A 60,957-nucleotide genomic window follows, 5' to 3' on the forward strand; every position below is an offset into this window, starting at 1 on the left:
TGGCATTCACTCCAAGTGGACAATCCACAAGACGAATGGGATCATCTGATTAAAGAGAACAAGAAGAAGTTGGCTTCCATGATCATCAAGCTTTTTACTAACTTACTCACATGACAAAGGCAAGTAATAAGAATCAGAAGTGTGTTACTTTTTATATTCCAGGGATTGATTGACCATCTACCTCGTTTCCCTTTGGGAAACCATCAGATAAATCACCCACATGCATATGTATCTCACTTAAAGTGCTGAAGGATGATCTCGGACATTGGTAATTAACCAATTTTTTTTTAAACTGGAACCTAGGGAATATGTATGTAATTTTCCTTCCATCCCGGGATTGCATTGAAATTATAAAGAGAGGCAAATTAAGCCGTGATTATGAAAAAAGTGATCAGAATTATAAAATGGTTCCTCATAATAAATACCTGGATATGCTCTAACAACGATTGTGAAATTACACGATACGTTGTTGCCAGCTGCATCGGTAGCCGTGTACTCAACAATAGTAGATCCAATAGGGAAGCTGTCTCCTGGAGTAGAGTTTGAGCTGACGGTCACCATGCCAGAATTATCAGTGGCTGTCGGCGGACTCCAGAATGCACGAGCCGATGTCTCCCCTTCTTGGGCTACAGGACTTTCTACTACTGGACAGTCAGCTAGCACTGGATCAGTGTTATCTATAAAAAATCAACATTGCCTGATAATTCTTTAGCTTGTTCTATCTGATTTCTTCAACTCAAATACCAAACGAATTCCCATTCCGTACAACGTGACATAATCATGATGCTATTATTTATTATTATAACGTGACATGAAAGACTTCAACAATATGGTACCAACTAAAACCTGCATTTCCTTTAACAAGAAAAGGTAGCTGAGTGAGCTTAGTGAGCTGACATGTTTGTGTTCATTTTCATTTCCTTGTTGGTGTTCTCTACCGATGTTCACACGTTGCTTATTGGACGGAGGGTACCTTTGCAAATGTTTCTGCTTTAAAAAAATGAACCATTACAACTATAAAGTAAACTCAATCAATTAAATTAACCAGGTTAAAGTAAAATTACATTTAATATTCTAGGATCTTCTCAATCTATCCTCTATGCACGAATTGATCTCTTTTGTGCGTCATTAGACACGTTGAAAAATAAATATTTTATGCAACATACTCTATATGATTGATATATCTTTGATGAATTACATCCTACCTCCAACCATTACAGTGAAAGTGCATGTATCCGTAAGGTTCTCGGAGTCTGTTGCAGTGTAGGTGACTACTGTTGATCCGAACTCGAATGCACTTCCTGGTTGGTGCGTCGAAGACACCTGCGGGATATCATTGTCGTCCGTAGCATTGGGTGGGGTCCATGATGCATTCACAGTGGGCGAGGCAGCAGGCAGAGCTACTACCAAGTTCATCGGACAATCGGACAGAACTGGCGGCTGATTGCTAGGATCTTGCGATAAACAAGTATGATATTGAGTAATTCATTTCATTTGATTAAAAGACGCAGTTCGTATGTCACCCTAGCCTCCATCCCAAAATAAAAAAAATCATAATTTTTTGTAGATATATAGCTTGGTCTTCAAAAAATAGAATCGAGAAAATTAATCCACCTGAACGAGTAATCATAGCACCAGCCCGAGTTTTCAAATAAGCGCGCAATTTCTGATCCGGCAAATTATCCCGATCTGAAAATTCTCGAGATTATATGTAATGGAGACGCAATTATCGCGCTAGTTCGCTGGATTAATCTCGAGATTGCAATCCCAAGTCAACTTGGGATTATTTCCAAAATAGTGCCTTATTTTACGAATTATATGCTAATTCGCAGGTGCAGGTGCACTTGGGACTATTTATTCACGGCGTCAGACCATAATGCATCGATGCCTTGCTCGAGCAGGAATCGCTCTTCTTGCGATGGTGGAGATAGGGTTTCTTGAACCTCGAGATTAATCGCGAAGAGGACTGATCGGGCTAAAATATCGAGATTGAGCAAACTCGGGATGGTGCAGCACCACCTTTTACACCACTTGTTTCCGGACTGCTTGGAAATTTAAGCGAGGTTGTCTGCAAATGTTATATTTTTACCCTTACGCCCTAAAAATGAAGTGGTAATTAAGTGGTTAAAGAGCTTGTTTATTGTCTACACTTCGGAGTGATTTATTTTCTAGATCAAATTTGCATCAATATATCAACCCTCCGAAGTGCAGTCACAATAAAAGGTTCGTAAGTGCTAAATTAGCACTTCATTTCTTTAGAGTGTACCCTGTTTTATCCTTTGAAGCTATCACTCAAATTCTCCTTCCTTGAATCAAGTACTTATGTGATATGACGACTCATTTGGATCTGTTTTTCAAACTCTATACGAATCTCTAACTTAATTTCGGGCTAACTAACTACATTTTAATCCATTAAGGGCATCAAAGGGGTTGGATTAGAATTGAGACTAAAAATACGGACTCGTTTGTTTTGAGTGCTTCCTACCTGGGGTTACCGATACGTTGAAGATGCATGCCATGGTATTCCCTGCTGCGTCCACAGCGGTGTAGGTAACTGGTGTGTCTCCGAGAGGAAATGCTGCACCAGGGCTGTGTGTTGACATTAAAGTGACGAATCCTGAATTGTCTCCTTCCGTTGGCACAGTCCACAACACCTCAACCAAACTGTCACCTGGTATTAACAGGGCAGGTACTGTTCCTGGGCAATTGTTGATAACCGGAAGTGTTGTATCTTCACAAAGATGGAAAGACATAATATATCATAATTATATATGATTCCAAAAATGTATAGTCATATTCTTCTATCAATGTATATTTCAAATCAATAAAATCTTCAATTGGTTTAGGGTAGAATAATTTGCAAATTATGCAATAATTATGCAAATTATCTCAAAACATATCAAGAGGGTTGTTCAGATAACCACGGATGTGAGAAGAAAAAAAATGTTTATAGAAGCACTGTTTACAACGTTGAACATACATGTAGTTACAAGAAGGCCTATCGATTCTGATTCAAACTAGAAAATGGCTTGCTACATACGCCTTTCGAGGGTAAAAAGCTGCTCTTTTTTTAATGCTAACCTTGGGAAAGCAAGATGATTGTATGAACATGAAAAGAAGCTTATGTTCACGTTAAGAAGCGTTGATTGTACATTTACTCTTGCCTAACCTAAACACAATATTTCCACTATTTTCTGCCAGGTTTTTCCCATGCAGCCACCATTGTTTTTCGTTCTTAAACGTGGCATTTTCATGCTGACTGAATTAAGCAAATAATTTTGGCTTTTATTTGTACATGTACCTGTCACATTGACAGTGAACGAGCAATTGGCAGTGAGAGCCTCAGTATCCACAGCTGTGTATGTAACATATGTTAGCCCATATTCAAACAGACTGCCTTGTTGATGAGTTGAAGACACTGTAGGCGTCCCATCATCATCTGTTGCAGTTGGTGGTGTCCACGTCACAGACACGAACGATGATGTATCTGGCAGTACGGCGGCTGTGTCATTTGGGCAGTTGCTCAAGACGGGAGATTCATTTGCGTTTTCTTGGAGGTTGATTTATAGGGAAGATAGAAGAATCTTTATATGATTAAAATATTCACCAATTAGTTTCATATTTTTCATATTAGTAGCCCACTCGAGTCGATATCATTCACCGTGAAGACGGTTAATAAATTGTTACGGTGATAAATTCATAGTAACAAATCGACGTACTGTAATCAGAATATGTAAGAAATATAAGTCAAATCCTTTGAATCTTTCCGCATACATGGAATAGACAGACCTTTTTTATTTTAAAACCATGGCCTGCTCTCAGATTGTCCTTTGTTTTAGGCACATTCTGTTTACCACCAATTTCGTGAGCCAAAAGCCCTGAACAGTCACAGATCCCAAAGGGCCCAGATATTTTAGACTCACATTTTTTGCCAGATATTCCAATGCTTCATCGATATTTGGAGCAATTCGAAAAATGTGATCAATCGTCAAATCCTACCTGTGGCAGTAGTCACACTACCAACATTATTTCGTGTTGTCCCAATGACAGCAACAATAGAGAAGGTGTACAGCGTCTGAGGTTGTAGATTCTGAACTAAGGCCATAGACTGACCCGCCGAGATAGACGTGTTAAGTTCTGCAGTCGTCGTATCCTGACTTATGAATGAAATTTCGTAAGACGTTGCCGTTCCCACTACGTTCCATGTCAGTTGAACTGAGTCGGAAGTGACCATGGTTGCAGAAATTCCATCAAGAAGATCTGAAATGATTGGGGGATATGAATTGGTACTGTACTCCATGAAGGGGTTGTTTTGCCTTAGGAATATTGACCGAGAACTACCAACTGAAAAGACATTATATCAAGAAGCCTATGCATTGTACTCTATGTTAACATTTCTTCTACCACATTCCTATTTTCATGAACTCTAAGCTATCATGATTTGTCTTCGGCGCACATAGGGTATATTAATCTGGACAGGTTTGAAAATGTAAGGTCTACACGTCTCAGAAAGATATGTACTATCTGATAACAGCATTGTTTGAAGGTGTACGTCGGACAAAACGAGTTCAGTTATGTCCTGATGTGGTTGCTAAAGTTCTATTTATGATAATAACAATAATAATAACGGTATATTTACCCAGGGCAGCCACTTCAGTTCCGAAAACTGTTCTCCCAGCGGGCCCTGCTATTATTTAAGAATAATCTATATCGGTATCTTAAGTTAGAACGTGCAATGAACATCCGATTGACGTACGACCCGATATCTCAGCTTGCACCCCTCCCAATTTCGTCGGGATACAATGGAAGAATCCCAAATGAAGAGGATCGACAATAATAATTGTTTGAGGTACTCAAACATCAGTTACTCGAATTATGTGCTCATAATGCCCTTTAAGATATTTCCGTTTATTCTTTACTCTGGTGGATTCGATTCCTCGATTGGAATAGTGACAAATGGCTAATGGCTACATGACCCCGTCATCTACCTTCATTCATTTTGGATAGGTATATTCTCTTGACATATGTCCTACTGACTTCATCTATGCATACTTGTCTTTCGGGTATCTGAAGAAACAACTGCATCATCTGATACGACAATCATTGTGTATATTGTGTCGGGGCGAAGATTTGAAAAGACCGATGATGTGGTGCCAGGATCTACTGTCCTTTCAAGTTCCTCCAGTCCGTCATCACTGAACAGTTGAATGCGTGCCATGTCTGTAGGAGGAGTACCGGACACCTCCATTTCCTGTGCAGTTACAGCCCGAAATACCATACCAGCTTGTGTGCCTTCGCGGTAGGATAGATACGAGCATGGAGGTGTTTAAGATGATACAGAAATATCTTGCAATTTAGGCGCATAGAGAGATGTATATTTAATCATTCATTATTGCTACGGACGTAAACTATAAATCATGTATGTTATATGACAAGAAAATGGAAAATCAACTCTTCTTAAGCATTTGCTTTAAATAGCATGGATATTAAGAAAACCTAAGGTCAATCCCTCTTAAAATGACTCTCGGTTCCTTATGAGATTCTACGTGCTAGGAACAGTTCCCATTCATTTTTTTTCATAACGAATACAATCTCCTGGGAATGACTTTCTTACATTTGTACATGTACCTTGCGACACCAATGAGTTATATTTGTCTCATTAAAAACAAAATATAGTTTAGGATACTTAATCATTTTGTACATCATTTTCTACAATTGAAAATAATTTTCCTGAACACTTAAGTTGTTTAGTATGAATAGAAGCTGTATGATAACTGGGATTACCTTGGGGAACTCTCAAAACATCTGAAGGAGTACTCAGCGTCGGTCCGATGCTGGTGAAAAATTCAAAGGCATAAAATGATCCGGGTATTAGTCCTCCCATGCCATGGCTCTGTCTTGGTGGTAGAAGGTTTACTTCGTCGGTTGAAGAGATCGAACTGTTGTACCTCAAGATGTAGTCGATGAAGAAGTTGTCGGGAAGGGCAGGAGAGTCCCACCGGAAGAAGTATGAGGAGTCACTGAGTTCATACACGGTAAAATTGACTGCAGTCTTTGGTCCTGAAGAGATACGATGTGTTTATGTCATCGGGGCCCCGTCTTACAAAGAGTTGCGATTAATCTGATCAATCGTAACTATGGAAAGCCAGCAACGTCAACATAAAAAATTCCATGTTTGTTCAAAATATTTTCTATAAATTATGTATATTCAATAAATTCACTGTTTTATTGACAGTTCAGTATGCTTCTCTTTGTTTTCAAAGGACATTTAGCAAATTTCCTAAAGAAAAATTATGACAATGATGGATTTCAATATACTTGAGATTGATCGAATTAATCGTAAATCTTTGTAAATATATCAGGAAAACCGTTGACGTTTTCATTTGACTTTTGTATCTTAATTGACTTCGGCCATTTTTATTTCTGGTCTGTGTCGGTGAGTGCATTCTGCTATGGCTGACAAAAGGGTTCAAATATGAAGCATTCCTTTTCTATAGATGGTAACAGAGGCGTCGATCCTGGGGGGAGGGGCAGGGGGGGCGATCGCCCCACCAATGAAAATATTAGGGGGCAAACATATCGTTTTGCCCCCCCCCCCCAATAATTCCGCATGCATGTGCAAAAATAAAATAAGATTGCAGTGTTACACAGAAATCAGCAAGCGAGATTGAAATACACAACTCGTTCTTTATTTAAAATCGTGCTCAAAATGTCCGTTTTTCAGATTGGAAATTTTCAGCTCGCGCTTCGCGCTCGCATCATTTATGTACCAAAACCCATACTTTTCATGATTAATTAGGTGAACAGAATGTCCCGTTCTCAGTTCTAAACCTAAAAAGAACTCCCGCTCCGATTTGCAATAATCTTGTGTTGAATATATATCTTGCTCTTTATTAAAAACGTCCATTAACCTGTCAATTTTTTCAGATCGAAATATAAAAATTTTCAGCTCGCGCTTCGCGCTCGCATCTATTGTTATGTTAGATACCCATCCTATTCATTAGTTCCAAAAAATGAATCTTTCAGGTCAGAATATAAAGAAATTTCAGCTCGCATTATCTGTGTAATGAGATATGTATCCTCCACATGAGTTACTGCTACAAACAGTCCTAAACAGGTACCATTCCTGTTTTCAGGTGAGCATTCTAAAAACTTTCAGCTCGCGCTTCGCGCTCGCATTAATTTGTTGGTGAGATATGTGTCCGAGTCTCTTTCTCATATATATATATATATATATATATATATATATACAGTATATATATATATATAATTAGGCCTGTGTGTGTGTGTGTGTGGGTGGGTGAGTTTGTTAGGTGTGATCGAGCGCCTTTAGAACGATTCATGATTTTGCCCCCCCAATCTGAAAATGGATCGACGCCCCTGGATGGTAATGGTAGTCTAGACTTGCCTACCACTTCTATTCATGCTAACGTTACTACTACTACTACTACTGATCCTACTACGAATAGTGCTTCTACTACTAACACTTCTGCAACTATTATTCGTTCATTAGTGTTTTTATTAACTTTCTTCAACATCATACATATCAGTCAGGAGCGGCGCCGGGGGGTGTTTGACCGCCAAAAAATTTTGCAAGTAGTGAAACTCAATAATATACCTAACACCATACTGAAAATATAATATCTACTTTAGACCGTCTTTACCCTTCTCTAAAATACCTTGGCACCATACCTGACATCGAACTGAGCATTAAGAGGACGTTAAAACCTGCAACCTGCTTACGATTTTTAAAATCATTTCCTATTTTTATTTTATGTTTGTGTATGTGTGTCTTTTAAATGAGTATAATTCTTACGATTATAGAAAAAGGCACTGCGGAATGAAATTATCATCAAATAAAAGTCATAAAACCATATTTTCCCTCTCTTTCTTACTTGTTACAACGCTCAAACCGGCAAAGTAAACCATTGTCATAGTAGAGCTGATAACAGCATCAATATCTATTGTGTACTGCGTTCCCGGTGTAAGCTGCTCAAACCGTTGAGTGATCATGGTCATTGATGGCGCAAAGCTTCGTCTCTCAATCACTGCACCGTCGGTATCTCCCAATAAAATGGTGTAGGCGATGATGTCCATGCTGATGTCGTTGGTCCACGTCAGTTCGAGGAAATCATTACCAAGATCACTCACAGTGACGGTTGAGTTTTCTACGGAAAGGTTGAATAGAAAGGAAGTATCAATACCAATTTCGTAACTTATTCCTGTACGAACTCAATTTGCTTTCTTCTTCTTAGTCTGGCGGTTTTTTTTTAGATAAAGAACGGTCTTGGTTTGAGGAGACGTATTTCAACACCTGAAGATGCTGTGACAATTCGAACTTACTTTGATCACCAACACTTAATGAAACTATATCATGTGACAACCAGAGGTCTTAAAAAGTATCCATCATGGGGTCCGAGTAAAATGTCTCAAAATATTCAGCGTAGTTACATTTTACCAGCCAGAATGTAAATTGTGTATCCTGTTGAATATTACAGAGTATAATTTACAGCAAGCCCTAATTTTCAGCTGTTGAACTCAGACTGATTTTACGATAGCATAGATGACTTTGTAAGGTCCATTTATGTAATAAAAGTGACCTAATCATTTTAGTCACTTTGAAACGATACTCTTTTGGAAATTAAAAGTGTTTAAAGCTCAGTACTACAAGAACTCATTAGAGGTTAGGTAATTTCTGACTGGGCTACAATGCCTGAAAGAGTCTAATACAGCGTCTATATGCGTAATGTTCAAATCCGGGGAATGGACACAACCATTTGACATGGACTTCAATCTAAAGCCGTATTCAACCTACCGCCATCAACGACGACAGCAAAAGAGCATGAAGCGCTGTTTCCCGTAGGATCCTGGAAGGTAGCCGTTACAACGGTTGTGCCGACGGTGAAGTTACTCCCGGGCTCTGAAGAAATGCTAACAAGACTTGCCATGCCCGAGTTGTCGGTGGCTACAGGAGGAGTAAAATTCACCGCTGCGTAGCTACTACCGGGCTGTGCAGTGCCGGTAACGTTTTCGGGACAAATGGCCTCTGGTGGTAAATTGTCGGCTGAAAATTGGATAATAAAAAGAAACATCCATGACATCCACAACCGTACATCACTGCTACAGAGAACACAGTGTACTTCCAGTGTGTTATTTTAATGGACAATGTTAGTTTGTGATTGCAAATGTTACAATGCTCTAGTCTAACACTGGGTATAAAATTTCACAGCGTGGACATCTCGACAGTGTGAGCGTTCAGAAACAGTGTGTTCACATAAAGGACTAGGTGAAACTGCAATTGAATACATTCATCAGTGTGAAGGCGAACATAGTTTGTGTGACACACTTTGGGACACTGTCTTCTAACCTTGTGTTCCAGTAGAGACTAGGTATAGATGAAGTGACGTCCCTTATTTTGTCCTACACTTAGGAGACAAAACGTAGAATACTCCACGCAGTTAGAATGAACTAGGTTTAAATACTGATGCTTAGTAGTGAAAACTGCACTAGATATAAAGTACATCTTGAATATGTTTCAAGTACAAAATAGTGAAAATGCAAATACGATTTTCATAAATCTGTCTGTAGGTAGTTTAACGACTTAGCAAGCGACTAATGTCTGTGTAACTCGTGCGAAACTTTCGCCGAGTTTCATAAAAAAAACGTTCCCAGGAACATGTATATTAATAATTATCGTCTCCACCGCATATGAAATCGGCATTCTTAATTTTATGTTTTTCAATTTTCATTGGATTTCTCCTTTTCTCACCTTCCATGATGTTGACATAAAAGAAGCATGAAGCCTGGTTTCCAGCCATGTCTGTAAAGAGGAATATCACTGACGTAGAGCCCACCGGAAACAGAGATCCTGAGACGGGACTGTGTGTCACGAGTGTGGCTGATTCCGAGTTGTCGGTAGCATTCACGAGGCCAAAGGTCACTCTCTTCCCGGGGACACCAGACTCGACCGTGTCCACTATGTCATCGTGGCAGGAGGGCACAGGTGGGGTTTCATCAACTATATCAAAGAGAACGAGAAAGTAGTGTTAACAAAAAAATCAGTGGCCATGTTGACTGTTGAGGACAAGATACCGGAATCATTTTGGACCAGAACCTCTATGCATAAAGGTTGCCATTAAGGTAACTTTGCCACCCAATAGTAACCACCATGGTAATATTGCTCAGTCAGCATCAAGGAATTCATGGAAGTTACAATTGGCAAAGTTACTATAATAGTAAATTTTATGCAATGGGGACCTGGATACCGATCTTTAGGATATCATGAACATGGTAGTGACTTCAAACCCATTGGATGCCTTGCGAGAAGAATATGTTTACCCTATGATACTTCTAATTACTCTTATGTGTGAAATCTTTCTTAAACTCAATACCAAAATATGGCACTTATTCAGCTTAAAAAATCTGAACTTCTTCCATGTTTTATTTCTGACACAAAAATGATGTAATGCCTTTGTTCATTGAAATCTTAATGGGAAATGAATGTATGTTTTATTTATTTAAATACGGGATAAAAAAAACCTGCTTTCAGCTGCAAAGCTGCAAGGCCGTACATAAAAGTTGAAGAACATAAATCAATAAATTATAAATCATGAACAAAATAATAAATACAAGCATTTGAACAGACATAAATTACATGATAAAAATAAAGATTTGAGATAATCGCATCGATTGTTGAATATTGCTTAAATTATATTAGTTTCGACCTGTAAGTTACAGTAAATTTTGTCACTGTTCCTTAGTCAAAACGCTTGGTAAAGTAGTCACATAAGCAATTTCGATAGAATTTTTAGTTTTGAAATTGATATATTATACTTGAATAATAACATTCCATTGTGTCAGATTTAACTCTCTGAACAAGAATGCGAAAAGACAAGTCATTTTTTAAAGGTACCGCATGTGCGATACTGAAAATTTAAGGAAATAACCGTTTACATCACATACCTTCATTGATTGTGATTAGAAAACTGCAATTGTTGAAATTTCCACTGCCATCACCGAAAACAAACGTCACAACCGTTTGACCAATGGGGAAGTTTTCACCGGAGTCATGTGACCTATTGAGCAGACTAACAGTGCCTGATGTATCTATAGCTGTGGCGTTGTCAAAGGTAACTTGAAATGGACCTGGTTGACCCAATTCGACAGTTTGCTCAATGTTTGTCGGACAGGTTACTACAGGTGGCGTGTTGTCAGCTGAAAAGAACACCAATTATAAAATTTAAATTTTAACAATTTCCACGAACTATTTTCTTGGTTTAAAGATTCGTTATTCATTTCAAAGAGAATCCACTTTCATTTTAACTAATACACTGCAGCACTTTGAATGCTTCTCGGATGTCCACACACAACCATACCATGCATACTGCTAGTGACATAGTTCTCCTGATATTAAAAATGCTTCCGACATCTAGAGCAATGATCCTGATTGCAACATGCACTTGTCATATTGAATATTCATCACATCATTTCCAACCCGAAGATAAGGAGATTCAAAGGAGTTACAACAAAAATATTGACCAAACTAAGATTGAATAATACATAGGTCGGAGACAGGTAAAGTGAGGTTGCTGCATGGTCATTTCTCATGTCCACCAGAAATGCGAATTATTGTCATTTCGTCTGATTAGATATGTCCCCCACCGTTAGCCAATAAGGAAAGTGGTAAGATGTATTTGGCTTATAATAAATTATAATTCGTTTCTGTTAAGCAGCTATCAAATTAAGTAGTCTAAAAACATCATACGGTAATCTACTTATTCCTGTGACAGCTAGGCATGGTATATAGAGAAGGGGGTAACCAGTACTCACCAGTGTCACATACAGGTCCATCAAATCCGGGATCGCAGATGCATTCGAAACTGTTGACCCTATCAATGCAGACTCCATTCATGCATGGGGAACTCAGACACTGGTCCGTATCTGCAAGACAGATTCAAATTCATTTAATGTATTCACTAGGGCTTTCTGTCTAATCACATTAAAAAACGAGGCCTCTACAAATATCAATACTGCACAAAGTGGATGTTTATAAAAATGGAGGGAATGAAAATTTTATTGTTCGAAATGGAGATACTCCGAACATTAATTTTGCCCATTGCAACTGGCCATGGGCCCGGCACCCACTGTGCAGCGCCAGATCGACGTTGCTATCCTTAAATCGTTGATCGTTGGTCTGATGTGACCGCGGCTTGAACTCCCGACCTCCTTGTTGTGAGACGGACGTTCTTCCAACTGAGCCAACACACTAGTATTCTTGAGGGGAACGTGTGCGCACGCACGCGTGTGGGTGTGTATTATTATTGCAACATTCTTCAGGATTTGCTCAATAATATCATCATTTTAAGATATCTTATCAGAATGAAAATTATAATAGAGCTTTTAGAACAATAATTTTCGAGAAAAAAAATGTTTATTACATATACGTTGACAGCCATTAAAGGTGTGACATTATATATTCCCTTACTTTTCTTCAATATTTGATATCTCATTTTCATTGGTCTGCGAATACTTTGGATTCTTCACTGCTTGTGACATTATCAGATACCTTAATCCGAACCATCAAATACTGCAGTGGCGCGAGGGGCGGATCTAACAGTATAGAACAATGCTATTTCAAAGCAGGCCTTCCAAGTATTGCGTGTAATTCACAGACATACAACTACGTATAAACGAAAAATTAGCACCCGCGGAAAGCTTCGGGGGCTAATTCCGGCCCGGCTAGACCCACCCACGCTATACTCACCCACAGTGATTGATAGATCACAGGAGCCATTATTGCCAGAAGAATCTTGGAAGGTGAAAGTCACGGTTGACAATCCGAATGGAAATACACCTCCGGACTGGGCAGATTGAGAAACAAATATCACGACGCCGGACAGGTCAGTGGCTGTAGCATTGTCGAAGGTGACCACTGCTGGTTGGGTACTCTCCACTATTTCCGTGACGCTAGGTGGACATGTGACAGTTGGTCCTGTTGTGTCAACTGTATAAAGGGAAATGGACGATTAAATGTGTACTTTTAGACCTGAGTGGGAATCTGTTCAGATCATATTTCAGTTAGTTTCATTATCATTACTTGATTGGTTTTATTTTATCACAATCGTAACTAAACTGCATAAACGACTTTAATCAAAATAAAAAAAACATTACGTTTACTTCTCAGGGGCCGCGGAACGGTTTTCAATGTGAGGGGGGGCTGACCATGCTAAAAATCACAATCATATGGTAATTTTTACGTTTTTGTACACGGTTTTGGAAAATACCAAAGTAAATTACATTAAATTGAAAATCATATAAATTCCTGCACCAATGCAACGTTCCAATATCACGGTTATGAATGCCTTCCAAATGAATGAGTTTGAAAAAAATATACATATATAATATATCCGAGTATCATTTTAGCGTACCTATATTGAAATCAATGCTAAACGAACAATTGCCCTGATTTCCACTCTCATCGATGGCTGTGAATGTTACAACAGTAGTAGAACCTACAGGAAACGGTCCTGGGGGAGTGTGACTTGATGATAGGGTGGTTATTGCCAAGTCAACGACAATAGCGTCAAGAAAAGGAATCTCATATTCTGTTGGTCCTAACTCAATGGTCATGTTGACGTCTGCAGGACACACAAGGAACGGATTGGTCGAGTCAACTGCGGTTGATAAACAAAAGGAAACATGAAATTATTCAAAATAAAACTATCGTTTCAAAATTTTATCTAGATTGTGTAGGCCTAGATTGTGTGCTGTTGCAACTGGCCATGGAGGATTATTCTATTGTTACTGGGGGTGATGAGCATTGTCACAGCACCCCCAGTAACAATAGATAATCCTCCGTTGCCAGGTCCTTGTCGAGTAATGCTTGATTTACAAATATGTTCAAATCTTAAGCGGTCAGGAAGGTCTTCCAAAAAGACAATGAGCTTTGTAGCTAGAAAGATCGCCATATCATCTGACGACCAGAGTTAAAATATTGGCCCCCATTTCCAGGATCCCTCACAACCGAGTATCTACTACTGCAGCGACTATCCTTTAAATATTAAAGCAATAATGTTCTCTTAAGTGTCGGGTAAGCCACCCTTCTCAAAACTGCCGCTAAAGCAGATCATTTTAAATCGCAATGATTAAAAAAGAGATAATCAACATAAAAGAGTGATCATAATCTCGAGATGATAATTGGGACATATTTTTATTCATTCTAACTCATTTTCTATGAATAATGTAGAGGATCAATGCTATTCAACAAGTACCTGTATTTACTGTGACGTTGAGTGAGCAGGAGCCTTCATTCCCACTCTCATCTCTGCCATCAAAAGTAACAGTGGTTGTTTCACCTACTGGGAACATCCAGGGAGATGTATGGCTCGATGATGTAATCATTGCAGTGTTGGACGCGTCCATGATAGTCGGATTGTCGAAAGGAATGCTTAAAGTCGACAATCCCAGCTCCACTTCTTCTATGATGTTGGTTGGACAGAACAGCAACGGGTCAGTCCTATCAACTGTTGACCAAAAGAAAAGAAAAAGTTGCTTAATCCATGCACCTATTAGACTTGGACATTCAACGCTATCATTTCTTTCATCGAACGAGATCCGCCGCCTAGTGATCATGTGCATCTTAATGAGAACATACAGGTGTTTTGACAATAGCGACTACCAAGACGTGTCTGATTATTTACAAAGGCACAGCTTTCCTGGTTTTGGTTTTGTTGGCTGATGCCACTTTAGAAAATGCTTTTCAATCAACATGCTTTAGATTTGAAGCAGCAAAGTTAAGATGCATACGATTTCGTGACATAAAATATGTTATTATTTGATACGCACACAACGACCTAAATAATATTGAGAGATAAACGCTCTCTACACGATATGACCCATGTATCTCTGGAATAGTAGGAGGAAAATTGGGAAAATGGGATTATAAATGACTGATAATCAATCAAAATATTGCTTCTATGTTAAAATATGCATACATTTTCCTAAATAAATCACACGGAACTAAGATTACCAATGGTAAACAAGAACTGCAAATCGATTTTGACCCATCTTCTGCGCATAGAATTTGTGCAATAACAATGTCTAAACATGGAATGCTTCTTTCAACTCATGGCCGACTTGACGGCGGAACACGGTAGGATGAAAGTAGAAAAATATAAAGAGAACGTTATTCAGAGCACAATGACGGACACATGTTAGCGAATTCTTTAACTCCTTAATGAGTGTCCATCTCTTATAATCAAAGTTACTTTAAATGTTGTTGTTTTTTCAGGCCTACTACGCAATGAATAATATTATTACATTTATCATGATCAGCATGTCTACAATAGGTATGTGGGAAGAGAAAAATAGCAGAGTAGGCCTATGCTATTATCCACTAGAATGAAAGTATATTTCATGCATACAGATCCTTTAAGAGAAATAACATTTTAAACCCAATAACGTAGGCAAATTGGTTTTTTGTTTTCTTTAAACTCTAACACCAGGTGATCATGGAAATTATTTCCTGAAACAAATTATTAGTAACTGGGGAACTTGTTTGACAGCAGTTATATTCCTATTTGTACATTAACCATCTGACAACGTTCAAGAGAATTATTTTCAGTTAGGTGTCAATTCCGTGCAGGTTCTTATTAAATGGATAGGGTCACATCTGTTATTTTGCAGTGGTTAAACAGCTTGAAGTTATAAAAAAAAAATTGCTTCTCTATAAACACATAAGACAGCCCAAAAGAGTCAAATTTACGACGCAAGAATGATTTTAATACGTTTTACTGTACTTAAGGTCCAAAGACGAAAGAATTGCAATTGCACACAACTATAAGATTATACGCAACTTGATTTTTAACTAATCAAAAACTATTACGGAATTGCGCTCGATATTTTGAGTTGTGATCAAACGCAACTGTGCAACAGGCATCAGATCAGGCACAGTTTAATCGGGCGAACCTTCGAATGTAACATTTGCTCGACCCTGACAACCCTTTGAGCCAAACCCTCAGGACTCAGGAGGTAGTCTTACCTTCCATAATGAAGATGGCGAGGGAGCATGATGCGTGGTTTCCACTCTCATCAGCAGCGGTGAAGTTGACCAGAGTGACCGCTCCAGCAGGAAAGAAGGTACCCGAGTTGTGACTTCGTGACACTATCATTGCCGTGTTGGATGCATCGGAAAATGCAGGATCGTCAAAGGACACATTCACTGGTCCCAGACCGATTTCAATTTCATGGATGATGGTTTCAGGACATGTTAGCATTGGTGGAGTAGTATCCTCTGCAATTGCATAAGCAGAAGACAAATATTAAAGAAAAAGAGTCATTATAGAGGCCGATTCCTAAGTAAGGAATTTTGCTGATCAGGGGAACGTACCATAACGGTTTGTGTTTAATTGGAAATCTGAAACCACTTAGATTCACGGTCAGTAATGTGAACAAATTACGCATACAACGACGATTTTGATAGGTCATTGGCAATGAGCGACTGGTTGAAAACGTTAATGTAACGCAACCGTGATCGGTTGCTGTATGTAAATGTATGGTCGATCGCTACTTTTTATTCACTTCTTAAATAGGGAGGGGAAGGAAAAGCATTTGCCTTTTTGCCTTAAATATTTCTTTCTATTGGCAGAACAAGTCATAGTATATCCAGTTACTGTTCAATTCCATTTGTATACTGCAATCCATTATGTGGCATTTTTCAACATAATACTATGTATGTATGCACTTTTGATTAACATATTATTTAATAAGTTTATCATGCTTTATAGGTATACTAAATTCATTGTTCATTGAATGGAAGAATAATATCAATAGAAATCAAATGAAAACGTTATTTGAAAAGTACCCATATCGTGAACCTTTATGTCTCTGCATGATTGATCCAGTAAAAACTCCTAGAAAGGTTTTGAATATTGAATTAAATCGGCATACTTGTCATGCCACAAAAATCGAGGCCCAAAATTAAAGCTCTAACAATCTGACTCCTTCGAAATACTCCGAAAGTTGAGTTACTCACGCATTGTAACATTGACAGTGAATGTACAATTGCCAAGATTGTTGCTCATGTCGGTGAAAACGACGGTAACAAGGGTTTGTCCAATATTAAATACCGATCCCGACGGTGGTGTAATGCTGAAAAGAGATGGCATGCCCGATATATCTGTTGCATTCGCCGTTACATTTGGAAAGATTATTGTCGTGTTGTTAAGACCGAGTTCCACCGTCTCATAGAAAATGGAAGGACATATAACTTCCGGTGGTGTGGTATCGACTGTATGGTAAAAGATAAAATAGGCATAATGAACACAGTAGACCCAGTCACTAACCAGCTATGAAAAAACGTTCTCAAATATACTTGCAGTTGTTTCTTAGCCACCATCCATCAGCTGTTAAGTTATTAAGGAACACAAGGAAAGATTACAGAGCCAACGAAGTCCATAATGCCGGATTGAGTACTTTCAAAACATTAATTGTGACAAATCATTCTTAAGTTCGGGCAGGAACACGTCTAAAATATATAACTGTCAAAAATGATTTCATTAACGAAAGAGTCCTTATTAAGGAAGCTCAGCTGAATGATATTTCATAAAGCTTTTTCTTGAGCATTAGGCCAAAAGAGGCTTAAGAAAGGAAATTTCAGGTAACAAGCTGATTTTTCAGGATTGGTTCAGGAATATGTCTACAAAAACAAACTAAAAGTCCTCATGTATCCTCCTGGGGGGAGGGGTTCCGTAATCCAAGATGACATCCAAAATGTCCGCCATTCACAGAAAATGGACACTCATTACTCACTCATTACTCACATCCCAATTTGGTGCATATTTCATGGTTTTTATCTTGGATAACAGAAAACCCTAAATGAGGATTTATGTGGACCTATCTTGAAAGAAATCAGCTTGTTACCAGAAATTTTCATATGTTAAACCTAATGCTCTTGGCCTAGAAACCATGTGTATTATGATCATTACATACATACCAGCGACAACGGAAATTGGAAAACTGCATTCCCCGATGTTCGCGCCCTCATCCTTGAAGACGAATGTGACATTTGTCTCGCCTACAGGAAAGGTGTCACCCGAAGTGTGACTCTGACTCACGAGAGTGACAACACTGAAATCTGTTGCATTCGCGTCCGGGAAAGAAACATTGATAAAACCCTGTCCGAGCTCGACTGTGCGGTTTATTGGGTCTGGACACATAACGGTTGGCGGAGTACGATCAGCTGCAATGAAAATGTTAAAATCACCACCCTCATTAGTATAATGATATTTACAAGCTATATGATTCTATATATCCAACTCGTCATTATTTTATTTATCACGTTTTTTTTTAATTAGGTTTTCTATTGATTTTTACAGTGGGATTATATCCACTTATGTAGTTGTGACTTGTGATTATCGTTACAAGCCTGTTGTGCTTCCGATTCGTGTTGTGAATCTTCCTCAAAGTTTTAATATCATTCTCTATAAACATGTCATTGTAAATTTCAAGAGGAGACAAAGTAAAATATAGAATTTCAGGAAAGAATCATTGGCGGATGTAAGGTGAGGATCAAGTTTAACCCCCTCAAGGCTTCCAAAAGTGAAGGGGATCAAACACCAACCCCATCCCCAATCCTACGGGCAGGGAGTTAATGGCGCAGGAAGTCGCAAAAAAGCTAGACCCGCCACTGACACCGGGTAACGCTGCCGTAACAGGTACAAATACCTTACCTCCCCTGAAGAAAACCGGGAAGGAACATGATCCCACGTTTCCTGCTTGATCCATGGCCTCAAATTTAACGGTAGTCGCTACACTGACGCTGAAGTTAAAAGGAAAGTTATGGCTTCGATATGATATGATTGCCGTATTGGATTCATCCATGATTTCAGGATCGTTAAAAGACAGTTCTACCGCGTCTGTACCAAGTTCAACTACTTGCGGCGTGAAGGATGGACAGGTTAGTACTGGCCTTATGTTATCGACTGTAAAACAAAACAATTAGGGAGTGTTTCTATGAGATGAAAATAAATGGATTTCAATCTAACACTACATGACATGAATCATATATATTAACTCCTCTAAATACGATTTATTACTAACTTAACCAGCATTCAAGAAGATTTGATGGAAAAGTATGAGTGGAACAAGCTCGAAATAAAAAAATAAAAAAGACTTTTGGGGAGCCTTCAATGAAATGCCTGTTTTACCAAACAAGTACCACAGCAAACACTGCTTCTTGGTCAACAAAAATCAAGAAGATTCGTCAGATCTTAAAACTTGTCAGACAACTAGATTCCATCATTTAAATAAATGTTCATGAAACTCTCCCCGGGGAAAGGGAAAAGTATTAGTGCTTCTAACAAGAAAAAAAAATCTTCTGGGGGGGGGAATATACCTACCTACTCCCGCACGCACAATTACATTAAAAGTACACTGTGAGTTCAGTCCGCTCCTATCCGTAGCTGTGTAAGTTACAGTTGTGACTCCAATCGGAAAGTTTGCACCAGGGCTGTTATCAGAGCTAACAGTTAGTTGAAAACCGCTATCACTTGCCGTGGGTTCCGTCCATGTCACAGTGGTAGATGTAGCGCCAAAAGGAGCTGAGATATCAATATTAGGTGGACATCCAGAAAATACGGGAGGTACGGTGTCTCCTACAACAGAAAGAAAGGAAGGCGATTGTGACAGAATTTATCTTTTATTTTACTTTAAAAAACCAACATTTTGATAAGCCATGTTACATGAAAACACATATTTGATGTAATCGGAATTGGTTAAAGCATGTTAATCGTACACCGTCACATAATTTAAGCAGTAAAACCGAACATTCTTTTCTTAATCGTCAGTTTTCTTTCGATTTGCTACCCACACAAATGTTCAGAGCTTCAGCCAATTGATATCCAAGCCATACATACCATCGGTTTGGATTACGACAACGTTGAATTGACATGTCCCATTGTTCCCTTGCTCGTCCAGAAAGACATACGTCACAGGAGTTGTGCCCACTCCAAAAGAATCTCCTGGGTCGTTCGTAACTATCTGGATTATATTACCCTGGGATGTGACGTCATCAGTTGCGGATGGGGGCGTCCAGGTTGCTGCCATAGTGAAGATCCCCGGTTCAACAGTAACGGTCACATCGGAAGGACAGGAAGACACTGTCGGTCCCACCGTGTCCGAACGGTCTATCATTATCGACATTCATTAAAAATAATAAAGGTTTAAAGGACAAGTCCACCCCAACAAAAAGTTGATTTTAATAAAAAGATAGAAATCCAACAAGCAGAACACTGAAAATTTCATCAAAATCGGATGTAAAATAAGAAAGTTATGACATTTTAAAGTTTTGCTTAATTACACAAAAAAGTTATATGCACATCCTGGTCAGTATGCAAATGAGGAGCCTGATGACGTCATCCACTCACTATTTATTTTGTATTTTATTATGTGAGATATGAAATATTCTAATTTTCTCCTCATTGTCATTTGTCAAGTGAAACTTTTATTAATTCCTCCCTGAACATGTAGAATTAGGATTCTTTAATACTATATGGTTCAGTCAAGTCGGTCTCTATGGTCAAATCTGTTAAAAATGAAACACTGTATAATTCAAACAATAAAAAACAAAAGAAAAAGTGAGTGATGGACATCATCGACTGACTCATTTGCATGTCACTGTGTTATGCATATCACTGTTTTGTGAAAAATAAGCGAAAACTTAAAATGCCATAACTTACTTATTTTACATCCGATTTTTGATGAAATTTTTAGTGTTATGCTAGTTTGATTTTTCTCTACTTATTCAAATCAATATTTTGCTGGGGTGGACTTGACCTTTACAGATAAACCATTTGAAATAGTCTTTGACTGTGGATTTAATTATTCATATCATGTTACTTGTGCAGTCTTGTTTCTATAATCTAGACATGTATGAAACCTGGATGCAATTTAAATCTCACTGCGCCGCGGCAGGAGTGGCACCGGGATTTGATGGGGGGGGGGGGTGTGCACGACTATCCAAATGTGACGTCATGTATTTTTTTAAGTTGAAATAAAGGGGGCGTTGTAGAGCTACCGAGACCAGACATCTCCTTCTTCATCTTTTTTACCTATTCTCCCTCTTTTGTCTCCTTTATTCTACACTTCTTTTCACTGATGGTACCAATATTAGAGATGGTCCAAATCCACCCCCTTGGCACTACCCCTGCCGTGACATCATGCAATTAATGGTGTCATATATGCACTCTATAATGTAGAACTCTATTTATCTATGTGATTTCCAACTGAATAATAACAAAACTTACCTACGACAAAAATATACAGAGGACACGCGGCTATGTTTCCAGCGGTGTCATTGAAAATATAATATTCAGGCCCAAGTACACCCTGTGGAAAGAATTCTCCAGGACTGCCGAGAGTCGGTGATTCGACTAGCCTACCATCGGCAGATGTTGGAATAGACCATCTGACTACTGTGGATGTACCACTTATTTCAGCTACAGCAGCAAATGGACAACCGGATACCACTGGTGGAATATGATCCTCTGTCAAACGAAAACAAAATTATAGAGACAAAATAAGGGATCTATATAGCATGATCAAGTATGCCCTTACACTGTATATCTGATACACGGATTGTATATGTTAAAAATATTTAGAATATGCTTTCTGCTCAATATAATTGAAAGGAAATACTGACTTCAGAATGAGTGCATTTTAACACGTTTAATTTATGTATTTAATCTTTGATTCAGGTTTGGTGCACTCTACACAAGTTCATCAGAATAGCATCAAATAGTATATCTTGCAGAATTTCCTAAGCACCTAATGATTTGCCTTTCAATGTGCAATACGGGACCTCTAATCAACTGCCAGAGGAACATGATCCAAGACGGATACCTGTAGCTTTTATCCTAACATTAAAGTCGCACGTGGATTGCAGTCCAGCCTCGTCGGTTGCAGTATAGACCACATGCGATGTCCCAACGGTGAAATTATCCCCCGGAGATCTTGTAGAATCAACTGTAACCTGACCATCGTCGTCCGTTGCAGTCGGTTCTGTCCATGTTACTGAAGCGGTATCCTCCCCGATTGGCAATTGGCGGGTCACGGTCGAAGGGCAGTTCATGAAGACTGGTGAAGTTGTATCCGCTGAAGATGAAGGAATAATGAAATGTAACTATTATCGTCAGTTAGGCTATACCCACTCATTCCTGAAGAGATCAAAACATTTCTAACTCTGATGAAATACCTCCCAATCCTGAATCCTAAAATATGCATATGATTGCTACCGAAAACCTTTTGAATTCTTTAACTGATTTTAAAAAGATATGATTTAAACTGATTTTTAAAAAATATGTACTTTTCAGGAAGTTCATAAAACTAGTAAAGTAACATAACGATGAGATGTTTTTCTTGTTCTTCATACTGAGCACGAAGGCCTAAATGCATTTCTTGTCAGCAGAAACAGTATATTCATCTTTAGACAGGTTCAGATTTACATCAATATGAGAAATCAATGTCATGCACTGTATAAAAGCTTGAAGAAAGAATTTCTAACCTGTTTGGGATACTTCGACGTTGAACACACAAAATATTGACTGTTGTTGGCTGTCTGTGGCATTGTACACAACCTGTGTGATTCCTAGATTGAAGGATTCTCGAGGATTGTAGTTGGTGACGAGATCGAGCACGCCATCGACGTCGTCTGATGCTGTAGGCTCTATCCAGTCAACGCTAACTGAGACCATCCCGTTTGGAAGAATCACATCGAGGTCCTCGGGACAATTTTGGATAAATGGAGCTAGATCTGGAAAGCAATAGCATAGATGTCAATTATTACACCGTGGAAATAGACTGTTAAAGAATAATTAAGGCGTTGAAGGTCAATTGTGAATCTATTCAGGTAGCACAAATCAATAATATATCTTAATTGTGATTGATTGCTGATCGGCTTCTCACAAACAGGATTGCAAAGAAAGTGATTTGCTCCGGCTAAAATTTGATCTATCGACTGTAAAATGGTAACATTTGTAACTGGAATTTATAACTGAATGCAAATGCTTCTATCAATGGCCAAAGACTTCACAACTACTGATGAATGGCATCGATAATAATGTTGATGAATATTTATGACTATAACATCGATTCAAACACTAATAATCATAACAGCACAATTAATTATAAGCGAGCAGCTTTTTCTTGACTTGAGTCAGATCTGTTTTGATCGGTCAGCCTAGGAGGTTGACGCGATAACCAGCTGTATGTAACTCTTTCAGAATCTGATCCGTGAAGTCACAGTCGCACATAAACGAAACTGACTTCATACCGATCAAAGCTAAGATATTTTTCTTAATGAAATGTTTTTAGTATATTTGGAGTCGGTTTTGATAGTATGACTTCCCACTAAGATTTTACAAGTCAGGGCAGCGTCTTACAAAGAGTTACGATTGATCCAATCAATCGTAACTCTATGGAAATCCATCGGTGTCATAATTTTTCTACAGGAAATTTGAGAAGTGGCCTTTGTTAACAAAGGCAAACTCACCAAATTGTCTAGAAATCGATGAATTCATGAATATACATCATAATTATTTAGAAATAAAAATGAACAAACAAGCATTTCTAGATGTTGACGTTGCTGGCTTTCCATAGTTGTGATTATTCAGATTAATCACAACTCTTTGTAAGACGGGTCCCTGATCAATCTCAAGAATATGGAAATTCATCAATGTTTTATTTTTTTCTTGAGGAAATTTGCTCAATGTCCTTTGAAAGCAAAGAGAAGCATACTTATTTGTCTAAAAAAACGTTGAATGTATGAACATACATCATTTCTAGAAAATATTTTGAATGTATTTAACATGTATTTTAGATTTTGACGTTGCTGGCGTTCCATAGTTGCAATTGATTGGATCAATCGCAGCTCTTTGTGAGCCGGGCCCCAGAAGTGTTGATAGTAAGACAAATCACTTACCTCCAGCTTGCATTACGCATGTGTAAGAATCAGTAGAACCTTGTACAAGATTACAAGTCTCTCCGTTTGGACAAGGTAAACATCTGCAAACATCACTTCCCTCTATATGGATTAAAAGTGGAATAACTGACAAATCATTTTCCCATCTTTGTGTTTTTACAATGATCATCGAGCCTAAAATATACCCAGTGATTGTGCAAAAGTGAATGAATTTGTGATATATTGAATTGAAATTAAAGGGAGTGTAAAGATTGATTATAGAAAGATGGTGAATGACTACTTGATATATAATGGAAATGTGAAATGAGAATTGAGAAATAAATAAGAATACTGTCCCTTCCTCTTTATGACATTCATCTATATAGTAGTTCATTTGTATTTAAGTATCATTATACAATGATACAGATATTTATATCAAGTTATAACTTATAGTTAAGTTAATTAGATAGGAATACAAGAAGTCGACGTTGGCATCATTCAGGATTATATTGAGCTGTAGGCCCTAAGACATCCAGGGCCTTCAAACTGGTATATAGTCTGTTAGGCTAGCAACGCTCATAGAACCGTCTTCTCGGTAGTGAATTAATCAAAGTTCTATCCAGTGATGGGTGATGAAAAATCACAATAGTTGGTTTTTTTTTTACGGTAAGAAATTATAGTAAACATAAGAAACATCTTGTACCAATGCTTTTTTAGCTATAAATGACAGAAAATATCAGAGGCGCAGCGATGAAGAACATCAATGTAACTCTCAACATCGCTAAATCCAGCTCGTTATTCCCGATAACACACATGTGTTGCACATATTTCTGTACAGGCGTCTATGCATAAAATGTTGGGAGATTAATTTCCCGTCGACGGGTAAAAAATTGTGATGTCTGTAACTTCATTCCCAGCTAAAGCGGAATAAGCATCTTTTGGAAATTTAGTCTACATATAGTAGGCTTAAATGTATTACAACGGACATAATTATGAAACACACTTACGTGTAACAGTTATGGGTATCACGCATTCAGATACGAATCCCTGTACGTTGGTGAATGTGTAAACCACGTGGTATGTCCCCACTTCGAATGTATCTTGAGGAGTGTGTGTAGAGGTGAAGGTCACCATTCTCTGACTAACAAACGGTGGATCAAACGGAAGACTGCAGTTCACATTATTGAATGCTTCATAGGTCAGGGGAGTGCGACTGATTGGACATCGGTTGATGTTGGGTCCTGCCCTGCCATCATCGGCTTTTGAGAGGAAGAAAATGGAAATAAATCTTTGATTTTTTTCAATTTGTTTCATACCAATAATTCTCTTCGTGCATATGGAAATACATCTTGGAATCACGTCATTTTCGTATATCAATCATTTTCTTTGTGCATACTAGCGTTCCTGTAAAAAAACTAATGATAATTCATATCTCACTTCTTAATTCAGTTCAGTGGATATTTTTCTTTTCCTTTTTAACCTTAAGTTCACCTTGCTGTATGTCCACCTTGCAAATAAGGTTCATAAGGTAGTAATTATTGTCCAGATAAATAATAATCTTTACATGGGATTGAAGTCAGATACAAAACATAACATAGAAAATGAACATATATTTACAAAAAGTCAAACACTGACATAATATATACGTGCATAGAATTTAGAACGATTTGGTCAATTATATTGACTTTATAATTAATTAAGATTAAAATTGAAATAATGGATTGGATTGGAATGGAATGGATTGAAATAAAGAAACGTGTGCATTTAAACACACTTAACCCAAATACGACTGGGGGCTGAGTCAGCCCCCCAGACGACATTTTTTTGCGATAAATCCGCCGCGCATTTTTGTTTTACCCCGTCGCTTGCTGACCTTTTACTTTCAAGTCTCGCGCAAGTTTTGAGACCAAAATTGTGACCCCTGGGTAGGCGGTTCCGACATTACACAACATTTTGTAAGTGCATGAAGACCCAAAAAAGTATCCAATCCAATGCAAATAGTGGTTTTATCAAAAATATTATAAATGCATCATTTTTTTCCTTCTGATTAAATCAATAAATTTCATCTTGTTATTGTCAAAATAAAGTCCCTGACAATTCCCAATGAAAAACAAGTCGTAAAACAAGGAAATATATAAGACACTTAGGAAACAATAAGATACATAAGAAAAAAATGTGATGTTGAATATTTTTTTAATAAATCTGTTCAGAGTATATATGAAGACCAAGAATTAGCATTTTAGGGGCATTATTTAGTTAATTAGAGCAAATAACTTTCGATGTTACGCAAAACTTAGCATTATTAATTAGCAATGAGATTGTTCGCAGAATTGGATATAATAATTTTGTAGATTATGCCATGGGTACCCCCCCCCAGTCTTGTTGGGCGTCGAAATAGCCCACTCTATTTAGGGTTAAAAAAAAACCACATAGGTACACTCTCGCTCATCATGCATAAGTTGAGGTTTTAATTCTTTGAAAAATTTGCTATAAGCAAATTTAAATTCAAAGATTCACCAATAATTTGTCCAGGCCTAACATTTCTCATTAAACCAACTTTGTATAGCCCGTCACCATATTGGTCAGCTAAAGCCTGGGAGAACTCTCTGAACTTTTTGTCATAAACTGTGATATTATATGTCCATTCACAATTATGCATGACTTAAGTATGTCATATCCACTTACATGTAGTTCTTTGCGCAAAAAATACCTGTGATGGTGTGGTGTTTAAAATAAAACGCTCACCTGTGATAATGACATAGAATAAACACACCACTGAAACACCGCCTGTGTAATCGACGGTGTAGAGTACAGCATGTCTACCTACACCAAACATTGATCCGTTAGTACGTGACGACTCCATCGTCAACGGTGTACCATCCGGTGTTGGGTCAGCCCAAGATACTGCTACCTCATCTTGCCCTGGAGTCACAGTCATTGTGACGTCATCCGGACACACCACTGTTCCATTCAGTTCATAACAGCCAAGAATAAGAACAAAACATCCAAGAAAAAATATGAATGTGTAAATCTTATTCATCAAAATGTAGTAAAATAACAAATATTTTGTAAAATGATAAAAGAATATTGTTGAATATATCGAATGTTTTCAGAGGTAAGTCATCCACAGGCATAATAACTATTTTTACAACGTCGCTTGGTCTAAATGTCACCTTGTCTAGGAAGTACAGTTTTCTTTTCGGAATGAGTGGAGTTAATAAAAGAACTGTAAACCACATTGAGTGGAACGCTTAATTAGTAGGCAGAGTGAGAGGCTTGAGTCCTGTAGACGGACAGTCAACCCGACCAAAGCATCGGGTATGCTATCCTGCTCCAGCCCTACAGCTCCATTCGTGGAGTCAAGCCAGGTTTTTCTCATCTACTGAAGCCTCTCTCACCTCTCCAATTGAACCAGCCTCCTACTCAAGCCTCTCACCCTGCCTACTACTCAAGTTTTCCACTCTTGGTTTAAAAGCCCTTTTAAGGACTATGTACACTCATTCTAACCCTAACCTCCACTTTCTCGCCTTTCCATTTCACTTCTATATCCGCCAGGTCTTTACACACCAGTTTGGTTTTGGTCTAACACCAGAAAGGTGTTTATACAACACCGATTTGTATTAATACAGCATCGGTTTGATTCCAGACTGTTGTTGTTTCAATACCTATTTGGTGTGGACATATATGTAGATTCTGGGCTAGTGGTAAATCAACATCAGAGGTTTTGCAGTGCATTAGTTTTACCAGGCGCTGGTATTGGAATTAAGTACCGCCATAAGTTTCCACAGGCATTGTTGTTAAAATCAAAAGGTGCCGATTAGTTATCACCGGCGCAGGTAATGAAATCCATATGCACCAATTAGTTTTAACCGGCGTTGTTACATGTAGAATCAAGATGCTTTGATTGGTTTTCATTGGCACCGGTTAAAATGCAGGCAGGGTCCACTTAGATTTAGGTCGCGCTTTAATATTATTCTTGATTGACGCCGATTAAGAATCATGCAGTGCCGATATATCTTGACCGGCTCCGATCAAGAACTAGGTGGCGCCGATTCTTCTTGACCAGTACCAACTATAGTTAAGTGGCGCTTATTCGTCACTGCCGATTTTCTTTTGACCGGCAAAGGCTTAGAAGCAGGAAGAGACAAAAAGAAGCAGTGAGAATAGATATGTTTATATGTTTATTGGCCAATTTGATGGTATTTCTTTATTCATGATCTGGTGAGTTTTGATACATTTTGTTGTGCAAAGTATTTCGATGATTTATATTTCCTTTATACTTCATATATCCTTTCTCTTAACCGCTGAGAGGCAATTTGCAAATTTGCGGTATATAAAATTATTATTTTAACTTTGTTTTATTTGTATGTTCTTATTTACATCGTTACTGTACACTAAACCAAAAAAAAAACAGCATGATATACATTAAAATTCAACATAAAAAAATGACATTATATAAGTCTAGCAAGAAAGAATTTTAAATACATGTTCAATAGTAAGCAAACATAGTGCCTACGTTAACTTTTCAATCTTCCTTTTGCAATTTTTCCAAAAAAATACTTTTTTTGTTATTTGCTCTCCATTTTATTTCTTCTAAGAATATTTCAAATATTTCTTTAAAATTTGATTTTCCTTTTTGTTCAAAAATTGTATAAGAAGCTAAATTAATATTGGGACCAATTGGCCCCAATATACATAAATTCGTCCTCAATTGGTCCCCCATTGAATTCAAATGGGGCCATTTGGCCCAATTGACCCTACAAAAGGAACTCAACTATAGTATCTTATATGGACCGATTGGACCTATTGAAACCCAGTGATACCAATTGAATCAAATTTGAAACCAACTAAAACCAATTCAATTCATTTATTCTTTTCCATTAAAAACATCAAAATATGTACAGTTGAAATATACATGTATATGCAAAATATTTAATCAAATACATCAGTATAGCAAATTAAGATCATAAGAGAAATAAATGGAAATTGGAACACCTGTAGAAAGCTTTTTATAAAAGCTTGTAAATGACAGGAATCAAAAGTTTAAAAATGCAAATATGACAATGATAATAATAATAGATCCCCCCCCCCCCATTCCCCCTTCCCCATCTCTCTCTCAGGTAGAATTCAAAAATTAATATAGACTAAACTTTAAATGGAAATGAAATTCACATGATAACAAATAAGCTTTAGGATTTTTTTAACCAAATTGAAACCAAATGAAAATTCAATGGGTATTGGTTTTCAATTGGTCCCTCATATTGAATTCTAATGGGGCCAGTTGGCCGAATTGAGACCACTAGACCCTACAATAGGGCCTTAACTGGTATCTTATTTGGACCCATTGGACCTATTGAAACACATTGATACCAACTGTCCAAATTGAAACCAATTGAATCCAATTGAAATTTCAATGGGTTTCAATTGGAATTGAAATTTTGGAATCGGAATTGAATTTTGCCCTGGGATACAACGTGATGTCTATAATGCAATGTTTGAATTATATTGAATGATAAATGTATTTATCTTGAGAGATCAGAATGACGCAAACGGGAACATAAATGATAAAAGAAGCTTACCGCTTTGGCCATTAATTCCTGAAGATAGCGATAGGGAATACAGTACGAATGCTGCATAAATCCACATTATTTCCGACAATCAAATAATTTACTACATTAGAAGTTATAAACTAGGTTCCTTTATCAAGTTTCCTACAATGGACTGTGGTACGTTCTCAACTGTTTCTTGGCTTAACACAAACTTACATCTCTCCCGCGCCCAATCTCTCCTTCTCTCTTTTCTCTCCCTATTCCTCTCTTTATTTTCTCCTCTCTCTCTTTCTCTCTGCCTGTATTTATCTCTCCCTGTCTTTGATTTGCTCCTTTTGTTTGGTTGCAATACCTTTTGAAGAATAGGTGTGGCTCAAAGGCATTGTGTGTATGTCAACAGTGTATTAAATAAACATATAAAAATTGTATCAATTCAGAGAGTGCAAAAATTGCGTCCATCCAATCTGAAAGAGCTCGCATTTCCTACTTTATTTATATAATTATGCAAAGAGATACTCTTGTAGCCTTTCATGTTGAGTAATTTGCACTTCAATTGTCTTCTTTTTGGAGGGGATTTTCAAATGTGTTGATGGACAATGAAATTCATTCTTAGGAAAGTCTAGAGTGAACTGTAACCAATATTTTGATCATTTTTGTTTCAGATATTAATGTATGTGGGCCAGGGTAAATAGTCCCTATCTAAAAGAGGGAGGAGTCCAAAATTTGTTCGTGCGTACATTGTATCCCAAAATAATATTTGATCTAGAGTGTACGCCCATGTGCGTGAGTGTTTTGATTCTTTGGTTACCCCTGCTTTAAACAAACTTTAGACTTATACATGTATTAATTCAATATGATATCTTTATTGACTGATAAGGCTCATAAAAAAAGATTTATTCAAAAGGAGCTAAATCAACTTTTGCCTTTCTTTCTGAAAATCATTTTTTTATTCATCACTTTCCCTATCTACTGCTGTCTTATTTTTTTTTTTCAAATGACCGTATCGTCGATTTAGCTCCTTTTGGAAAATTTACAATCAATTATTACCAAATTCCCCAAAAAACTTCAAATGCGATATGGTGCATTTGATTCCCATGTCCAATATACTGTATTTAAAATTAAATTTGGTAAAAAGAGGTTTTATCCCCTTTTGGATTCAAGCTCTTCATATAAATGACCTATATCATGAGTAAAAGGATGAATAGAAATTGTAGAAATCATTGTAATGTCAAAACCGATGTGTTAGTATCTACTATTGAATTGTTTCTTGGAGATGAGAATTTCAACTTACTTTATAAGTTGAAATGACATATATTATCTAGAAACATAAATTGCCAAAAAAAGACCTATAGGTATTTTTTTATTTATATCCTACATCTCATATATTGAAAGTTTAAGTGAATATTATTGGCATGCCAGCGCCTTGTTCACAACTGGATTGTTCGCTATTTTGATATGTCAAGGTTTGAAAACAACCTTCGGAACGTGAAAATATTCCATTTTCCTTTCATAAAAAAGGTGACACTGTGTTCTTTCGTCACAATGGGGTATCTAGTATTGAATTTATTATTCTAAACCAGAATACTGTATTTACTCATTCTCTTTTATGAGCGAAAATAAAACTAAGCAAATGACATTTTTATGTGAAAAAGAAATATAAAATAATGCATGAGGAAGACTCAAGTAAGAATTTTCCAAATATACTGCAATGAGATATCATTGTTGTTGTTCTGTTGTACTTCTTCCCCTTTTTTTTTCTTCTTCCATTCTTTCTTCTTCTCTTTTTCTTCTTCTCCTTCTTCTTCTTCCACTTCTTCTTCTTCCCCTTCTTCTTCTTCCACTTCTTCGTACTTCTTCTCTTCTCCTATCTTGTTCTTGTTCTTCTTCCTCTTATTTTTCTTTTCTTTCTTCTTTTTTTCTTCTTCTTCCACTTCTTCTTTACTTCTTCTCTTCTATCTTGTTTTTGTTCTTCTTCCTCTTATTCTTCTTTTCTTTCTTCTTTTTTTCTTCTTCTTCTACTTCTTCTTACTTCTTCTCTTCTATCTTGTTCTTGTTCTTCTTCCTCTTATTCTTCTTTTCTTTCTTCTTCTTTTTTCTTCCCATTCTTCTTCTTTCCTTTTATTCTTATCCTTTAATCTTCTTCTCCATCTCCTTTCTTCTTCTCCTTTCTTCTCTTTTTTCTTCTCCTTTTTTGCTTCTTCCTCTTTCTTCTTCTTCTCCTTCCTTCTTCTTCTTTTTTCTTCTCCATTCTTTTTCTTCTTCTTTCTTCTTCTGCTTCTTCTTCTTCTGCTTCTTCTTTTTCGTCTCCTTTTTTCTTCTTCTTCCTTCTTCTTCTCCTTCTTTTCACTGATCTCCTTTCGTCTTCTTCTTCTTTTCCCCATCTCTTTTTATTTCCTTCTTCTTCGTCTTCTTCCTATTTACTTTCTTACTTACTTACTTCCTTTGGATTCTTCTGAACGCAGTCTAAGACTCATGTATTCATTTCCAAATTGTGTCTCCTCTTTAGGTTGACGGGATCATGTTCTGGTGGGTCAGCGTCGAACTAGAACTTCTCTGGTTCACATTTCCAATACTTATCCAGTCCATTCTCGAAGATATGGAAGATGTGGACACTGTGTGCATTTACTAATTCATTACTTAGACTATTCCAAGGTTTCATCATTCTTATGTAAAAATAATTCTTTGGTTTCTCAGTTATCTGACCTCGGAATGTACATTTTTTCCATGACCGCTGGTAGGCCCATGCACCTGACCCAATTCATACCAGTGAAATAACTTGTATATTTTGATCATATCTCCTCGGGCACTGCGATATGCTAATGTTGTAGTTGAATTAATCTTTTTTTCATATGAAAGTTTCTTTACCTCAGTATCAACTTAGTGGCCCTTCTTTGTACATTTTCTAGCGCTTGAATATGTTTCTTCAAGTATGGAGTCCATAATGCACGAGTATTCTCCAAATGGGGTATAGTGCTTTAATTTGTATAGGAGTAAAAAGTTCTCCTAGTGAAGATAAACAAATGTTCTTCTAATTAGATTTATTAGCTTATTGGCTTTATTTATATTTGACTGGAAATGCTGGTCAAACTAAGCTTTGTGTCAACTACCACTCCTAAATATTTACTAGTTTCAACTTGTGATGAGTTATGGGTGGCATCATAATGTGTCATTGTGTAGTCATTAAATAAATCCTATTTGGGTTCATATTCCATTGCCCTGTGGGTAAACGAATTTATTGATACAAGTTAGAGTGAATATTAGCTGCACTCCAGGGTACCAGGAAATTCTGAGATGGCACCCAAATGTCTGCCGTAGGCTAAAAATCCAAAATTCATCTATAACTTTCTTAAGTGGCTTCAATTTGGTTTTCATTCAATAGTTTTATGAAGTAGTACATCGGGACAAGTTACAAGGACAGCCAGTGGTCTGGTGTGTCCAAAAATCTTAGATGGCTTCCAGAAATGGCTGTTAATACTTAAAATGGACATAGCTCATATCATATCCAACTGGGATATATGATTTTGGTGTCTAGACCATGGTTTTAATGGTCAAATAATACATTGGGACAAGTTACCAGGACAAGTCAGTGGACCAGTATGTTAAACAATTCAAGATGGCTTCCAAAAAAGGATTTTAAAAAATGCTGTTGCTATAAAAAAAAAACATAGTTTGTTCAATATCCGGGAATATGATTTTTGTGCCTTTACCATGGTCAATGGGTCAAATAATACATTGGGACTAAAAGTTACAAGGACGATGGGTGGTCAAGTATGTCCAAAAGTCGACAGTGGCTTCAAAAATAGTATAAATTAGCCGCTGGTATTTACAAATGGACATAGTTCATGTAATATCATTCAAGGGCATATGATTGTGATGTCTATACCATGGTTTTAAAAGTCAGATAATTAGTTACAAGGACAATCAGTATGTCGAAACATAAGAACATAGTTTGTCAAAAAAGGCAGTATGTCGAAAATCCAAGATGGATTCCAAAAAATCGGAGTCTAAAAGGACTGCTGTTACTTTAAAAATGGACATAGTTCATTTAAAATCTACCAAGGAGATATGATTTCGGTGTCCGCACTATGGTTTCATGGTTAAAATAATTTATGGTTGAAAATAGTTTGGACTAGTTACATTGATATACAGTTGTCCAGTTTGCCAAAAAAATTCAAGAGGGTTTTCAAAAAAAGCATCTAAAACGACTCATATGACTCAATAATGGTCAGAATTCTCCAATATCTATCTGTAGAAAATAATGTTGGTGCCTAATTTGTGGTATGATGGGTCACATAATACACACGAACAAGTAACAAGGGTGGTTAGTATTCCACTTTGTCCAAAAAAAATCCATAACGAATTCTAAAATTTCATCAAAATGGGTGCTGTTACCAATTAATGATAACTTATCCCCATGCATTTCAGTGTAAGCACCAGGATTTTTTCCCACAGGTGGATATTCTATGAACTATGTCAATTTTTAAGTTATAGCAGTAACTTTGGAACCCATTTTTAAAAGACAACTTGGATATTAAGGCAAAATGGATAAGTGCATATTATGGTAACCAGTCCCAAAGTATTTTTTGACCCTTGAAACCAGAGTGTAGACACCAAAAAAAAAAGTCCCCAAGGTGTATTTGTAATGTTCTATATCCACTTTTAAGTAACAGCAGTCATTTAAGACCCCCACTTTTAAAGCCATCTTCGATTTTTGGACATACCTGGTGTTTTTCTAATAAACTGTATATTTTGAAGTCAATTTACACCCAATTTTTTTAGTCATCTTGGATTTTTTAACATACAGAAAACTGATTGGTCTTGTAACTTACCCTATTGTATTACTCGATCCTTTAAACCATGGTTTAGACACCAAACTCATATTACCCAGACAGATATTAAACAACTATGTCCTTTTGTAAGTAACATCAGACATTTTACTCTATTTTTGGAAGATGTCTTGGAATTTCGGACATACTAGATCACTGACTGTCACTGTTTTGTCCTAATATATAATTTGACCCTTGAAACCAATGGTTTTGACACCGAAATCATATCTCACAGGCGGATGTGAAATAAGCTATGACCGCTTTAAGTAACAGCAGCCTATTTTTAAGATCAACTTTTGGATGCCGTCTTCGTTTTTTGGACATATCAGATCACTGATTGTCCTTGTAACTTATCCTAATATATCATTTGACCCTTGAAACCAATGGTTTTGACATCAAAATCTCATCTCCCAGGCCGAAATGAAATGAGCTATGTCCGCTTTAAGTATTAGAAGCCATTTAAGAATCAATTTTTGGAATCCATTGCGGATTTTTGCATATACCAGACCACTGACTTTCCTTGTAACTTATCCCAATGTATTATTTGACCCATTTAACCATGGTGTAGACACCAAAATCATATTTCTGGATATTGAGCAAACTATGTCGGGGTTTATTTAAGTAGCAACAGCAACTTTAGACTCCATTTTTGGAAGCAATCTTGGATTTTTGAACATACTAGACCACTGACTGTCCTTGTAACTTGTCCCAATGTCTTATTTAAAACACCAAAATCACTATGTCACAGGCGGATATGAAATGAACTATGTCCATTCTGATTATTTGCAGCCATTTTTAACTCTAATTTTGGAAGCCATCTTGGATTTTTTGGACACCATCTTGGATTTTTGGACACCAGACCACTGACTCTCCTTGTAACTTGTCCCAATGTACTACTTCACCCTTTAAACCATTGAATAAAACCCTAATTAAAGCCACTTGGATGAATTGTGGATTTTCAGCCTACAGCAGCCATTTTGTAACTGTTTTTACAGGGACATATTTATGTACAAAAGACAAATCAGCATGGAGACTTTGAGGAGTATAGTTTTGCACATGATTTGCACTAGCTTTGCTTCTTTGAAATGCTGTGGAAGTGTTTCGTACATCTTCCGATCGCGAATTTAACAACGCACAAAAAAGGCCGGACCCCCGCGATTCGCGAAAAATTCTGTACGCGAAAATAACAGCTTGTACAGTAGTTAGAACAGCTAACAGTTAGATATAACTTGGATTATAGATCTAGCCTATAGTAGACTCTATTGTTAGGCCGAGAGAACTTAACGTTACTTAAAAGACTCTAGATCTCGAAACCTATAGTCTAGCCCTAGGCTACTTTAAAAAAAAACATTTAAAAAGCCCACGGAAGCCATACAAATCTTTTTTTATCACAATTGACATCTAAAATCTTTTTTTTTCTCGGTCTTTTGTATTCTTTATAATTTCTGTCTCTCTCATTCATTTACCCACTGTCTCTCTATCTCTCATTCATTTTCCCCGTTTGGGTCTCTTTCATTTTTCCTTCCCTCTCATTTTTCCCTTTGTCTGTCTCTCATTTTCATCACTGTCTGACTCATTTTTCCCACCACTGTGTCTGTCTCATTCATTTTATCACCCCCCCCCTTCTCTCACTCTCACTTCTTTTCGACATCCTACTGTACTTATATATGATTGAGCAACCTTTAATCTAAAAAGTACAAACAACAACATTATAATGTACATTGTAAGGTACATGTGCAATTTACTTTACATTTATTTCTGACCCAGTACATGTAATGATAACATTTCTGTATCAATATAATTGCCTGTTGACTGCTTACTGAATACACCGTGTTCTAGTAACAAAAAGTTATACAAAAACAGGACTTGCTAAATAGTACAAGAACGGCCAATTTGAAAAAGAAAAATACAGAGAAGAAACGAGTAAAAGAAAATAAATAAGAGCAAACAAAAAGCAAATCTGCAGAGGTAGATCGAATGAAAAGAGACAGAGACGGGAAAAGAAGATCCCCAAGATACTGTATCCTAAGCAGGATGCATAATTTGACTATTTTAGTTATTAGGGATTTTTTTAAATGCTCTATTGGAACTTTGAATTGTAGGCTTATTTCGTAAAGCTTGTGAAAGTGAGTTCCGAAGTTTGATGCCAGAAGATATGAACATTTTGTTTGGCAATAATGTCCTTGTTCTAGGTAAACGGAAAGGTCCAGCGGATCTTGCAAGGTAGTGGATATTGACATTTCTTGTAAACATAGAATAAAATATATCTGGTAGTTCATCTCTACTAAGGTTGTACATAAAATATCCAAGATTATAATGGTAAAAGATCATGTATCGTCAGAATAATATAATAGCAGGGCCCACTGGGAGAACAGTTTTCGGAACTGAAGTGGCTACCATGGGTAAATATGCCGTTTTTATTATTATCATTGTTATTATTATTATTATTATCATATTATTATTATTATATTATTATTAATACCATGAGTTTTAAAAAGAACATTCGTGTGTGCCCGATAATGAAAATGGCAAATAACGCGCAATGCTTTTTGCTGGAGTAGTATAAGTCTATTCAAATGAAAATCAGCACACCCCCCCCCTGCAATAATACAAAAGTTCAAGAAGAGCTAAGAAATTCGTTCCTCCATTTTTTGTCACAATAAATTGTAGCTTGAAAGCAAGATCCTCGACAATCATTCTGCCAAGATAACCCTTAAAGGGATACTCCGGACTGAAAATATTTATATCTGAAAAAATAGAGTAAAATTCATAAAGCGAAATACCGGCGAAATCAAATTTCATCAATAACAAAGTTATTAAATTTTAAAGTTTAGCAATATTTTGTGAAAGCAGTTATATACACGTCGTCATCAATATTCACTAGGTGGGCTGATTATGTCACATCCCCACTTTCCTTTAATGTATGGTATTACATGAAACCACTAGTTTTCATCATTTCATACTTGAGAATAATATGTCTCCCTTATAATGAACTGAGTTGCAGCAATGAATGTCTAATGCACTAAATCAGTTGTCAATCCATTTTTTTAGTTCTAAGAGGAAAAAACTTGCATAAACACAATTTTATATAATTAAATACAAAAGAACAAGTTGGGATATGACATCATCAATTTCCCCATTGAATAATTATGAAGACAAGCCTAGAACTGTTTCACCGGAAAATGCAAATCTTTAAAATGTCATAACTTTGTTATTCCTTGTCCGATTTTGATCAATTTTTCAGTATTTTGTTTGTCAGCTCTTTTCTCTTCAAATCATATTTACTTCAGCCTAGAACATCCCTTTAATCGATTGCAATATCCTTTTATTATTTAGCCTGGAGTACCTCTATAATGGTTGATTGTAATGCACATGTAAATATTAATAATTGGATTAGTTTAGCTTTCCCTGCCAGAAAATTCTCTCAGAGTGGTTAAAGGGGAAGTCCACCTTGAAGGAAAGTTTGTTGTAATGATTGCAGAAAAGAAAAAGTATTCTTGAAGGTTTGAAGGAAATCCAATGAAGATTGAAAAAAATATTTAAAATTTTAAGTTTTTGGTTAGTGACGTCGTAAAAGAGATGCTGCTCCAAATGTTTTGTAATATAAAATGCACATTTTTTATTTTGAAATGGTTCGTGATGACTTATCTTAGTTTGTTTTCTTTTAGGAAAGGGTGTGAACTGATTTGTCGATCAATATACTTAAGGAAAGTATACCCCTCCCCCCCAAAAAAAAAAAAATTCTTAGACCATACAATATGTATGAAAGCTGCTCGCACTCTAATAATTCGGTAATATTTTTTTCAATTTATGTATCTGCTTTATTTACAATAAACGTTTTGTTAGGGTGAACATCCCCTTTAACTTATGACTGCTCAGAGAGAAGAAAAGAATGTGAATTTATCTTCAGCTGTTCAATTCGAGCTTTTAACATTGTAAATCATTATCTTCCCATAATATTCCTTCTCTGTAAAAATACTGAATACAAAAATGATACTCTGAACATATTTCTAAATCTGATTTCTATAATGCGATCACCTTACCAGGAAGAATCAGCTACTGGTCCCACAACTACAGGTTCCAACTAGACCAGTTCTGGACCCGTTTCCCCAAAAAAAGATTGGGTTTAATATCAACTAAAAAAATTAACACACTACTATAATGTATCATGATCATATTAGATGAAATTAAGTTGAGTTTGGTTTTGGAGTTGCTATTGATTGCAACTATTTCTACAACAGGCCATAGAGGGGGTACGTGTTTTCATGAAACAAATAGTCACGTTGAAGGATTCTGCTAGCACATGTCATACCAGTTAATCAGTAAATATCACCTATTGATATATAAAAAACGATTATCATGTACTGATTTCATATTCTCTACATCCAAAAAAGAACATTAAATGAAAAGAACATTAAATGATATTATTGAAGACACTTTTTTGACAAATGTATAGAAAACATTGTTATCCTTCAATTGAATGAAGACAAAGAAAAACAATCAATAAGGCGAAATGGCAATGAAACAGCATAGTGTAAAACTGTATATTCATCGTTACAATTATTGTTAGTAGTATTATCCTGAATAGTGCATTGTGGATAACTCACATGCTGTATAACTTGTGTCATCGAAGACGAAATAAATTTAAAGTGGAAAACTAAAATTTATGATAATAAATATGTAGATTTGGGACATTGAAACATGATAAAGTAAAAAAGTCTGTAATTAATTGAGATGCATTTAAACTACTCGTATTTATTAGAGTAAATTTTAGATTCTATAGTTCATAGGTCTGGCTTACTAAAATAGAAACTATTATGTAAGATAAGTCACCATACAAATATGAATGATTTCTTAAAACATTTATAATAAAGTTGTGAAATGAATCCTCTTTCAAATAATTGACTGGAATACATCAAAGACCTTTTGTTTATTTCAGCAATGTAATATGAATATTTTCTAATGACTGGTGTTAATGGTCAGTTATACTGACCGGTCACTGTTTTAAAGATATTCTTAAGAGTTTGTTTTGATATGATTATCTATATGGATCTGCATACTATCGATGTTCCTAAGGCTTTTCAGAAATGTTTCTTGTGCGTCTAATACCCACTGTTGGCCTCGACGATATATATTTTTCCTCCTATACTAATAATTAAAACCAATTGTTCCCTAAAATAGGTATGCAACATTTATCACAAATCCATGTTCCGTTGTCTTATCCGTGCCTTTCCGAAGGTAGAAGTCATCATATCAATCAATAACCGATTGCTTTTCTATCCACACGTCTTTCCTGTAATGAGATAGTACAAAAGAATATATTTAAACAATGGCAAACTAACAAGTACAGTTTTACACGTAACTCGCCTGTGCGAGGAAAGCGAAATGGCGGATTCGTTTCTTCATAAAACATAGGGCGTTTTTACACGTGAATCTTGAATCATCATCGTATTGATGATTGCATATCGTCTTTAAAATCATCGGACCTTTCACACGCTCACTCGATAACTGTGATTTTAATTCAAATTCCCGAGCGAAGGCGGTATGTGTCCTTGGTAACGTGTCAATCAAAGCACTGCATCGATACGATGAGTGCATGACAATTGTATTATCTACGGAGGGGCTTGAAAGGACACGTAAGCTGCGCCCCCAAAGATGTTTTGGAGGTCAAGCCTTTCACACGTAAAACTTGTACCGTAATTTGACTGAAAGTTAACTGGAATTCACCTCCGGAGTAGAATTTGAATTAATGATTGCGATTAGCGTTTGTGATTTTACTTTCATTTCACGCGTGCTAAAAATTCGTCATTAGCCTTATTTTTACTGGAATTATCATTCATTTTTTTACCATGTGAACGGGAGGTAGGCGAGGCTGCCTTCAAAAGGTATACGGTGCTTCATTAAGGGATAATGAAAATTTTTATTTCCCGTATTATCATCAAAGAAAAATCCATCAAATAATCAACCAACGACCGACCTTTTTTTTCTCATTTCTTACTTCACTTCATAAACTGCCAAAGTCATGATCATTTGTTGCAATACAGACTTACTTTATAAACCAGAAATCAGAAAAAGATAACTTCCGGAAGGTCCTACATGTACGGGGGGGGGGGGTCGGAATATATATTTTACTAAATTGCCCATCATTATTCATTAAATTTTTTATAATTTTGTTATCAGTATGATCATTGTTATTGCATGTGTACCTATCATTTTTTATCATTCTCATCATAATTAATATTATTTTTGGTAGTAGTAAAATTTGTAAATGTAGTTGTACCATTGCGTTTACCATTATGATATTTATGAATGTATGATTTTATATAGATGGACCGGATGGACCTTCTCAAATGGACAGATGCACCTTATCAATGATAGATCTAAGCATTCAATACGACATACCTGAATAACAATTCATATGAGATGAAATGTCATCCAGACTCATTCGTGGAGGGCAGCTGATTGATGTTTTCACAGTGAAGACAGGATTAGACAAAGGTGTCTCCTCTCACCCTTTTCTTTTTTTTAAATCATAATATGTTTCATTGGATATCACCTTTTCTCTTCTTTTTGGCCAAAACTCAAAGGAGTAATGGACTCCAATCAACATATACACACAAACACACCCACCCTCCACCACTAGCACAGACACGCATACGCACCCACCCTCCCAACTCCACAAGCGCACATGTACACACGCACCCACCCTCCCCACAAGCACACATACACACACACACACACACACACACACCCTCCCACCCTCCTCACAAGCACACATACACACACACACACACCCACCCTCCTCACAAGCACACATACACACACACCCACCCATCCTCCTCACAAGCTCAATACACACACACGCACCCTCCTCACAAGCACACATACACACACACGCACCCACCCTCCTCACAAGCACACATACACACACACACCCACCCTCCTCACAAGCTCAATACACACACACGCACCCATCCTCCTCACAAGCGCACATACCCACACCCACCCACCCTCCTCACAAGCACACATACACACACCCACCCACCCTCCTCACAAGCACACATACACCCACCCTCCTCACAAGCACACATACACACCCACCCTCCCCTCAAGAACACTTACACACACACACCCACCCATCCTCCTCACAAGCTCAATACACACACACGCACCCATCCTCCTCACAAGCACACACACAGCCAGCCACCCTCCTCACAAGCACACTTAAACACACACACACCACCCACCCTCCTCACAAGCACACATACACACCCACCCTCCCCTCAAGCACACTTACACACACACGCATCCATCCTCCTCACAAGCACACACACAGCCACCCACCCTCCTTACAAGTACGCATACATACACACACACACCCACCCACCCTCCTCACAAGCTCAATACACACACACACCCACCCATCCTCCTCACAAGCACACATACACACACACACCCTCCTCACAAGCACACATACACACACACACACACCCACCCACCCTCCTCACAATCACACATACATGAACACACACGCACCCTCCCTCCCCTCAAGCACACATACACACACACGCACACCCTCCTCACAAGCACACATAAACACATACGTAACCCCTCCCCACAAGCACGAATGCACACCCACGCACCCATCTTCCTCACAAACATATGCGCCAATGAAAGTGGATAGATCCATTTTATTTCGAAAATTGACCAAAAAAAAAAAAAAAGGAAAGAAAGAAAAAACAGGAGAAAAAAGAAGAGGAGGAAGACGATTGAATAAAAGGAAATTAAAATGAGGGGAAGGCTTGGAATATAAAAAGAATCTTTAATGTCTGTAATTGCCTGTAAGGTGATTTCCAAAACAATATGCAGCTTACATATCAAGTTTGGAAGTCAATATACAAACCTCAGAAATCGAACTTCTTATTTTGTGTGATTTACAAATTTATTTTTATAAAGTGCTCTGTAAAAATAAGTTTTATGGTCAGAATATTAACATTTTCTGCTCGCGCTGCGCGCTTGCAAATCTTGATTTATCAGGTTATTATTTTTGTGTATTCAATAAAGTTTTCAAAATATCCCTTTTCAGGCTTCATTGTCCAAACGTATCAGCTGGCGCTGCTCGCTCGCATTTTTATTGGCAAGTTATGTATGTGTCAATTGATTACACAACAAACTACTTAAAGGAGAATGAAACCCTTGAAACCAGCTGAATCCATATCAAAGAGAAAAATCAAAGAAACATATTGTCGAAAGTTTGAGGAAGATTGAATGAATAATAAGAAAGTTATGAGCATTTGAATATTGAGATCACTAATGCCATGTAGATCCTCCAATTGGCAATGCGACCAAGATCTGTGATGTCACAAACGTACAACTCCCTCATTGCTTTAGTACTTATTTCACTTATATTCTCACTTTTATAGAATCTATCACAAGGTGAGGTGTTCTCTTTATGAGAGGACAAGTACAGAGGTTTCACAACATTATATCATTGATGAATCGTTTGTCATATGATTATAATGAGCAAAAAGAGATGTTTTGGGGTACATTTTCAGTGTCCAAAAGGGGAGAGTTGTTCATCTGTGATATCATAGATCTTGGTTGCGTTGCCAACGAGAGGATCTAGGATTAAATCTGGAACACGCAGGCGCATCATTAATGTGAGAAGATCCCCTATTACTCATCCGTTTCATGGTTTACAAAACAGGAATAGAGTGTCCCGTTTTTAGATCTAGAGCTTCGCACTCGCATCAATTGTTTAGTTAAATAGCTATCCTGTTCACGATTACAATTATTGATTAACATTTTTCATTCTTTAAGTAGAAATGTCAAAATCTTTCTTCTCGCGCTTCGCGCTCGCATTATTTGATTGTTGGAATATTTACGTCTCCATGGCTAAGTGCAAGCAGTCTTTAACAGGTAGGGCCTACCTTTTTGATCAGTTCAAAACGTATACTAAATTTTCTGCTCGCGCTTTGCACTCGCATTAGTAATGTAAGAAAGATCTCCAATTACTCATCCATTTCATGATTTACAAAACATGAATAGAGTGTCTCGTTTCTGGATCTAAATCTCAACATTTTCCGCTCGTGCTTCGCGCTCGCATCATTTGTTAAGTTATACATGTATTCCTATTCTGTTTAAGTTACAAAAACTGCTAAGTATTTCCATTCTTTAGGTGAAAATGTCAAAAAATTTCTGCTTGCGCCTGGCACTCGCATCATTTGATTAGTAATTTCTTCATGGCTAACTACAAGCAGTAGGTAGGCCTACCTTTTCGATCAGTTCAAAATGTGTATCACAAATTTCTGCTCGCACTTCACGTGAACAGTATTTATTTAGTTGCATACACATCCTTTTCAGGATATCAAACATTGCCTTAAATGTTCAAATTTGCGAAAAAATACATTAAATTTCAAATGAAATTTGCTCGCGCTTCGCGCTTGCATTATGTAAATAAGGATTATGATATTATATATCTATGTTGACTTATAAGCATATACCTAAGGAGTAACTATCAAGACTACCCCTTCAGTGAAATAAAAAAAGTCATGTTCGAGCGGCCGATCAGGGAAAATATGGCTGAAAAAAAATTCTGCCCCCCCCCCTATTGGCGAAGGCTGGATTCGCCCCTGCGACCCTACAATATAAGTAAAGGAAAAATAGAATAGCCGGAAGTGGACCCAACTCTTTGGGGAATAAACTCTTCATATATGATTTAATAATGTAATTGAAATATTGAGTGTGTATATATGGTTTCCGGCAATGCTATTACATTCATTCTTTTGATTACATAAAATGCCAAAAAAACTTTACATACCGGGTATCCTCCATCCACGACAAAGGGAGTACTAAAATGACGCCTATCTTCTGCCTGAGATGAAAAGAGAAGATTGATTATATTTTTTCCTTTAACCCTAAATAGACTGGGCTATTTCGATGCCTAAGAAGACTGGGGGGGGGGGCTGATTCAGCCCCCCCCCCCCTATGATCTCGGCCGTCGACCACGCGATCGCAACGAAAATTGGCACGTGCATTACCCATGGCATAATCTCCAAGACTGTAGGATCAAATTTTCCGAAAAATCTCATAATTCATTAATTATGCTAATTTATGCGTAATATCAAAGATTTGCTCTAATTAAATAAATAAGGCTTCTAAACTGCTAGTTTTTCATTCACAGACTCTTTGAAGAATTCTGATCAAATGCATTTAAAAAAAAATTCAATATCACAATTCTTCTCTTATGCATTTTATTGTTTTTAAAATTTCTTATGTATTTCTATGTTTTTCGACTTTTTGTTTTTTATTGTTTTTTCAATGGAAATTGTCCGCTACTTTATTTTGACCATAAACAAGATGAAATTAATTGAGTTTGATCAGTAAAATTGAAAATAATGATACATTTATGAATTTTGGCTAAAAACACAATTTGCATTGGATTTGTACACAAATTCACGTTTTTGAGCGATTTCGGGTCGACATGCACTTACAAAATGTTGCGTAATTTCTGAACCACATACCCGGGCGTCGCAAATTTGGTCTCAAAAGTTGCGCAAGACTTGAAAAAAAAAAGTCATGGAACGGCGCGGCGCCAGCTTTTCGCGTTACAGATTAATCGCGAAAAATGTCGAGGGGGGCTGAATCAGCCCCCCCCCCCCAGTCTTTTTAGGGTTAAACCTCATTACCTTCAAAATCAATTTGTAATATTGTGGTATGAAATACTAAGAGAATACAATTATTATTATATTACTAGTAATGTATCTAAATTAGTTTGGTAACTAATTTTGAATAAAAATAACTTCAGAGTATGTAGACTAGGTTTTAGTGCTTGTGCATAGTCAAATTATCTACCATTGGTACCCATCTTTGTTGAAAAAACTTAACATGCCTCGTTTTAAGATTTTACAAGATTTATTAAAGAGATACTCCCGGCTGAATATATCTATATCCCATAAATACAATAAAATTCACATAACAAAATCCTGATAATTTGATCGAAATCGGATACAAAATGAAAGGCTCTTGAATTTAAAATATTTGCATTATTCCAGTAAAAAAATTCTAGGCATGTCTTCATGAATATTCATTAGGTGTGCTGATTATGTCATATCCCCACTTATTCTTTTGTATTTATTATGTGAAATTATGTTTATTGACAACTGATTAAGTACATTAGTTATTTCTTGCTGCAACCTAATTCAAAATAATAGAGACACATCATTTACATGTTTAAATGGGGGGATCTGATTTCATGTAATAAAAAAAGAAAAAGGAAAGTTGGGATGTTGCATCATCAACCCACCTAATGAATATTCATGAAGACATACCTAGAACTGTTTCACCGGAATAATGCTAATCTTTAAAATTCAATAACTTCGCTATGTGTTATCGATTTTGATTAAATTTTCAGCATTTTGCTCTTTGAAGTTTACTCTGCTTATTTGAATATAAACATATCCAGCCCGGAGCATTCCTTTATAAACAAATGACAGAATGATAAAAAATAAAAAAAAATAGGAATATCATCCCTTATATGCATACATAAAACATGAATATACAAGGTAACAAACAATAATAATAATAATAATAATAATAATAGCCAATTTTTATAAAGCGCTTTTCCCAGAATGGCTCAAAGCGCGTTACAGCATATTATTACCCCGGTCATTGGATTCATTTCAATCCCGCACGAAAAGTGCACAATTTTCACTCCCTGGGGAGCATTCCTTGCATTCATCGCAGCCTCATTATGGCGCTGGCAAAATCAAACATACAATATCTTTCGCATCCTACCGGGTACCCATTTAGCACCTGGGTCGAGAGTGGCAAAGTGTGGATTAACGCCTTGCCAAAGGACGCTAGACCGCGGTGGGATTCGAACACACGACCCTCTGTTTACAAGGCGAGAGTCAGAACCACTACACCACGGCTCTTCCTATACTTCCTATACTATAACAATACTGCGATTAAAAGTCATTGCCACTAAATCATTAGCTTCAAACAATTGATTCAGAAATACTGGTAATTAATCTCAAATAATCATTTGGAAAGGGTTACTTAAAAGGGGATTTGTATACTATTTATTGCAGTGTGCACCCTAAGACACCACTCCCGCATTCATGCCCCACTCAACCTACATACATCAGGCTAACATGGATTTGACCAATCGTGGCCCTGCTTTGGTAATAGTGAGTTTTTGCAAACACTGTGCACTTACTGGAACGCTGAAAATCTACTGGAAATATCCGTCAAATCATAATAAACAGATTAGAGGTCATTGTCAAAAATTGGTACCAGGGCAGCAGATCGTCCCAAGATTCGGAGCTGACGAAAAATTGCAAATGTCGTTTGTCCAGAGTCCAGGACGACACTGCAGTTTTGATTCACAGATTTTCGACAAAAGCTATGTGATGAAGGAATTTTTAAAATAGATTTTTAACATTTCAGATCACGTCTACGTTGTGTTGCAAAAATTCCCTAATTACCTTAGTTCTCTGGAAAATCGTATTGATGAGCGATTTTTTTCTTCATCAAGTTCGGTTAAAAGGGTTACATTTAGCAAATGTCATGCTAAGACTTGAGAGGATTAATGAGAGAGTATATGGCATGGAGTTAGGGGTTGTTTCATGGTAATCAATGTTCTGGATGGATGAATGTGTTTTCCATGTGAGCGTTCTTGAAAAGACATTTTATCTGACAGTAACTAATTCATATCAAAATCAAGGAAAGCTGTCAGACCTGAAAGAGTTTTTTTTTTCAATTACCATAGGGACGGATTCTGCAACGTGGTAAATCTATTGGAAAGGCATGTCAAATCACAGCGAGCAGTTCAATGGTTTTTGTCGAAAATTGGAGGACCAGGACAGCATATTGGACCGGATGAGAAAATTGCAAATATGTCGTTTTGTCGAGAGTCCAGGACGAAACTGCTGTTTTGATTCACTAATTTTCAACAAAGACCGCTTTGTCATGAAGTGCCTTCGACAATAGCTTCTATAATTATGTTCTAGAAGGCGTCTACGTAGTGGCTACGAAAGCTCCCAAAAACTCTCCCTGGGGTATGAAACGAAGACGTTATTATTACCATTCTTGGGTTCCATTGACCGGATGCTCCATTCACTCGCATGCGATCGATGGCTTGGCGTCTCCCATCATTTGAACCGTAGTCTGGGTGGTCATTATACTCATCACTGAATAATATAAATAATAAAAATTATAATAAAAAGGCTAATGATTATGATCTATAATAAATCGATTGGTTTGGTTTTGACGTTGGATTTGACTTAATACAAAATCCTAGTGTGACTATAAAAATTCTGAATAAAAGGACGGTGAAAGTGAATAAATAGCAGTATATATCGTATAATGGATGAGGCAGTACACTAGCGCTCAAAACGTAGTGAAAGCTGCCATGGATATCGATATTTAAAATGATATCACTGAACTCAAATAAAGGCCAATAGCGAATGGTTGGGGAAAAAAGACGCCTATGGAGTTGTCGCACTTGTTTTCATAGTAGGCAGATCTAATTTCAATGAGAGAATGTTTGTGTATCTATTTCTTTAATCTTTACTTTTCATTCAAAACGGCCCTTTGAGCACCTACCTTACAAAATAAAGCTATATAAAGGATATTTCCCAACAAAAATCCAGCACATTCCTTGTTTAATTGAAAACTGTTCTCATGCTAAAAATGCACACATACCTACACAATCGTATTTTGACTTATTCAGAACCTTGATGAATCTATACAAAAACACAAAATTTATCAAAACAACACATGTTCATGTTATATCATTCGCCTTATCATTATCTCAAGATATACACATTAATGACAATCTAGTAATTAATTTTAAAAATGACGTGAACTATGGGGGAATAAAAAGTGAATATATATTGTGTTCCCTCTCGGGATGTGAGATATACTAGGGTAGTCCTAAACCCCTCCCCCCTAAAAAAACACACACACTCACCTACATACACCCGAAAACGAATATATGATTTGATGGAAAGGATCTACGTCTATTTCAGTGGTTATTTCATCACGAATCACAAACAATCTTTTCTGTAATTAATTTTCATGGATGGTATTTTGTCTGATATTAATCACTTCGCATCAAACCCATTCGCATCCCCTTGCAAAAAGAATCGCGATCAGACGCAACTGAAATTAAGACCGAATACACATTTCTGATTGGTTTAATTCAAGTTGCATTTGATCTAAGGAGTTTTATTTAATCTCAAGTCTTTCTGCAACGAGTCCTGAATTTAAGAAAAAAAAAAAAAGATAAAAAAACGTTTCTTGCAACAATATTCCATACAATTAAATTTTGATACTCACGCCATCATCATTTTTCTTGCTTGACTTTGTTGTTTGTAATGTAGAGTTAATATGCAGCAGGCACAGCTTATGATGACAAAAACAAAAGCGGTTACCCCAACCACAATGCCAATAGTGGCGGCAAGAGAGAGTCCTTGAGAACTTGAATCTTAAAAATAGAGAACAAAACAGATTGACCCATGTGCTAAGGTTGTGATCTACAGATAAACAGCTGTGATAAAAATCTATAACATCCTCAATTCAATTTATAACAAGCTTAATGAACATTCAATCATTTGTTACTCTCTGAGAATGATCAGTGAAACAGTTGGCTTCACCATACCTCAGTCACATTTGCTCTACGGCGACTCAAAAACAGATGTTTTATACAAATGTGACTGAGGTATAAGTCATGTGGAATGGTCAAGTTCAAGACACATACAAAACAGAGAAGGTTAGGTTCTTGATTTTAACACTTATAGAATTAGTCTGTGACTTTAATTAAACTAGACCTCAGAATAAAGGCATTTTGTATAGTTCAGAGAGCTGTTTTACAAGTTCCGGAAAACAGCACGCTGATTGGGATATGCAGGTCCTGAAAACATTATCGCTTCATGATATAGAGTCAGGCTTAAGTGAAATAAAGAAACGAAATGTATCTAATTAATGAATGGTATCCAAAGATCAATTTTTAACAATGAGGTGCAGTAAAGAGGGTCTTTTTTGTTTTGTTTTTACAAGCACGGTAACACTCTAATATGAATTTTCCTTTTTTTTCTGTGACTTTCTCAACAAGGTGCAAAGGAGATAAGATTTACACGTAATTGTGAGCAAGCTCTTCTTGATATTTAAAGTCTTATGTATAGTAGTAAACGTGTGGACGTTCCTGCTAGCATTGTGAGTTCAAAACCCCCATCTCATTATGTGAAAAATGTAGACTGATCGTTTCATGTTTGAGTTGGGAGAGATGAAACACAAAATAAGCAAAACACACGGGAAAATATGATTGGCCATGTAACTTCAAAATAGGTCTATGCTTGTAGTATAATTAATGAAATTCATTTTTCAGTCCGACTTCCCAGGGTACTTTTTGATAGACCTCAATTTATGTTATTTCCAACATACCATTTTGACAGAAAGCTCCACTATAGCCAGATGGGCAATTGCAATGCTGACCAGTAGTCGTACAGGTTCCACCATTCCGACAATTTGACTGATCACATTGAACTGTTGATTAGAAAGGTAATATCATGGGGTCATTCACTATCTAAAAATTGACCAATCAATTTTTTTTCACTGCGAGAAATCAAAATTATATTACTGCTGTTAGAACAAGATATTTTGTTTATGACATTGATGTAGATGATATTTATTTTAGATCACATTGTCAGAGGTTTTCAGCTACAAAATGCTGATGCAAATCTATTAATGGCAATATCTACAAATCATGGATTGAAAAAAAAGACATCACAAGCAAATTCATTACAGAATTTGGGCAATGTAATTCCATCTTCAACGACAGACCTTTGAAGAGATATTTTTTATGTATCTTTTCATGAATGCCATGGATTCACTATCAATTTCATTTGATAATAAAAAACTTAACTTAATGTTTTGATTGTCATAAAGGATTACAGATGTAAAAAATAAAAATAAAGTCGATTCCGAATGGATCAAGGAGTATAATACATTAAACAACCAGATTATTGATACGCTAAAAAATGTATTTTGTATTTTCTCATTAGTCAATGGAATCATTTTGTCTGTTTATAAAACCCTTTCACAAGCATTAAATGGGTGAGAATTGATAACATCTTTGTAGCATTCTTATATCCAATTCCTAAATCCGTAAAGTAAATATTCAAAATGTTATTTCTAAATTAACCCAAAAAAATGAGTGAGAGACAACATGGCAAAACTTGAATTGTAACGGCAGCAAAATATCGATTCTGAATTCTAGTGGCTGAAATTGCTTTTCAATGAAATGTACACTTCTGTGATACTACATGTATGTTAGATAATAATCGAGTGTAATTTCAGACTCTTTCCTAAAGTTTCCGGCATGCTTTAAAGTGCTATGTACAGTGCGTGCATATGATCATTTATATGTATGCGCGCAATGGCAAGATATTACGCAGACTATTAAACAAACTTTTAACCCAGGAACTATTGGGTCAAATATGTTGCCATGAGATTTAAGAAAAATGCATAATAACGTTGTATTTGATGGAAAAAATATGCCACATGATTCCTTTTCATAAATCAAACAACAATGGCGTTTGCTTTAAAAATCATGTTTATGTTTAATAAGACCTTCAGATATCAAGATATCAAGTACAACATATACTGTCTAAAATTACTGCGGGTTCGATTTGTCAAAATTACGAATGTTGTGGTTAAAATTTTGTCCGGATAAAGAAAAGGTGTAATATCAACCAGAAATCTGGTAGATTTTTAACCAGTGATTTAAATTGATAAATTTGTCGATGGACACATTTTCACCAATAAACATATATTTCGACCAGTCCCAGTTAGGCGCGAAGATTTATCCGTACCGTTTGATGTAAAAGATGCCAACAGAGTTTGTCCATTCGTTGATAAACTTTGAGGGATGTCAGTAGACATGTCAGCTACAGCCAGCGCAAGATCATCAGCTAGACTTTGATTTGCTGCACCCACTTGAAAGTTGATGTCTGCAATTACACTTCCCTGGCGAAACCTTATCACTTCACAACTGCCACCAAGATACCTTCTGTTTTGCAACGAATCCCGTACGTACCCACTAAACTAATAAATGAAATTTAAAAAAAATGAAAACTTACGAGTATTACCGCTTATGTGATGATATTGAATAGGTCCATCTTGACACAGAATACATTACAATAGTTAACAATGACCACAGTAACGAAAATAATAATGAAATGGCAGCAAAATATAACAATTGTGATTGTTGTTCATGTAGTGGATTCTGTTAGAATGGAATCACACTGATAAAGTGCTCAAAATTCAACAGTAGGGGAGATTATTTCATATTGTGCTTCACACTGTGAACACATTTCTTTGATACAGAAGGATACCATTTTTTTCAAACATAAACATATGAATATTGATAATGATGATTACAGTAATAATCTTGAATATGTTTGTGGTAATGAAAATGAAAGGTTCTAAGGATATTAAACATCATTATCCATTCTCTCTTCACTTTGAAGTTTAACATCTCTCGAAAGCAGAACGGGAGCTGATTCATGGAATTACCATTCTAAGAAATATAGATATTATATATATCTTAGTTTATCGTTGACATTTAATGCGTTATATGCAAATTTATTGCTTGTATTCATTTGGGGGGGGGTCTTCCTGATTTTATTACATTATAAGCTACTCAAGAAGACGTAGGACGTCAACATTTGAGTTAAATTATTACCTGGATTGAAGATTAAGGAGATATTCTACAAACAGTTAAGGTTGAATCAAAGTTTGCCTTTTTAAATGATGTCTTTGTGATTTGTCTTGGTCAACTTCAATTTGTTCAACTTTCAAATTAGATAAAGATAATCATACTAACCAAGAAACAGAAAGTTGTTTCATATTCCATGAACTCGGCTGATAATGTATTTGTCAACGAGTTAGTGTAAGTAAGTACAACACCATCGAGAGTTTGCCCAGTAAGCTCAACCCGCAGTGAACTCGTAAAGAGTGTGCTGGAGATAGCTGGTAACAAGAATAATATGAACAAACAAATAAAGAAATACAGGGATTCATTAAATTTGATGCCTTCTTAATGTCTACGAGAGGAATACAGTTCGCTCATTTGTTTTACAACTACATCATTACAAAAATTGGTTCAACATCATACCTATATACCTATATGCAAGGTGTGGACAAATATACCGAACACTCGTCGCAATCGCCTTTAACGGTACAAAGCTGTATACGTAATGAGATCAGCATAGCATTGAACAAAAGGGATGATATGTCTTTTTAAAATAGTTATGCTTGTTATCAGTCATAGTGGTTGTTATGTATTTATGGCAGTATTGACACTACATTGATACTATGGCCCGTATTCTGAACTCGGCTTTGATTTAAACTCTGTTCTAAAGTTTTGGTTTATAGATAGCAAATTGTTGCCTGAAAGATGATATGTTTTCCAAAGGTAATTACCATGAAAACAATGCTCAAAAACCAAAGTAGCATTAAGGATTGCATAAGATATTCACCTGAATGAAAAGTTACCAATTTACCATAACAGTATTTTTTATGCAACCATGGCCCAAGAGTAGGGATAATGAAAACTAGGTAAGCAAGATCGGATTTTTTTCACATACCAGTGCACGAATCTGAATTGGTCAATATATATCCACTATTGCAGACACAAGTGTGTAATCCTGCGAGAGTGTTAACACATCTTCCATTGGCACATAGACTGGAATCGAGGGCACATTCATCAACATCTAAGAGAAAAAAAAACGAGAAAACGTGAAATAATTTTTTTTTAATGACAAGGGCTACCCTCCAAATGTAGGCTTTGGCATAGTATCAAAAAGTCATTTAATCAGCAAACATTAATAATTTTAAAAAGCAGTTGGCCAATCAGATTCTAAAACAAAACAAAAATCATTCATATTAGCTGTTAACGACTCGTTCATTACGCCCAAGGTGTGTGTGTGTGTGTGTGTGTGTGCGCTCACGTGTATGTGAGTGAGTGGGGTGCGTCGTGCGTGTGTATATTGCGTTCATCTTACCTTGATCACAAATGTTTCCAGTATATCCTGTACGACAGGAACACGTGTAGGAGTTGATACCGTCGATACAAGTTCCTCCATTTCTACAGGGATCGGAAGAACATTCGTTGATATCTGGTGGTTACAATAGATAAATTACAATTGATGAATGTCATCCTCGCTAACTTATAATTTAATGTCAGCGAACCTTGTATAATCTTCATTCGTCTACAACCAGTTTATCTACTTACCACTGGTCTAATTGCCATTCAACCCATTTACGATTTTGTCTCATTTCGCATACATTCGTAATTCCGAAGCTTCGTTATTCCGAAGGTTCAGATATTCCGAAGGTTCGTTATTCCGAAGGTTCGTATTTCCGAAGGTTCGTTAGTCCGAAAACAAAATGAGGTTCGTAATTCCGAAGGTTCGTTAGTCCGAAAACGAAGTGAGGTTCGTAATTCCGAAGGTTCGTTAATCCGAAAAAGAAATGAGGTTCGTAAGTCCGAAAACTAAATGATTAACTAACCTTATTTCGTTTCGGACTAACGAACCTTCGGAACAACGAACCTTATTTCGTTTTCGGATTAACGAACCTTCGGAACAACGGACCTTATTTCGTTTTCGGATTAACGAACCTTCGGAACATCGAACCTTATTTCGTTTTCGGATTATCGAACCTTCGGAATAACGCCACAAATGTTCGGATTAAGAACCCTTTTACGTTTTCGGATTAACGAACATCGAGGTATAGGCAATTTGCGTGTTTCGGAATTACGAACCTTCGGGATAAAGAACCTTCGGAATTACGAAGTGTAACCGTCTCATTTCCAGTTAGGCTATACACACTCCGTCTATTTGGTCTAACACTACTTAGTCTATAATGGTTGCATGATAACTGTTCATGAAACAAACTTTCATTTGACAAAGTATAAAATAATAAACAGACGAGGAGAAAGTATAAATATAAAAGTTGGGCATTAGACTGAATGAAAATTACATAAAGTGAGTATTAGACCAAGAGTAGTGTAGATGAAACGGCAATTAAACCGAAATGAGAGTAGACTAAATGTGTTAAGCCCATATTTTAGTTAATAGACTAATAGCCTGTAGACCAAGTAAATATACATTATTGAATACGGTCTCATGAATATTAGCACTTGCAGACGTTACGTGAATTTTCGAAAATACTACCCCCATGGCTGGAAGCTTTAATAAAGCATGATCACAAAACTCTCTTGTGGTATCAAAATCATCGGTATTTTACTTTAAAATGCATGTATTTACATATACATTGAGACCAATCTACAATACATACGAAGACACCCAATGAATTACAAAATAATAATTTTTTTTCATTGGTTTAGATTCATGAAATGGTTTTTGCTGGGGGATGATTTAGATTTGTTTGTCAAAAACCGTGATTTAAAATATAATAGATATTGAAAATGTTTATCGTTATTTTTAGCGTTATTGGAAAAAAAATATGTAGCATGAAAGCAGTTCAAACCAATAGTCAGTATCTGATAAGTGACATTGCACAATTATTATTGATTTGTTCATTCATTCATGTCTTTAATTAGAAAATACCATCATTGAGGGCCCTGCACAATGAAAACATATATTTGACTAATATCTACGAACCAATTCAGTCACATTAAAACATAGACGGACAAAGACATACGTCCTTTTACGCCATTAAATATTCCACTCATGATTTTTTTTTTGAATTTGTATTTTATTTATTTAATCACGGTTAAAAAGCCTGCTTTCAGCTAGCAAGGCCGTGGACAAATGATAATAACAAATAATATCAACATAAAATAAGCATACAAAAATGAGAAAGAAAAACAAAATAAATCAAAGCATGGGTAAATACAATTGGCAAAAGTAAAATTTGAGTAAACAAAAATGAAAAATAAGTAGACGAAAATAATATATAAAGTTATGTCAAAATTAAACATAAAAAGATGAAGGTATATAATGCGGTATCATCAAGGGTGATCGGGGTGGAGAATTTAATTAAGAAAGTGATATGAGACGTGCAAATGTAGTTGGATTTTTTTCTAATCGGGTTGTTGCGGGTAGGTTATTGAATAATTTAGAAGCTGAATAAAGGGGACTGTTTTTAGATAATTAGAATGAGGCTTTGGTAATTGAATTTGTCGGTCTATGTTTCTTAGAAGATATTTTCGTGATTTAAGTGTGATTCGAGTACAAAGGACAGATGGGGCTAGATTATTGACCAATTTAAAAATTTTACCATGATGATGGTTTCGTAGCCATTATTCATTCAGGTTCCAAGAGTTAATCTATAAATACACAAGTTAGAAGTTACAGACTCCTTGCCGAATATTTGATTGTGATATTTTGCAAGATGTCATAATGGGATAATGATCAGTTTATATCGGACAAATTTATAAATGAGTCAGGATGGGGGATGGTATTAGAGAAAATGTTGTCAATGAGTGTCGCAGATGAATTTGCGACACAAGTTGGTTTGGAGAAAAGTGGTAGGAATGAGGCCGCTAAAAAAATTCAACAAGTTCGTGCGCAATATTGTTTGTAGTTTTTAGTATATCTATATTGAAATCTCTCATGATAAAACAGTCTCTATTGGTAAAATAGAGCATCACAACAAGTCCGACAAATGTGAAATAAATTCATTTGCATTAGAATTTGGAGGTCGATAAACGATACCTGCAATAACATTCCTGGCACCGGTGATTTCAATTTCTATACAAAGAGATTCAATAAAGTCATTGACAATTAAAATATTTTCATGGACAGAGTAGTGAAAACTATGATGAATGTATAGAGCAACGCCTCCACATGTCCTGCCCTGTCTGTTTTTGTTAATTAGGTTATAGTTATTTAAAGAAAATAGAAGGTTGGTGTCCTGGGGTAGCCACGTCCCTGTAAGACCTATAATAGACAAAGGTTTTGGTGATGGGTTATTCAACAGTAGCTTTATATAGTATTCCTTGTGAACAATACCTTTTGAAAGTCAATAGCAAGCCCCTTCTGGTGTGATTTGACTCAGTGAAAGACTTAATTTACAAGTATACAGTATTTCTTCACCGTAAAATTGACCACATTTGCATTTCACTAATAGTAACCAACTTTTTTTATCATAGTAACTGTCATTACATCTCTGTAACTGACATTACATTTTCCACTTGGTAACTGACGTTACTCATATTTAATGGTACCCTATGGCTTAATTGTTAATTTATTATCTTTAATTTTGGCGTAGAAAGGAGGGGTGTTACCTAAGTAGGAAATCTACCAAGTTTCATATAATATATCCTCTTTTCTGGAAAGTGAGAAAGAAAAGTTCATGTTTTTGGTAACTGACGTTACATACCATATCACATACTTCATCAATGTTTTTAATCAGATAAATGAATTACTGGTGTTTCTTTCTATGGGATTTTATAAAGTGTTATAATAGCAAGGTAAATCACAGGGGAAACATCATGATCCAACCTGTTCTTTAAAAATATGTCAAAACAAAATATGTATCAATATACCATTTTCAACACTAATTTGTATCCATACTTTGGCGGCCATTTTGAAATAAAAGATGGCTGCCACAGTCGGAAAAAAATATTGTCCCAGAAACTTCAGGCCTTGTTTTATCAAAAACACAAGGCAAAAGCAATTTTGTGTCTCGCCCACTTATGAAAATAACCAGAAATATTGTGATTTGCGAGGGCACGCAAGAGAATTATATCGAAACTTCATTGTGAAATGACTGGGATGGAATAACACTTGTCATAAGAGCCTTGCACGTAAACTTTAATGTTGACCTCAAAAATGACCTGTGACCTTATCATGTGACCTCCGACTGCAGCATAACATGCAGGTCGCCTAAGGACATCTACCATCCAAGTTTTGTTGAGAGGTAACTTACGGATGCGGAGTTAGGTTCATAAGAGAGTCTTGCAAGTATGATGAACTGAAGGTTACTGTGGAGATGCTGCAAAATGAGAATAAGGAGTTGAAAGCAAAGAATAGAAATCTGGAGGAGAGAGTTGGTGACCTGAGTGGTGAAGTTCGAGACCTGAATCAGTATCATCGCAGGGTATTCCGGAGCAGAAGGACGAAAATTCGGAGGAGATAGCACTCAAGGTGGCACAGAAGGTGGATCAGACGATCATGAAGAGTGACATCGACATCGCCCATCGCATTGGTTCCCCTAAAGATCGACGAGGTGCGAGACCCATCATCGTGAGATTTACGAATCGCCGATCTCGGAATGCTGTGTACGAAGGAAGGCGACAGATGAGAAGCGTTTCGACGAAGGATGTTGGAATCCATGGAGCACCAGCTGGGAAGATCTTCATCAATGAAAACCTGATCCCTGCAACTCGAGCTCTCTTGGGAGAAGTGAACGTGGAAAGGAAGAAGGCCGGCTTCAAGTTCCTTTGGACATATAATGGAAGGATATACTTGAGGAAGGAAGATATGGCATCTCCCATCATTATTCATTCTCGAGAAGACAGGCCAAGATTAAGTAAATATTATCTTGTCTATATGTTCCTTGTAAAAAACATTTGATTATAATGTCGATCATTTCTAATGATTTTGATGATCTTAGTCAAGAGATTTGTGATAAATATGATGAGTTGAAATGTGATTTGGATCCAAATGATAATGTTTCTGGTCTTATTTCCTCTAAATATTACACTGAGAACTTAGCAAAAAATGTTTTCAAAAGTTTGCCCGACTCCTGCCTATCCCTATTACACATTAATATCAGAAGTTTAAATAAGAATTGTGAACGTTTTCGTATGTTTCTTGATAATACTCGAGTTCCACAAAATACAATATTAGGTTTAACTGAGACTTGGCTTTCAGACAAAAATGACATTTTGTTTTCTTTACCTGGTTATGATATGCTTTCAAAAAATCGTGAAAATAGAATAAGTGGTGGCGTTGCATTCTTTGTACCGAATCACTTTGATTATGTTGTCATTGAAGACATGTCATTCTTAAGTGAATCGTTGGAAACGTTGTTTATCGAGATTACTGACCGATATAAATACAAAATCATCTTAGGAGTTATCTATAAGCCACCTCAAAGCAACCATACTGATTTTCTTGACTCATTGAATAATTTATTAAATCATCATTCTGTTCAAAACAAAAAGTGTATAATAATGGGAGATTTTAATTATGATCTTTTATCGAGTAATATTGATATTTCCACACATGAATTTTTAGAGACATTCCTCTCTGCTTCCTTCCTGCCACTCATTTCTAAACCCACTAGAATAACCAGAACTTCAGCAACTCTCATTGACAACTTCTTTTCAAATATACAGTCAGAGTTTAATGCTGGAATCGTTCTGTCAGATATATCCGATCATTTTCCGATATTTATGCATTACACTGATAAATTTCAACCAAATAATACCCCCAGTGATTTTACAAAAAGACGCGTGTTTAGTGACGAAAACATTGATCGTTTGAAGTTAAGCCTTGAGGAAGAAACTTGGCATGATGTATTTAATAACGAAGATGTTAATCATTCGTATGATAAATTTATTGACATTTTCATGTCTCACGTAAATCGAAATATTCCTTATTCTACACATAAGTCTAAAAATTATAAGAAGTCGCCAAGACTTCCTTGGATTACGAATTCGATTCTGCGATCGATAAATCGAAAAAATAGGTTATACTATAAACACTTGTCTAAATGTAGGCCTACTGATCAAACAAGGATTCAGTATACCAGTTATAAGAATGTACTTACAAGTGTCATCCGCACAGCAAAAAAGGTATATTATCATGACCAATTTAATCGCTGTCAAAATGATCTAAGACGAACATGGAAGATAATCAATTCTACCCTTCACAATGGATCAAAGCATCCTAGGATTACTAAGCTTAGGCATGATAATGCTATAATTGAGAATACAATTCAAATGGCAAATATTTTTAACAATTATTTTTCCAATGTAGGTTTTAACCTCGCTAGCCATATACCATCAACCGATCACTCTTTTCATAATTATCTGACTGATAGAAACGAAAGTTCTTTATTTTTCTCTCCTACCTACCCACAAGAAATAATCAAAATCATATATGGGCTGAAATTGAATAGGAGTGCAGGATTTGATGGAATCGATAACAACCTTCTGCAAAAAAACTATGAATTATATTGTTCATCCTCTCGTTCATATATTCAATCTGACTTTATCATCTGGACATATTCCAGAATCAATGAAAATTTCGAAAATAATTCCGGTTTTCAAAAAGGGTGATAGAGAGCTAACAAATAATTATAGACCCATTTCATTGCTAACAACTTTGTCCAAAATCCTTGAAAAATTGGTCCACATTCGTACAACAAATTTCTTTCATAAGCACAATATTCTTTCTAATACTCAATATGGCTTCCGAGAAAAGAGTAGCACTACTCATGCAATACTTTCTTTAGTTCAAAAGGTAGCTAAAGAAAGTGACCAGTCTTCTAATACGGTTGGTTTGTTCATAGATTTTTCTAAAGCATTTGATACTGTTGATCACGACATCCTTCTTTTCAAACTTTCTCATTACGGCATTCGGGGAAAACCTTTGATATGGTTTAGGAATTATCTTAAAGGGCGCTCCCAGTTCGTTTCACTTAATGACAATTTCTCTGAACACAAGCCTGTCCTTTGCGGAGTTCCGCAGGGCAGTATTCTGGGTCCACTTTTGTTTATAATTTATATAAATGACATTGAAAAGTCGTCTAGGTTACTTCAATTCATTCTTTTTGCTGATGATTCAAATATATTTTTCTCACATCATGATCCAAAACAATTGACGCAAATGTTAAATAAAGAACTTAAAAACGTTGCAAATTGGATAAAAGCAAACAAATTATCACTAAACCTTGATAAAACTAGTTATATGCTGTTTAGTAATAAATTTGAAGCTTTACCAAATGATGTAATTTTTTATGGTACTGTCATCCAAAGGGTCCGATCAACTCGATTCCTTGGGCTAATCATAGATGACAAGCTTTCCTGGAAACCGCACGTTGACAATGTCTGCAAAATCATTGCTCGAAATACTGGGATCCTTGGTAAATTAAAACAATTCTTACCACACACTATTATGTTATCCTTGTATTCTACATTAATCCTCCCTTACTTAAATTATGGACTTATTGCTTGGGGTAATGCAACAATTTGGCTGATCGATAGACTATTTATATTGCAAAAAAGAGCTATTCGTGTAATAAATAATGCAGATTTCCGGGCACATACAAATAATCTATTCTTGAAAAATAAAATTCTGAAAATTAAAGAACTGTACACTTTTCAACTTGGACAGTTTATGTTCAGGCTTAATACTAAACAACTACCTTTGCCTCTAATTGATATGTTTTTTAAAAATAGTTCGATTCATAGTCACTTCACTCGCCAAGCAAACTCTTTTCATTTACCACTGAACAGAACATCATTTGCTCAAAAAACGTTTATTTTTATGGGTCCTAAGCTATGGAATTCTTTTACAATTGATATAAAACAAAGCAATTATATACAAATGTTCAAAAAACGACTTAAATCATTTCTCCTGAA

The 60,957-nt window shown here is 36.4% G+C and overlaps 3 protein-coding genes and 1 long non-coding RNA gene across 4 annotated transcripts in view; all 4 read right to left on the reverse strand.

Moving 5' to 3' along the window:
- LOC135155711 (hyalin-like) overlaps nt 1-29 on the reverse strand; it is a 9,926-nt gene extending 9,897 nt beyond the window's left edge. The window contains exon 1 of the mRNA XM_064105746.1: nt 1-29. This exon is cut by the window's left edge and continues 195 nt beyond it. The gene's annotated coding sequence lies outside the window, so the exon portion shown is untranslated.
- A 1,821-nt stretch (nt 30-1,850) lies between these two features.
- On the reverse strand, nt 1,851-5,218 carry LOC135155712 (hyalin-like). The gene is made up of 5 exons (XM_064105747.1): nt 5,053-5,218; nt 4,000-4,260; nt 3,302-3,550; nt 2,486-2,731; nt 1,851-1,975 (listed from the first exon to the last, which is right to left on the reverse strand). Exons 1-5 carry the CDS (start codon nt 5,216-5,218, stop codon nt 1,851-1,853), a joined length of 1,047 nt encoding a protein of 348 aa, XP_063961817.1.
- Nucleotides 5,219-5,382: 164 nt separating this feature from the next.
- On the reverse strand, nt 5,383-23,987 carry LOC135155713 (hyalin-like). The gene is made up of 20 exons (XM_064105751.1): nt 23,975-23,987; nt 22,559-22,807; nt 21,898-22,149; nt 21,303-21,542; nt 19,914-20,183; nt 19,398-19,652; nt 18,729-18,980; nt 17,993-18,238; nt 17,033-17,287; nt 16,040-16,291; nt 14,271-14,522; nt 13,428-13,673; nt 12,764-13,003; nt 11,830-11,940; nt 10,963-11,214; nt 9,770-10,018; nt 8,816-9,064; nt 7,896-8,168; nt 5,785-6,060; nt 5,383-5,408 (listed from the first exon to the last, which is right to left on the reverse strand). Exons 1-20 carry the CDS (start codon nt 23,985-23,987, stop codon nt 5,383-5,385), a joined length of 4,458 nt encoding a protein of 1,485 aa, XP_063961821.1.
- Nucleotides 23,988-39,508: 15,521 nt separating this feature from the next.
- LOC129268003 (uncharacterized) lies at nt 39,509-47,515 on the reverse strand. Its single transcript, XR_010294960.1, has 3 exons — nt 47,416-47,515; nt 44,149-44,202; nt 39,509-39,621 (listed from the first exon to the last, which is right to left on the reverse strand). It is a non-coding gene; the product is annotated as an uncharacterized LOC129268003 (long non-coding RNA).
- Nucleotides 47,516-60,957: the final 13,442 nt, after the last annotated feature.

Source organism: Lytechinus pictus, chromosome 10 (assembly GCF_037042905.1).
Source record: "Lytechinus pictus isolate F3 Inbred chromosome 10, Lp3.0, whole genome shotgun sequence".
Lineage (NCBI taxonomy): Eukaryota > Metazoa > Echinodermata > Echinoidea > Temnopleuroida > Toxopneustidae > Lytechinus > Lytechinus pictus.

Excerpts from the sequence above, each read along its gene's own strand:
- LOC135155712 (XM_064105747.1), bottom strand. The coding sequence starts at position 5,218 with ATGGCACGCATTCAACTGTTCAGTGATGACGGACTGGAGGAACTTGAA. Across the intron at positions 2,732-3,301 it reads GTTCACTGTCAATGTGACAG|ATACAACACTTCCGGTTATC; the intron begins GTACATGTACAA and ends ATCTTTGTGAAG. Across the intron at positions 1,976-2,485 it reads CAACGTATCGGTAACCCCAG|CCCGATCAGTCCTCTTCGCG; the intron begins GTAGGAAGCACT and ends TCGATATTTTAG.
- LOC135155713 (XM_064105751.1), bottom strand. Across the intron at positions 13,674-14,270 it reads CAACGTCACAGTAAATACAG|TTGACTCGACCAATCCGTTC; the intron begins GTACTTGTTGAA and ends TATCAACCGCAG. Across the intron at positions 13,004-13,427 it reads TAGCATTGATTTCAATATAG|TTGACACAACAGGACCAACT; the intron begins GTACGCTAAAAT and ends CCCTTTATACAG.